The sequence below is a fragment of the Copadichromis virginalis genome, linkage group LG11 (genome assembly GCF_057382275.1).
Source record: "Copadichromis virginalis isolate Kocher_CV1m ecotype Utaka linkage group LG11, C_Virginalis_male_GT1.1, whole genome shotgun sequence".
Taxonomy (NCBI): domain Eukaryota; kingdom Metazoa; phylum Chordata; class Actinopteri; order Cichliformes; family Cichlidae; genus Copadichromis; species Copadichromis virginalis.
Genome location: NC_140628.1, coordinates 35,562,049 through 35,628,543, shown reverse-complemented (window position 1 = coordinate 35,628,543; position 66,495 = coordinate 35,562,049). Strand labels below are relative to the sequence as shown.

The 66,495-nt window shown below is 43.1% G+C and overlaps 2 protein-coding genes, 1 long non-coding RNA gene and 27 other non-coding genes across 30 annotated transcripts in view; 10 read left to right on the top strand and 20 right to left on the bottom strand.

Annotated features, from left to right (window-relative positions):
• Positions 1-8,464: 8,464 nt before the first annotated feature.
• On the top strand, positions 8,465-12,374 carry LOC146699261 (uncharacterized). The gene is made up of 4 exons (XM_085472740.1): positions 8,465-8,648; positions 9,426-9,517; positions 11,788-11,878; positions 11,981-12,374. The coding sequence occupies exons 1-4, from the start codon at positions 8,531-8,533 to the stop codon at positions 11,998-12,000; spliced, it is 321 nt and encodes a 106-aa protein (XP_085328866.1). The 5' UTR covers positions 8,465-8,530; the 3' UTR covers positions 12,001-12,374.
• Positions 12,375-18,820: 6,446 nt separating this feature from the next.
• Positions 18,821-18,893, bottom strand: trnav-cac (transfer RNA valine (anticodon CAC)). Its single transcript has one exon. It is a non-coding gene; the product is annotated as a tRNA-Val (tRNA).
• Positions 18,894-19,478: 585 nt separating this feature from the next.
• Positions 19,479-19,551, bottom strand: trnav-aac (transfer RNA valine (anticodon AAC)). The gene has a single exon. It is a non-coding gene; the product is annotated as a tRNA-Val (tRNA).
• An 805-nt stretch (positions 19,552-20,356) lies between these two features.
• On the top strand, positions 20,357-20,428 carry trnaq-uug (transfer RNA glutamine (anticodon UUG)). Its single transcript has one exon. It is a non-coding gene; the product is annotated as a tRNA-Gln (tRNA).
• Positions 20,429-20,890: 462 nt separating this feature from the next.
• On the bottom strand, positions 20,891-20,963 carry trnav-cac (transfer RNA valine (anticodon CAC)). The gene has a single exon. It is a non-coding gene; the product is annotated as a tRNA-Val (tRNA).
• A 585-nt stretch (positions 20,964-21,548) lies between these two features.
• Positions 21,549-21,621, bottom strand: trnav-uac (transfer RNA valine (anticodon UAC)). The gene has a single exon. It is a non-coding gene; the product is annotated as a tRNA-Val (tRNA).
• A 585-nt stretch (positions 21,622-22,206) lies between these two features.
• On the bottom strand, positions 22,207-22,279 carry trnav-aac (transfer RNA valine (anticodon AAC)). The gene has a single exon. It is a non-coding gene; the product is annotated as a tRNA-Val (tRNA).
• A 1,339-nt stretch (positions 22,280-23,618) lies between these two features.
• On the bottom strand, positions 23,619-23,691 carry trnav-cac (transfer RNA valine (anticodon CAC)). The gene has a single exon. It is a non-coding gene; the product is annotated as a tRNA-Val (tRNA).
• A 577-nt stretch (positions 23,692-24,268) lies between these two features.
• On the bottom strand, positions 24,269-24,341 carry trnav-aac (transfer RNA valine (anticodon AAC)). Its single transcript has one exon. It is a non-coding gene; the product is annotated as a tRNA-Val (tRNA).
• Positions 24,342-25,146: 805 nt separating this feature from the next.
• On the top strand, positions 25,147-25,218 carry trnaq-uug (transfer RNA glutamine (anticodon UUG)). The gene has a single exon. It is a non-coding gene; the product is annotated as a tRNA-Gln (tRNA).
• Positions 25,219-25,674: 456 nt separating this feature from the next.
• trnav-cac (transfer RNA valine (anticodon CAC)) lies at positions 25,675-25,747 on the bottom strand. The gene has a single exon. It is a non-coding gene; the product is annotated as a tRNA-Val (tRNA).
• A 585-nt stretch (positions 25,748-26,332) lies between these two features.
• Positions 26,333-26,405, bottom strand: trnav-aac (transfer RNA valine (anticodon AAC)). Its single transcript has one exon. It is a non-coding gene; the product is annotated as a tRNA-Val (tRNA).
• Positions 26,406-28,402: 1,997 nt separating this feature from the next.
• trnav-aac (transfer RNA valine (anticodon AAC)) lies at positions 28,403-28,475 on the bottom strand. The gene has a single exon. It is a non-coding gene; the product is annotated as a tRNA-Val (tRNA).
• Positions 28,476-29,280: 805 nt separating this feature from the next.
• Positions 29,281-29,352, top strand: trnaq-uug (transfer RNA glutamine (anticodon UUG)). The gene has a single exon. It is a non-coding gene; the product is annotated as a tRNA-Gln (tRNA).
• Positions 29,353-29,814: 462 nt separating this feature from the next.
• On the bottom strand, positions 29,815-29,887 carry trnav-cac (transfer RNA valine (anticodon CAC)). Its single transcript has one exon. It is a non-coding gene; the product is annotated as a tRNA-Val (tRNA).
• Positions 29,888-30,472: 585 nt separating this feature from the next.
• On the bottom strand, positions 30,473-30,545 carry trnav-uac (transfer RNA valine (anticodon UAC)). The gene has a single exon. It is a non-coding gene; the product is annotated as a tRNA-Val (tRNA).
• An 805-nt stretch (positions 30,546-31,350) lies between these two features.
• Positions 31,351-31,422, top strand: trnaq-uug (transfer RNA glutamine (anticodon UUG)). Its single transcript has one exon. It is a non-coding gene; the product is annotated as a tRNA-Gln (tRNA).
• A 456-nt stretch (positions 31,423-31,878) lies between these two features.
• Positions 31,879-31,951, bottom strand: trnav-cac (transfer RNA valine (anticodon CAC)). Its single transcript has one exon. It is a non-coding gene; the product is annotated as a tRNA-Val (tRNA).
• Positions 31,952-32,536: 585 nt separating this feature from the next.
• Positions 32,537-32,609, bottom strand: trnav-aac (transfer RNA valine (anticodon AAC)). Its single transcript has one exon. It is a non-coding gene; the product is annotated as a tRNA-Val (tRNA).
• Positions 32,610-33,414: 805 nt separating this feature from the next.
• On the top strand, positions 33,415-33,486 carry trnaq-uug (transfer RNA glutamine (anticodon UUG)). The gene has a single exon. It is a non-coding gene; the product is annotated as a tRNA-Gln (tRNA).
• A 462-nt stretch (positions 33,487-33,948) lies between these two features.
• Positions 33,949-34,021, bottom strand: trnav-cac (transfer RNA valine (anticodon CAC)). The gene has a single exon. It is a non-coding gene; the product is annotated as a tRNA-Val (tRNA).
• A 585-nt stretch (positions 34,022-34,606) lies between these two features.
• trnav-aac (transfer RNA valine (anticodon AAC)) lies at positions 34,607-34,679 on the bottom strand. Its single transcript has one exon. It is a non-coding gene; the product is annotated as a tRNA-Val (tRNA).
• A 1,338-nt stretch (positions 34,680-36,017) lies between these two features.
• trnav-cac (transfer RNA valine (anticodon CAC)) lies at positions 36,018-36,090 on the bottom strand. The gene has a single exon. It is a non-coding gene; the product is annotated as a tRNA-Val (tRNA).
• Positions 36,091-36,675: 585 nt separating this feature from the next.
• Positions 36,676-36,748, bottom strand: trnav-aac (transfer RNA valine (anticodon AAC)). The gene has a single exon. It is a non-coding gene; the product is annotated as a tRNA-Val (tRNA).
• A 1,338-nt stretch (positions 36,749-38,086) lies between these two features.
• trnav-cac (transfer RNA valine (anticodon CAC)) lies at positions 38,087-38,159 on the bottom strand. Its single transcript has one exon. It is a non-coding gene; the product is annotated as a tRNA-Val (tRNA).
• A 1,458-nt stretch (positions 38,160-39,617) lies between these two features.
• trnaq-uug (transfer RNA glutamine (anticodon UUG)) lies at positions 39,618-39,689 on the top strand. The gene has a single exon. It is a non-coding gene; the product is annotated as a tRNA-Gln (tRNA).
• A 1,981-nt stretch (positions 39,690-41,670) lies between these two features.
• trnaq-uug (transfer RNA glutamine (anticodon UUG)) lies at positions 41,671-41,742 on the top strand. The gene has a single exon. It is a non-coding gene; the product is annotated as a tRNA-Gln (tRNA).
• A 54-nt stretch (positions 41,743-41,796) lies between these two features.
• LOC146699234 (uncharacterized) lies at positions 41,797-43,256 on the top strand. The gene is made up of 2 exons (XR_014922810.1): positions 41,797-42,228; positions 42,321-43,256. It is a non-coding gene; the product is annotated as an uncharacterized LOC146699234 (long non-coding RNA).
• Positions 43,257-54,020: 10,764 nt separating this feature from the next.
• On the bottom strand, positions 54,021-54,093 carry trnav-cac (transfer RNA valine (anticodon CAC)). Its single transcript has one exon. It is a non-coding gene; the product is annotated as a tRNA-Val (tRNA).
• Positions 54,094-63,691: 9,598 nt separating this feature from the next.
• LOC146699232 (uncharacterized) overlaps positions 63,692-66,495 on the top strand; it is a 4,274-nt gene continuing 1,470 nt past the window's right edge. Inside the window, exons 1-3 of the mRNA XM_085472739.1 lie at positions 63,692-63,734; positions 64,914-64,961; positions 66,145-66,495. The exon at positions 66,145-66,495 is cut by the window's right edge and continues 54 nt beyond it. Coding sequence (XP_085328865.1) covers positions 64,925-64,961; positions 66,145-66,495 — 388 coding nt within the window. The 5' untranslated portion in view covers positions 63,692-63,734; positions 64,914-64,924. The remainder of the gene's footprint in view (positions 63,735-64,913; positions 64,962-66,144) is intronic.

The window sequence follows — 66,495 nt, the reverse complement described above, 5'->3', positions numbered from 1 at the left end:
TCCCAACAACGGACTGTTCTCTCTGTTGAGGTCAGGAAAGCGATTCCGCTCCCTGAAGACCAACACAGAGAGACTGAGGAGGAGCTTCTTCTTGCAGGCGATACGGTCTCTCAATAACACCACCACACAGTACTGACCCACACATACAGTTCTTACACACACTGGACTTTCTGGACATTGTTTTCACTTCATCACTTAAATCACTTTAAGCATATTTGCACTGCACAAGACATAATGTGGATTGCACAACACTGGTCACTATATTCTTCATTTCCAGTTAATACTTGTACAGCTGCTGTTATTTTGTATATATATATTTATTTATTTATTTATTTATTTATATTTCTTCATGCATTCTTATATAGTTCTATATTGTGTATTGTGTATTTTGTTGTACAGTTATTTTATTTTCAACTTTAATTTATATATTTTATCTTATTCTTTCCCAGTTAAATTTACCCTTCATTCTAATTTGTGTTGTACAGTTATTTCATTTTTAACCTTAATTTATATTTTATTCCTTCCTAGTTAAATTTACCCTTTTTAATTTTTCATATTTATTTCCTATCTTATTCATAGCCTTTTCCTTTTTTTTTTCTTTAGGTCACGAGCAGTTGTCTAAGCATTTCACTGCATATCGTACTGTGTATGACTGTGTACGTGACAAATAAAATTTGAATTTGAATTTAATTTTAAATATCTTCATATTGTCTATTCTGTAAAATAGTCAGATTGCCTATTCTTATTTAATTCACTTAATGTACAGAATTGACCTTCTTGCTGTTTATATGCTACTACTGCACATTCATCTAATGTATATATTATATATAATGCTCTCCCCCCCCCCTTTTGCACAAGTCAAAAAGAGAGACGCGAACTTGAGACGCGAACTTGACACGGTGGAGACAGAGCAACTAAGAAACACAGAGATATAACCATAAGGCAAAGAACCAAAAGACTAGAGATGATAAATAATACACAGAGGGAAATCCTGGAACACAAGAACACTAGACTGGAGGGAGTAACAAAAGACCAACCATGAGAACATAATTCACAATACAGAGTGACAGAAAACACAAGAAACTCCAAACATGCGAAGACACAGACCAAGGAACACGGACTTTACACAGAACAGAGAGGGCACAGAGAAACATGAGGGGCAAGGGATCAAAAATAGAAACCACAGAGTACTCGAAAAAAATACAAAAATCACAAAGAACTAAAAACGCTGGGTGAGGAGACCCAGGATCCTGACAGGTTATCATATTTGATTCAAACTGTTTATTGTCATGTGTACAGAAGAAATAGCATTTCTCTGTGCAATGAAATTCCTCCTTTGCTGTCCATATACAAATGCCAAGTTAGGTAAGGTTGAAAGCAGAGGTTCACAGAAACGTAAAGCAGAAGATGAAGTATTGCCAAATATGTTTCCAAACCAACTTCATTCTAAGCCAAAGCCTAAAAATATGACGAAACATATTTTGCTGAGGTAGGTCTCCGCGACAGAATTAGTTTGCCCTGCGTCGGAAGCATGTGCTGGGCTCTTCAAATCACAGACAAACAGTATCCCACATTCTTGATTTTTAGTTCACAAACACTTGTTGTAATGACTAACTACATTTTTGAGATGTTAGCTCTTTATACAGTAAAGTTACAGTGGGATACAAATAATATCAGTCTGATCCTGCCACGATTTGTTCCCCCTGTCCGAATCACGGACAAACAGTAAAGCATAGTTTTTTATGTTTTTCAACTCATTTTGCACAGAGAGGCATTTTTTTGAAAAATGCATTAATAGCAATGTTGAATATTATTACACAGGAAAAAACACTACACATAAAATAATTACACTATGACGCCTCTGTCTTTCTAAATGGAGGGACAGTTACTGTGTGTGTATATGTAAGCATGTAAAAACTGCACATAGTCAGATTAACAGTAACAGCAAAAAGTTTGGGAACCACTGGGTTAAAGGAACAAGATAAATAGGGATAAAAATAAGACAAGATATTGAGATAAATAAAAATAAAAATAAGAATAAAAAATAATGAAAGATAAATGAATAAGTACAAAAATAAGTAAGTGAAGACAAGTGAGGTATGCAGATGTTGAGGTAGATGATGTACAAAGAAGCTTAATGTGTAAAATTAACTTAGTGTGCAAAGTGTCCTGATGTGCAAATTGCAGTTGAGGTAGGTCAGCTGATCAGTCTGATACTAGTGGGGAAGAAGGAGATGTTGTCATGCGGCGGCTGTGTGAAGGCAAGAGAGGACCCAAATGCACGGCTCAAGACACGCGGGGATAAACTCAAAAGGCAGGTCTTTATTAATAGGAACATAAGAAGTCATACAAAACTATACTGGGAGAAATTAAAGCTGAGGCGCTGGGAAGACCCGGGGGAACGCACACTACCTAGAGGGACGACACAACACGGAACAAAGGGATACTCTGACATAAATACACAGAAGGTAATGAGGGAAGTGGGAACACACGGGGAACACAGTTGAGGACAATTACTCATGACCGAGCGGGGAGGACACGGAACTGAAAATACTGACACCAAGATGTGGACCTTAAACACAACACAGTACACAGAGAAAGAGGCAGAGAGAGAGAGAGGCAGAGAACAAGGATGAATACACGAGAGGACGAGGAGAACACAGAACACAAAGGACGGGAACACAGTACCAGAACAAACACCACAATAAAAGTATGGACACAAGGGGAATCCAAATACCAAACCAAACAATCCAATGAACATAAGGAACAAAATACAAAACCACCGGAAAACTAAGAACACTGGGTCAAAATGACCCAGGACCATGACAGATGTTGAGTTGGGACATTCTGGACTTCACACTTCTAAACCTTCGTCTCGAGGACAGAAGTGTGAGTGTGTGTGAGCAGGCTGAGTGTACAGTTTGTGGATGAGTTTGTGAGGGATGACTGTTTTGAAAGCAGAGATGTAGTCAACCAAAAGTACCTTGATGTAGGAGTCATTATTTTCCAGGTGGAAGAGGGAATAGTGAAGGGCATTAGCGATGGCATCTGATGTGGACCTGTTGGGCCGGTAGGCATACTGCAGGGGATCCAGAGTGTTTGGAATATTTCTCCTAATGTAGGCCAGCGGCAATCTCAAAGTTGGTGTAAAACACATTGAGGTCATCCGGCAGACCACCTGGAGAGCTGATGATGTCGGTGGTGGCCCTATACTCTGTGATGTGCTGCAGGCATTGCCACATCTGCCTGGGGTCAGCAGAAGAATAGAAGCCATCCAACTTCTCTCTGTACTGCCTCTTTGCTGCTGTAATGGCTTTCCTCAGTCCATACTCAGGCCATGGAGAAGATCATAAAACAGCACATCGTAAGAGCAACTGACCCCCTGATGGACCCACTCCAGTTTGCTTACCATGCATGCAGAGGTGTTGATGATGCCAAAATCTTCATCTTGGACTCCATCCACAAACATCTGGAGCTCCCTGACTCCTCCGCCAGACTTCTGTTTGCTGATTTCTCATCAGTGTTCAACACTCTGCAGCCTCATATCCTGACCACTAAACTTTCCACCCGATTTTACCTGGATGATCAGCTAATCCTGTGGATATTGGACTTTTTGACCAACAGGACTCAGAAAGTTCGGGTCAACAAGTCTCTTTCCGGTTTCCATTCCACCTCCACTGGCTCCCCCCCAGGGCTGTGTGCTCTCCCCCCTGCTCTTCATCCTTTACACCGATGACTGCAGATCCATGCAGCCCAACTGTCACCAGGTTAAATATGCTGACGACACAGTTCTGCTGTCACCGCTGTCAGGCCCCTTACAACACCATGGGCCCGCTCTGCAGGAGTTTGTAGAGTGGTGTAACAGCTCCAAACTTGAATTGAATGTGAGTAAAACCAAAGAGATCGTGACCTTCTCCAGTAGACAGAGGGATCTGGCTGCTTCAGTCACCACCACCATCAACAGGAAGCCAGTGGAGGTAGTTGAGGAGTACAAATACCTGGGAACCATCTTTGACAACCTCCTGAAATTCTCTGCCAACACAGAGGAGATTCTCAGGGGGTGCCACCAACTGCTATACCTCCTTAGGAAACTCTACTCCTTTGGAGTCAGCACATCCATCTTTTTACTATGCCTTCCTGGAAAGCATCATGACTTTCTCCATCACCTGCTGGTTCACTCCCTCAGCCTTCAGAACAGGAAGAGACTGCAGCACACTGCATCAGTGTGCTCTAAAATCATTGGACTGCCTGTCAGAACTCTGGCACAGGTTTTCAGCCAACAGGCCCTTAGACAGGCAGCCAAAATCATCAACGACCCCTCTCACATTTCAATGGCTCCCCTTAGGGTGACGCCTCTACTGCATTTCCTGCAGGACTGAGAGGAGGATAGCCACCAAAGCCACTCTGGTTTTTAACTCCAGCTTGTAAGAACATTTCCCATACCAGAAACATAAACTACCCTCTTCTTATACTACTGACACTTTATTTGCAGTTATTTATTCACCTTTAGTCACTTTAATTTTAAAACTGTGTAATTTTAAAACTGTATATACTGTATATTCTGTGCATTTATTATTATCTTCAATGTTCAATATTGTTTGTTAATTGCCCCTTGGGGATAAATAAAGTCTTCTGATTCTGATTCTGATACTTCGCGACTTTGTACTCCGTCTCATTGCCTAATCTGAGTGCAAGAGAGCGAGTACGCAGCATGGGTCGTACCTGACTGTTGATGTAGGGCTTCTGCTTGGGGAACCTTCTGATTTGTGTGGTGGGCACAATATTGTCAACACAGGTGCTGATGTACCCAGTCACATACTCAGCATAGTCCTGTATGTTGACAGAGCAGTTCTCCATGGTGGCTGCAGTTTGAAACACATCCCAGTCTGTTCGAGCAAAATAGTCCTGTAGGATGGGCTCAGTCTCTGGGGTCCAGAGTTTAACAGGTTTGATGACAGGGTTTGATTGTTTCAGCTTCTGTCTGTAAGCCGGGTACATGAACAGAGAGATGTGGTAAGACTGTCCAAAGTGGGGATGTGGTGCCGCCCTGTATGAACCGTGTATGTTGCTGTAAATGTGATCCAAGGTGTTCTTGTCACGGGTATGAATGGCCATGTGTTGGTGATATTTTGGGAGTACAGTCCGCAAATTGCACTTATTGAAGTCACCAGCAGCAATAAAAGCAGCATCTAAATGTCTCTAATGCACTGATGACTTCATGACGCTGGGTTCAGTCTGACTTCAGTCAGCTCGCGGCAGGATGTAAACAATGGCCAAAAATACAGCTGAGAACTCCTGTGGTCTGGTCTCTTATGTGTACAGAGTGAGTCTGCAGCTGGACGGCGCATTCCAGGACTTTATCTGAGAGCCAGGTCTTGGTGAAAATAAGAGCGCAGCATTCTCTTATCTCCCTCTGTGTTGTGATCCTGGCTCGTATTTCGTCGAGTTTGTTTTCCAGGGATCGCACGTTGGTCAATAAGAGGCTGGGTAGCGGTGGTTGGCTAGCCCGAGCTTTTAGTCTTGCCTTGTTTGCGTCGCCATCTCCGAAGCACTCTCCTGGGGTAGGGTGGCTCACTTGGACTCGGTGCTTTGTGGCCTTTCTGGGAGTGGTGGCGTTTGCGGTGGCTGCCGGGGAGAACGATGGCTGAAAGCTCCAGTGGTAAAGCTGAAAGCTCAGGTGGTAAGAAAATAGTAGAATCCAGATGATTGTGTGAGTTGCCGATGTCTAGTAGTGCCTGTCTCATGTATGTTAACAGTGCACAACACTTGTCCAGTGCAAAAAGAACAGAAAACACAAAAAACAAAAGAAAGTCGACATTCGAGAGTGGAGCGAGCAAACATGTCTGCCTCGAGGGTGCCATTGTCTTCGGTAAGGTAATATGGATTTTTAATAGAATTTTTACAGGTTGACATTATGTGGTCTGAACATTTGAATGAATCATTAGTGGAGGTTTGCATGCACATCAGCACAACCTTGCAATTTACCCAAATGTTTTTTCAGTGTGTGGAAAGAAAATCAACCTGATTCATGACCTGAAAAACAAACAATGAAAAAATTACAATGTAAGTTTACCACTGATGTAATTTACTTTGGTAAAACTCAATATAAACACAAAATGTGACTTATCTTGGTGCTTTGAACACATATCTTAATAGATATGAATAGAAGATAGACTGCCTTTATTGTCGCTATGCAGTTGTACAATGAGATACAGAGCACAGTTCTGCAGCACTATACACATATTGGCAGTATTAAATGGTAAAAAATGGTAAATGGCCTGTATTTGTATAGTGCAGAGGAAAAATATATAAAATGTACAAATATACAAGCCAGTTTTAAAAAGTAATATGTAATAAATAGCATTATGTAATTTCACATAGAATTAGGTATTGCACAGTAGTGATTCATAGAGGAAATGGGGAAAAACTGTGTGTGTGTGTGTGTGTGTGTGTGTGTGTGTGTGTGTGTGTGTGTGTGTGTGTGTACCATGATGTAGTAAGTTAGCAGGCTCTCAATGGATGAGTGGTAGAAGGTCAGCAGCAGGTTGGAGTTCAGCTTGTACCTTCTGAGGACCCTCAGGAAGGGCAGCTGCTGTTGGGCTTTCATAAACAACATGATGAACCACCTAGATAATTATTTCATAAGAAATCATGGAAGTTGTAAGGAGTTGTAAGCTCTAAGGTTAGCACAGTTTATTTGGGACGGTCACGAGAAAGCCTCACAGTGTCATCAAGGGTGTGTCACAAGTTAACTTTAAACTTTCCACTTATTTGCATTATATTATAAAAGCAACCTCAAAGAGAAAAGAACACACAGTGACGAGCAGCTGTGTGTGTTTGGTAACTCAAGAAGTGTGGCAAGTTCTTGTCTTATATTATCTGTCTGTCTGTCTCTCTCTCTATATATATTTAGAGAGAGAGAGAGAGAGGGGAAACATTTTTGATGTACTGTCCTTTCTAATCACTTTTTAACCAATGTCATTCTAACAAAATGCTCTATATTTATTATAGCTTTCAGTGTATTCATTATGCTGAATCAGATATGACACAATCTTTTTTTTTCCTCCACAGTTAATCAGAGTGAACATGGATGTGTTTCTAGTCCTTCTCCTGCTTTCAGGTAAGATTCCAGCAGTTTGGTAATTTCTCATTCAGCATATAATAATTCACTGTTTTTTTCAAATATAAATTGTTTCTACCTTGAATTTTTTAAAAGAGAGGTAATAACTGACCAAATATGGAGCAAGTTTTATTAATTCATATTTGAGGGCGAGCTGTTGCTCCAGCATTATGACTTTACTCCAACAAAAATGCATATATAATTAAATTAAATAAAAGTAACAAATTAACGAAATTAATCTGGAATCTGGGTGACTATCAGTTTAGAAATGTTCAGATTCACTGACATAGGCACAAATGAAAAGTGGTTTCTGTCCACATATTAATAAGTTGAACCATCACTGATCTACTGAGCAAATCTTATTTAAGGAATTCTTTTACTGCAGAAAGTAAAATTCTATAGAACTCCAAGTATACAAGCATTCTGAATAAATAAACAGTATTTCTTAGTAAAATCTCAAAAAAAAATCCATTTCCTTCTTCAGGTTTCTGTGTCCCCACTGCTTCCTTTCCAAACATCTATTACTTTGTGAATGAGAATATGACCTGGGATGAGGCCAATGCTTACTGCATCAAGGAGTACCTTGGACTTGCACAAATTACTTATCCAGAGAACAACACTGCTCTGGTGAACACTCCAGCCGGGGTATACACCGGCAAAGCCTGGATCGGACTTCATATAGACGTAGGTTGGGCCTGGCTGGATGGACGACCACCCACATATTATAGTTGGAGCCCTGGCCAGCCACTCAACACTGGCCCTGGATATTGTGTGTCCACAAATTACAGAGGATGGTATAGTGTAAAATGTACAGAAATGCTTGGCTTCATTTGTTTTGACGGTAGGTATAAAGAGATCATTTGTTGTAAGGTTTTACTCCTGTAGATTAAATTGACCCTTGGTACTAATTTAGCAGAATGAGGCTCAAAACATGAAATAAATAATAAACATAAAAATACAACTTTTAAATATTCTAGTTTGAGACTGGAATAAGTCTCCCAGTGAAGCTCAAACCTGAACTACTCAGTATAAATATTAAGAAAATATAAAGACTATATATATGCAGTACTGACATATGATTTATATGGTGTATTTAAATCACAGCTTTTTTCTGCATAGCCTATTTTTCAAAACATAAATGAAATCATTAATATATGTATAATGTCACTAATGGAATCTATAACTTCTGTTTCTTTAACAGGCAGTGATTACATTGTTAATAATACATATGTGACTTGGAATGAGGCCAAAATCAGCTGCAAAAACAAAAATTCAACTCTGGCACAAATCCTTGATGTGGAAACATTTGATAAAGTCAGCAGAGTTGTGTATAGACAAAAAGCAATTTGGATTGGCCTTAGTTTTTCTCCAGTCTGGTTTTGGTCAGAAACTCAACAAATCAGCACATTCATGAACTGGAAAACAGGACAACCTAACAATGAGTTTCATTGCGCTGCTATATTGGTGGGAGATGGAACTTGGACCACCGAACCATGCATTAAACAATATCCTTTCTTCTGCTATGCAGGTATGAATGACATTTCCCTAGTTTTAACACTCAAGTGAATTTCCAGAGATGGTATGACCAGAAAATATTTCTTGCACACTAATCAAGATATAATGAAGACAATATACTTTGTTTAATTCTAGAAATATTTTTGCCTGTTTGCTTGTTTTCTGCCCCTGATAAATGGCAAAGATGGTCATGTGACATTCTCTATCTGCTGAAGGCTGAGTCTAAGGCTTTAACTAGTTTGATTTTTTTCTTTAGCAGTTAAAGTACAACTATTTTTAAAAAATGTAAACAACAAAGTCATCAGCAGCACAAAAATACAAATAACGAAGTGCACCTGCAGCATTTGCTTTTCTTTTTTTTTTTTATTTAAAAGTGTATTAAATCAATGCTAGTTGCAAAAATAACTTCAATCCATTAATAAATCTACAGTATTAGCAAGTCTAAACATTACCTAGATATCTTAAGCTTTATATTTCCAAAAAAAATGTAGTCACTTTATCCGCATGCAGCGCAAAGACAAGTAGAAAATTTGACAAATTTATATAAAAAAAGAACAATAAAAGCTATGATATTCGTTTAGGTCAAAGAGGTGCACTTAATAGCATCTCTCCAAACATGGCATCTTAATGTTGTGACTGTGTTCTGTATATTTTAACAGGGTTTTGGTTAATGTTTAAGACATTCTATTTGAATCTAATAATATACTTATATATTATTAATAACTTCCTCTAAGCCAAGTACTTGTCAAATTCCATATGATTTATTTGGAAATGTTTTGTTTTTGTGTAGTTTACAAATCAAAGAAAACAGTGGTGAGCATGAATATCCAAACTGATGTCGACCTGGAAAATCCAGATAACCAGGCTGCCCTGATGCAACAGGTATAGTGTTTGTTAACAAGTTAGCCTCACTTGATTAATATTACCAATAAGAGAGCTTTCTCCATTCTCTCAGCCAGTGTTGTGTCCAATGTTCCCTCTAATTTTTCATGTGTCTGAGCGAACACACAAACTGCCTGAGCGGTCCCTTGGACCACTGTGAGCAACAGCAGAAGTGTGCAGTGTGATCACGCCAGCATTGAATCCATCCAAGTTAAATGGTTTATTAAAATAATCAAATCTCAACATTTACATTTATGTTAAACTACTTTTAATTAACTGCTTTGGCCCACTTACAATGAAAATTTAAAATAATCTTTTCATGACCTGTGTACACTCTTGGAAGTAAAAATAACTTGAACTCCAATTTTGAAAAGACAACTTTTTTTTAAGTAAAGCTCTGACTTGTATTATGAGTATGAGTCTGTGGTTTGGGAGAGAGTCCTGTAACTCTGTCTGCAAAATACAGTATATAATGACCGATGTTGGGCAATTAATTATATAGTTACTTCTTCAAAAAAGTTACTGAGTTGTGCAAAGTTTTTTTGCAGCTGTTTACCTAAAAATGCTGCCAAGGCATTTTTTAAATAAACATGTAAAACTATTTACAGAACAATCATGTGTTCTGCATCAAATGTGATGCCACACAAATTCTTTGTGCCACTCCAAAAAATAATTTCTGTCCACTATGAGATAAATGAGAACAACAGCCTGATACCTGCAGGCCTGACAGCAGGAGATGTATCACTCCTGTAACACCTGTAACATTCAGTAGTCGCCTCATTGTTCTGACACACACAACAAAACTATTGACTACACTACACACTAACTACACAAGATTTGCGCTAAATTTCGCAAATCTCTCACATCTCAAAACACCACCATTACTCCTAAAACTTCCCCCTCCCTAAACAACTAAATGTCATGTTTTGATTGGTCGACATGGTACATTATGTCACTGTAATCCAGGAGTGATAAAAAGGTGGTAGCGCTAAGCCTTTTTTGTTGCAGTGAAAGAGAAGCACAACCCATTTTGGAAAAAGAACCCCAACTTCACCTTAAGTTTCTTTAACAGGTGTGGCCTAGAGGAAAGATTATCATCAATCACAATACCTAATGTGAGGTCAAAGTTTCAATAGAAATGCCTTGAGAAAATACAAGAAACAGAAAAACTGCAGGCCCCCTTATTTCTATTAAGAACAACATGGCCTTTTTTGCATTTAAAACCATTCGGAGCCCACACAGCTGTGAGTGTATACATTAATTAGAGCTAGCTGTAACTGTTTGAAAACCACGACCATGGTACAAGCACAGCAATAAATAATTGTATCATCTGCACTAAAATGGACAGATGCATTTAGATTTTGTACTAAGCCATCGAAATAAATGAATAGTGTAGGTCCAAGACAGAATCCTGCAGCACTCAGTAAGTGAGATTAAAAAAAATGAGAGAGAGAAATGTTAGGTCTGAAAGGCCTATTTCCAATAGTGGATGCTAAAGTGATGCCATACAGAGTAAGCGTCTGGTAGATTCTATATTACTAAGATTTTTAGGTAAAAGTTTTATCTGAATTTAGAAGCGGGAAATCATCCACACCTTTATATCTTTAAGACATTTCACTAATTGGGCAAAGTCTGGTTTATGGCTAGATCAAGCTGTGTAGCAATGACACTGGAAATTGGAGTCTATCAGATAGACAATTACCCTCCTAGGACCTGGCGTCCACATATGTGGACATCACATTTTGGGATGTCTGACCCAAAATAATAAATTCTGCTCTACAAGGGCCTGATATCCACTTAAGAGGACATCATACTGCCACTGTTCTATCGGAACTTTAAACATATGTCCTCATATGTGGATCTAATTTTTCTCAGAAACAAAAAACATTTAAAAAAACAAAATCTGGGAATTCTTTTTTTTTTTACTTTAAGCCCAAATATCAAAGAGAAATTAAAAATGCATGTCATGGAAGAGTTTGGGTGTTAGGAGGTTAAATAAGACAAACTCATGTCTTTTGATGTGAGAATTTGTTTGTTTCAAGTCTTCCTCAGGTTGTAGTTAAAATAATATTATTTTTGTAGGGAAAAAAATGTTTACTCATTTTATTGTGCTTATTTTACTAAGATTCAGCTAGGACCCTTTCTAACTGTCAATGATAGTTAAAAAATTGCATAGCATGGGGAATTTCTCCACTTCTGAAATCACGTGTTTCAGAGGTGACTTACAGTAAGGGTATCTAACATAATTCATCCTCTTTCTTCATATTTAGCTGCAAGCAACACTCGCTAAGCAGGGTGTGACTGACTTCAAAGTGACATGGACAAAACAGCCTGTGCAGAAGAGCAGGAAGAAACTCGATGGTACACACACACACACACACACACACACACACACACACACACACACACACACACACAGAATGAGTTTTCTCTGAATATTTAAGTGGTTTTATCTCATTTCAGATGCTTGTTTGAACGTGTGAGATTGACTTCCAGAGGACTGTGCTACAACACTGTTCTTTCACAGGATTACTTTAAATTGTACACTCTTTAAATTTATTATTAGTTAATTATATTAGTCTAGGTATAAAACGGCATGTTTTGTGTGCATTAAGTCTGAATTGTAAGCATTCAACTTTTCTCCTATTTCAGTTTTGTATTTAAAGGTAGTATATTTGACACCACTTGTGCGACATTGAAGCAATACATTAGGGATCCATTTTATTCAAATAATGCTGTTTTGTTAAACCTGCTGGTGTATCTCAGTTTCTTGCAAAGTACCCATTAGGAGACAAGTCTGATGAGTCTTTTAATTGGATTACTGAGACTTAGTTACAGTGGCTTGCAAAAGTGTTCGGCCCCCTTGAACTTTCCCACATTTTGTCACATTACAGCCACAAACATGAATCAATTTTATTGGAATTCCACGTGAAAGACCAACACAAAGTGGTGCACACGTGAGAAGTGGAACGAAAATCATACATGATTCCAAACATTTTTTACAAATAAATAACTGCAAAGTGGGGTGTGTGTAATTGTTCAGCCCTCTTTGGTCTGAGTGCAGTCAGCTGCTCATAGACGTTGCCTGATGAGTGCTAATGACTAAATAGAGTGCACCTGTGTGTAATCTAATGTCAGTACAAATACACCTGCTCTGTGATGGCCTCAGAGGTTGTCTAAGAGAATATTGGGAGCAACAATACCACGAAGTCCAAAGAACACACCAGACAGGTCAGGGATAAAGTTATTGAGAAATTTAAAGCACTTTTAGGCTACAAAAAGATTTCCCAAGCCTTGAACATCCCACGGAGCACTATTCAAGGCTTGAACAGTGCTCTGAATGATCGCTTGAAGTTCAAGTGAAATGGAGGGAGTATGGCACAACTGTAAACCTACCAATACAAGGCTGTCCACCTAAACTCACAGGCCGAACAAGGAGAGCGCTGATCAGAAATGCAGCCAAGAGGCCCATGCTGACTCTGGACGAGCTGCAGAGATCTACAGCTCAGGTGGGGGAATCTGTCCATAGTTCAACTATTAGTCGTACACTGCACAAAGTTGGCCTTTATGGAAGAGTGGCAAGAAGAAAGCCATTGTTAACAGAAAACCATAGGATGTCCCGTTTGCAGTTTGCCACAAGCCATGTGGGGGACACAGCAAACATGTGGAAGAAGGTGCTCTGGTCAGATGAGACCAAAATGGAACTTTTAGGCCAAAATGCAAAATGTTAAGTGTGGCGGAAAACTAACACTGCACATCACTCTGAACACACCATCCCCACTGTCAAATATGGTGGTGGCAGCATCATGCTCTGGGGGGGCTTCTCTTCAGCAGGGACAGGGAAGCTGGTCAGAGTTGATGGGAAGATGGATGGAGCCAAATACAGGACAATCTTGGAAGAAAACCTCTTGGAGTCTGCAAAAGACTTAGGACTGGGGCGGAGGTTCACCTTCCAGCAGGACAACGACATAAAGCCAGGGCAACAATGGAATGGTTTCAAACAAAACATATCCATGTGTTAGAATGGCCCAGTCAAAGTCCAGATCGAAATCCAATCGAGAATCTGTGGCAAGATCTGAAAACTGCTGTTCACAAACGCTGTCCATCTAATCTGACTGAGCTGGAGCTGTTTTGCAAAGAAGGATGGGCAAGAATTTCAGTCTGTAGATGTGCAAAGCTGGTAGAGACGTACCTTAAAAGATTGGCAGCTGTAATCGCAGCAAAAGGTGGTTCTACAAAGTATTGACTCAGGGGGCTGAATAATTATGAACACCCCACTTTGCAGTTATTTGTAAAAAATGTTTGGAATCATGTATGATTTTCGTTCCACTTCTCACGTGTGCACCACTTTGTGTTGGTCCTTCACGTGGAATTCCAATAAAATTGATTTATGTTTGTTGCTGTAATGTGACAAAATGTGGAAACGTTCAAGGGGGCCGAATACTTTTGCAAGCCACTGTATTCAGCTTTGTAGGGAATTCTGATCTACACAATTAGGAATGTGTTTGACACTAAGAAGGAACATTTCAAGGATTTGTTTTGTGAGTGTCCTCTAACATTTGCCACTATGAATCTATTTATTTTCTCTTTCATTTAGTAAGCACTATTTTTCCCTCTTAAATACTATAACCTGTTTTATGAAAGGATTATCAAATTAAGTTGTATTGTTTATTTATTTCCTTATTTATTTTAGGAGATCTGAAAATAAATTCTCCTGTATGTGTGTATTATAAGCTTAGTCCCTCACCCAAGACAAGTAAAGTCACTCTGTAACAATACCAATTTTTAGTTGTTGTTAAAACTAAATACATAGTACAGAATAAACACAACATTATAAAAATCCATTCTTGGGTCTGGTCACTGAACTGGGAGTTCAGATAAGGAGGGTGGAGTGCTCACTCCAGGTCAGCTCACTCAATAAAATTACAGATTTTTAGTAGTTGTAATTTATTCCTTTGCATTTGTCAAAACTAAAGACAGATACAGCCTATTCATAAAGGAATGTAATTCGTTTTTGAGCCATGCAATCCAAACTAGACTCATAAACATTAATTCCCAGGTGAGGTCACTAGACTTCAGGAAGAGAAAAAAAGAACTACTTGCTTGACTTATGAAATAAAAACAAAGGATGTTTCCACATTTACCTCATTGCTGTTATTCAATTCTTTACAGTTCAAACTCTCATTTTTATTGTAATAATAAATAAATAAACAATTTTTTTAAAACTTTCTTTTACTGCCGTATAAATAAATGGTCTGTAAAGCGCTTTACTAGTCCCTAACAACCCCGAAGCGCTTTACACATTCAGTCATTCACACACTGGTGATGCAGCTACATTGTAGCCACAGCCACCCTGGGGCGCACTGACATAGGTCAGGCTGCCAGATACTGGCACCACCGGGCCCTCTGACCACCACCAGTAGGCAACAGGTGAAGTGTCTTACCCAAGTACACCACAACTGAGACTGTCCAAGCCGGGGCTCGAACCAGCAACCTTCCAATAATAAGGCGACCTCTCAACTCTTGGGCCACAATCGCTCAAGAGTTGAATGACATACACAAATAAATGCAATCAGACTGCAAGCTTATATGTAGTTTCCAGGATATTTAAAACTAGAATGAGAGACAAAGCCCTCATTTTAAAGTTCTTTTATTGGTTTTTAAATGTCTTAATGGTCTTGGGCCTTCTTATCTCTCAGATCTGCTTTTATCATATGAACCCTTGCGGACCCTGAGGTCCTCTGGTACTGGCCTTTTGAGAGGCAGCTTTTCAATGGTATGGTCCTCGCCTGTGGAACAGCCTGCCGGAGGACCTCAGGGCCGCAGAGAACGTACATGTTTTTAAGAACAGGCTCAAGACCCACCTTTTTAATTTAACTTTTATTTAACGTTTATTGATTTTATTCTTATTCATTTTTTAATCTTCTTACTCTATTTATATTTATATTGTATCCCGTTCTCATTTATTTTATCGTTTTACCCTGTATATATCCTATTGTGTCATATCTCCAGTGTTTCCTCAGAGGGCGCTCTCTGCACCGGGGCTTTGATCGACCGTGGCTGCTGGGGCACAGGGGGTCCTCTCAGCCCGGCTGGGAGGCTTCTTTGCCTCCCTCCTGCTGTGTGGCCAGCCTGGAGGCTGCGGTCTGTGACCGGCTCCTGGTGCAGACGGCTCCCCTGTTATAGTGTTTCCTCACTTGGCTCATGCGTACCGAGCCCAATTTAACTCTTTAAGTATGTGTGTGTGTGTGTGTGTGTGTGTGTGTGTGTGTGTGTGTGTGTGTGTGGGGGGGGGGATATGCGTGTATTCACATCGTTTATGTTAATGAGAGTGTGGGGAGTGAGTTGGAAGGTGGGGTGCGGTGGGCTGCTTTTAACCATGTAAAGCACTTTGTGCTACATTTTTTTTGTATGAAAAGTGCTTTATAAATAAAGATTGATTGATTGATTGATTGATTGATTGGTCAGGACCCTCTTCTGGAACAGCTCCAAATTTGAATTTGGGAGATTTTATTAATTGTGTTTTGTCATCAGACTTTCATCATTTACATGCAATACCTTCAAAAGGTATCCTTTTTCGCGCTGAAGGTCCTAACATCATGAGACAATTTCTCTTCCCTTACTGCCCTCCACAAACAGATGTCCCCAGAAGTTCAACAACCTGTAAACTGAGGTCTGTGTAGATTGTACAAAGAATATAGCACAAACATGGAAATACAAAGGAAATACATGGAAATACATTTTTAAAATAAAATTTCAAGGGTTTGTTAAAAAACAAACCTTTTTGGAAATACTTTTGTGTCTTTATGCATCATAGCATTTTATCATTCATCATATGTAGCAAGTTCAAATTACAGATTTGAATATTTGCACTATAACAAAGTCCAATTTTTGTTGCTTATCAACATTCACATTTTGGACAGAGAGGACAGATGGTTTGAAAGAGGAGTGAAAGAAGCCATCTATGTCCACTGTGAGCGACCATCTTTGAACAGAGGTGGGGGTTTACGACACCAACTCTCTGCCATCTATAATCCAGTTTTGAGATCCCTTCCCAGACGCCTTAACGCCCACTCACATCCTGGGCCATCTGATCTCAGGAATTCGCATGATAAGGTGGGGCCAGGTTTCACAATGAACCCACCCGAAACTCTGGCTGATTGGGGCCCACACCCAGTTTCACACCTTGGCTCAGGCGATTAGAGGATCATCAGGGGGTCCTTTTGTCCCTCTGTGGGGGGTCACTCCCACTAGGTTTATATCTGGGACTCTCCACCATTTGACCTTAGAACTGAAGAAGCTTCTCGGATGAGAGGTGAAACGTCTTCAAGTAACTTAAAGAAGTCCAGATGCTTTTCTTTGCAAGCTCCTTTGACTACGATGACCTGGATGACTGAGAACATTCACAGACATGTTGCTTATCAAGTTTTTCTCCTTCCCCCCCCCCAAATTCTACTTCCTCTCAGTACTGCAGTGTCATTTTTATCATTTTCAAACCATTTTATTTTGGAAAATCTAATTGTACAAGCTAGCCAGGCTAACTCAACTAAACAGTATGTGAGGACTCAGGGCTGTGTGTCGGACAGGGTCGTCTGCAGTACGGGGGCCCCACAGGGAACGGTTCTGGCTCCGTTCCTCTTCACCATCTACACTGCAGACTTCTCCCACAATTCCACCCAGTGCTTCCTGCAGAAGTTCTCTGATGACTCTGCAATAGTCGGCCTCATCACTGATGGGGATGACAAGGAGTACAGAGGTCTGACCCAAGACTTTGTGGACTGGTGCCAGCTGAACTACCTCCAGATCAACGCCAGTAAAACCAAGGAACTGGTGGTAGACTTCCGCAGGCACAAGCATTCTCCACTGCAACCACTGAACATCCAAGGTATGGACATTGAGACTGTGGACAGCTACAGGTACCTTGGTGTTCATCTGAACAATAGACTGGACTGGACTCATAACTCAGACGCCCTCTACAGGAAAGGGCAGAGCAGGCTGTACCTGCTGCGGAGACTCAGGTCATTTGGAGTGGAGGGCCCACTCCTGAAGACCTTTTATGACTCTGTTGTGGCTTCTGCTATCTTTTATGGTGTGGTCTGCTGGGGCGGCAGCATCTCTGCTGGGGACAGGAAGAGACTGAACAGGCTGATCCGAAGGGCCAGCTCTGTTCTAGGATGCCCTCTGGACCCAGTGGAGGTGGTGAGTGACAGGAGAATGGTGGCTAAGCTGTCATCCCTGTTGGACAACATCTCCCACCCCATGCAGCAGACTGTGACAGCACTGAGCAGCTCCTTCAGTGGGAGACTGCGGCACCCACGGTGTGGGACGGAGAGATTTCGCAGGTTTTTCCTCCCCACTGCTGTCAGACTCCATAATAAAGACTTTAACTGATCAAGCACACACATCCATACATATGCAATAATACTAAGTGCAATAATCCTTTCTGTCATCGTTGTATTCTTACTCAGTTGTATATAGCATTTGTATTTGTATTCTATTTTTATCTTATTGTATATATTTTTTTTTTATTCTACTGTATATAGTATGTTATTACACCACATGCACTGCCAAAGCTTGCTCTGCTTTTAACGATGTGAGGGACCTACCTCAATGGTGTCCAGATGACCAATACAGAATAATGTTTAAAGCCAGATGTTATAGATCTTTCAGGGGTGAGAGTAAGGAGTTTCTGGATCCGGAGAAGGGAATGTTACACGTGAAAAAGACCGACTTATCGACTGAAACTGTCGGATGAAAGTGCACTACTGGTTGACTCTTGTTTATAGCCAGTCCCAGATGATGTGGAGCGTTGCAGGACGGAAGATTTGGTGGACAGTGCAATTACATTGCAAATCTTGTTAAGGCTGGACAAATAACCGATTACACTACTTAAGATGTTTATTAAAGAACAAGTTAGTGGCCCAGTCAATTCCACTCCTCTTCTGTTGGCTGATCCCATCTGCGCGTGGTCTTCATGCCGCACCAAACCTCGCTCTTGCTCTTGTACTGCACTTTCCACTTCAGCGTCCTGCTGTATCTTTCATTGGCCACCGTGACTCAAGGCAACAATTCCCCTTGTACTCTTCTCACTTCTAACTCTGTTGCCACCACTGAAGGCTCTGAGCTTCTGGTTGACAAGCTTTTTGATGTCCTTTGCTTGGCTAGCACACAACCTATAGAAGACAAAACTAGGAGTCTTATTTCTCAATAGGGACGCAAGTAAAACAGAGAAAATGCTGGACAAGCAGAGTTGTCTAAACAGTGAACATCAATTCCCTTGTGACCAAAGAAGCAAAACACCCATGTTTCCGCCCGGTTTCGGACCGGGGACCTTTCGCGTGTGAGGCGAATGTGATAACCACTACACTACGGAAACTGTGAGTGATGGCTTGCTTGGCTTTGGAATGTGTCTCAATCAGTAATCTGGCCAATCTGACAAATCTAATGGCAGGTTACTATCATGCCCTTGAACAGAAGGAACCATGGAGAAGAGACAGACGCTCGCTAGCAAGGAATCTGAACTATAGTCTCGATGTTAGGCTCACTTAAAAACTTTTGACATTTAGGAGTTCTCTGAAGCAAGCGCAGCTCGACATATGCTGCCCTAAGAAGCCCAGAACTGTTATCTAAAGAGGCCATGCGGTTGATCACATTGTGCATTGGCTGAAAATAGGCCCAAGTCCTGGGCAGGCCAGCTAGAGACACTCATTTCCAAGAGCTTAGTCTGTGCCTGCATCTTCAGTAAATATGGTGACTGGAGACATGTTGGTTTGTGTGAAATTTCCTGAAATTTGGGCTATAGACAACTTTTTACAACATGAGCATCCAAAGGTTACAAGCGTCAGAGCCCTGTACAAGATTTGAGTACTTTCACTCCTCTTTGTGCCAAACAGCAGTACAACCCCATAAGATAAAGCAATGCCTGCAGGCAGACACTTTTGTATGGGGAAACAAAGAAGCATGTTTCCGCCTGGTTTCGGACCAGGGACCTTTCGCGTGTTAGGCGAACGTGATAACCACTACACTACGGAAACGGAGCGTGCATGCCCTCTCGTCATTAGAGGGGCAATTCGATGCCTTCTTAAATTTGAGGACTTTTATGACAGATCATGTAGGACTAGTGAGAAGCGGGGAACTCCCATTTGTGTCATTTTTCAAGCATTCCCCCATTTATGGTTATATTGACAATCCAAATTGTGATCTCGAGATAGCATCTCTTCAAATGGGAGCTGATCTTCTTGTTGACAAGCTCTTTGATGTTCTTTGTCAGGCTAGCACACAACCTACAGAAGACAAACACACGAGACTTATTTGTTAATAGGGACGCAAGTAAAGCAGAGAAAACGCTGGACAAGCAGAGTTCTCTTGGACAAGCTTCTCTTCTCATGGGAGCTCTTGCCTAGAAGACATTTTTGACTTATGAGTGCACAGGTGGAATTGATGTTTTTTCAAACCCATTATAGGACTAGATTGTTAGATCGACTAGGATCTGGTGGAGAAATTCCACAGGGTCTTTTTGAATGATGGACTCTGTGCAAAAAAAATGCACGTAGCGTGCGATTAACGGGTGTGTGGTCATTCCAGGTAAAAGGCAGAGCAGAGAAGGAGACTGCTCACTCCCCGTCGGGGAATCGAACCCCGGTCTTCCGCGTGACAGGCGGAGATACTGTCCACTATACTAACGAGGACCTGCAAACCTCTGTCGGCATCATGTCAAGGTGGGATTCGCAGCAGGTATGACACGCAAACTCTCGTCGGCCATGTAAAAAACCCCATCACTTTACCAGGAACTACAGTTTTATGGGTGTTTGACAGAGAACTTTTTTCTGCTTTCAGCAGGGTTCCATGGTGTAACGGTTAGCACTCTGGACTTTGAATCCAGTGATCTGAGTTCAAGTCTCAGTGGAGCCTCATTTGGCTTTCTAGCCCTTTGCTCCGCATTAGCACAAGCTAGCATGAGAGTTTAATGACTTAAAGAACAAGTTAGTGGCCCAGTCAATTCCACTCCTCTTCTGTTGGCTGATCCCATCTGCGCGTGGTCTTCATGCCGCACCAAACCTCGCTCATGCTCTTGTACTGCACTTTCCACTTCAGCGTCCTGCTGTATCTTTCATTGGCCACCGTCACTCAAGGCAACAATTCCCCTTGTACTCTTCTCACTTCTAACTCTGTTGCCACCACTGAAGGCTCTGAGCTTCTGGTTGACAAGCTTTTTGATGTCCTTTGCTTGGCTAGCACACAACCTATAGAAGACAAAACTAGGAGTCTTATTTCTCAATAGGGACGCAAGTAAAACAGAGAAAATGCTGGACAAGCAGAGTTGTCTAAACAGTGAACATCAATTCCCTTGTGACCAAAGAAGCAAAACACCCATGTTTCCGCCCGGTTTCGGACCGGGGACCTTTCGCGTGTGAGGCGAATGTGATAACCACTACACTACGGAAACTGTGAGTGATGGCTTGCTTGGCTTTGGAATGTGTCTCAATCAGTAATCTGGCCAATCTGACAAATCTGATGGCAGGTTACTATCATGCCCTTGAACAGAAGGAACCATGGAGAAGAGACAGACGCTCGCTAGCAAGGAATCTGAACTATAGTCTCGATGTTAGGCTCACTTAAAAACTTTTGACATTTAGGAGTTCTCTGAAGCAAGCGCAGCTCGACATATGCTGCCCTAAGAAGCCCAGAACTGTTATCTAAAGAAGCCATGCGGTTGATCACGTTGTGCATTGGCTGAAAATAGGCCCAAGTCCTGGGCAGGCCAGCTAGAGACACTCATTTCCAAGAGCTTAGTCTGTGCCTGCATCTTCAGTAAATATGGTGACTGGAGACATGTTGGTTTGTGTGAAATTTCCTGAAATTTGGGCTATAGACAACTTTTTACAACATGAGCATCCAAAGGTTACAAGCGTCAGAGGCCTGTACAAGATTTGAGTACTTTCACTCCTCTTTGTGCCAAACAGCAGTACAACCCCATAAGATAAAGCAATGCCTGCAGGCAGACACTTTTGTATGGGGAAACAAAGAAGCATGTTTCCGCCTGGTTTCGGACCAGGGACCTTTCGCGTGTAAGGCGAACGTGATAACCACTACACTACGGAAACTGTGAGTGATGGCTCGCTTGGCTTTGGAATGTGTCTCAATCAGTAATCTGGCCAATCTGACAAATCTGATGGCAGGTTACTATCATGCCCTTGAACAGAAGGAACCATGGAGAAGAGACAGACGCTCGCTAGCAAGGAATCTGAACTATAGTCTCGATGTTAGGCTCACTTAAAAACTTTTGACATTTAGGAGTTCTCTGAAGCAAGCGCAGCTCGACATATGCTGCCCTAAGAAGCCCAGAACTGTTATCTAAAGAGGCCATGCGGTTGATCACGTTGTGCATTGGCTGAAAATAGGCCCAAGTCCTGGGCAGGCCAGCTAGAGACACTCATTTCCAAGAGCTTAGTCTGTGCCTGCATCTTCAGTAAATATGGTGACTGGAGACATGTTGGTTTGTGTGAAATTTCCTGAAATTTGGGCTATAGACAACTTTTTACAACATGAGCATCCAAAGGTTACAAGCGTCAGAGCCCTGTACAAGATTTGAGTACTTTCACTCCTCTTTGTGCCAAACAGCAGTACAACCCCATAAGATAAAGCAATGCCTGCAGGCAGACACTTTTGTATGGGGAAACAAAGAAGCATGTTTCCGCCTGGTTTCGGACCAGGGACCTTTCGCGTGTTAGGCGAACGTGATAACCACTACACTACGGAAACGGAGCGTGCATGCCCTCTCGTCATTAGAGGGGCAATTCGATGCCTTCTTAAATTTGAGGACTTTTATGACAGATCATGTAGGACTAGTGAGAAGCGGGGAACTCCCATTTGTGTCATTTTTCAAGCATTCCCCCATTTATGGTTATATTGACAATCCAAATTGTGATCTCGAGATAGCATCTCTTCAAATGGGAGCTGATCTTCTTGTTGACAAGCTCTTTGATGTTCTTTGTCAGGCTAGCACACAACCTACAGAAGACAAACACACGAGACTTATTTGTTAATAGGGACGCAAGTAAAGCAGAGAAAACGCTGGACAAGCAGAGTTCTCTTGGACAAGCTTCTCTTCTCATGGGAGCTCTTGCCTAGAAGACATTTTTGACTTATGAGTGCACAGGTGGAATTGATGTTTTTTCAAACCCATTATAGGACTAGATTGTTAGATCGACTAGGATCTGGTGGAGAAATTCCACAGGGTCTTTTTGAATGATGGACTCTGTGCAAAAAAAATGCACGTAGCGTGCGATTAACGGGTGTGTGGTCATTCCAGGTAAAAGGCAGAGCAGAGAAGGAGACTGCTCACTCCCCGTCGGGGAATCGAACCCCGGTCTTCCGCGTGACAGGCGGAGATACTGTCCACTATACTAACGAGGACCTGCAAGCCTCTGTCGGCGTCATGTCAAGGTGGGATTCGCAGCAGGTATGACACGCAAACTCTCGTCGGCCATGTAAAAAACCCCATCACTTTACCAGGAACTACAGTTTTATGGGTGTTTGACAGAGAACTTTTTTCAGCTTTCAGCAGGGTTCCATGGTGTAACGGTTAGTACTCTGGACTTTGAGTCCAGTGATCTGAGTTCAAGTCTCAGTGGAGCCTCATTTGGCTTTCTAGCCCTTTGCTCCGCATTAGCACAAGCTAGCATGAGAGTTTAATGACTTAAAGAACAAGTTAGTGGCCCAGTCAATTCCACTCCTCTTCTGTTGGCTGATCCCATCTGCGCGTGGTCTTCATGCCGCACCAAACCTCGCTCATGCTCTTGTACTGCACTTTCCACTTCAGCGTCCTGCTGTATCTTTCATTGGCCACCGTGACTCAAGGCAACAATTCCCCTTGTACTCTTCTCACTTCTAACTCTGTTGCCACCACTGAAGGCTCTGAGCTTCTGGTTGACAAGCTTTTTGATGTCCTTTGCTTGGCTAGCACACAACCTATAGAAGACAAAACTAGGAGTCTTATTTCTCAATAGGGACGCAAGTAAAACAGAGAAAATGCTGGACAAGCAGAGTTGTCTAAACAGTGAACATCAATTCCCTTGTGACCAAAGAAGCAAAACACCCATGTTTCCGCCCGGTTTCGGACCGGGGACCTTTCGCGTGTGAGGCAAATGTGATAACCACTACACTACGGAAACTGTGAGTGATGGATTGCTTGGCTTTGGAATGTGTCTCAATCAGTAATCTGGCCAATCTGACAAATCTGATGGCAGGTTACTATCATGCCCTTGAACAGAAGGAACCATGGAGAAGAGACAGACGCTCGCTAGCAAGGAATCTGAACTATAGTCTCGATGTTAGGCTCACTTTTGACATTTAGGAGTTCTCTGAAGCAAGCGCAGCTCGACATATGCTGCCCTAAGAAGCCCAGAACTGTTATCTAAAGAGGCCATGCGGTTGATCACGTTATGCATTGGCTGAAAATAGGCCCAAGTCCTGGGCAGGCCAGCTAGAGACACTCATTTCCAAGAGCTTAGTCTGTGCCTGCATCTTCAGTAAATATGGTGACTGGAGACATGTTGGTTTGTGTGAAATTTCCTGAAATTTGGGCTATAGACAACTTTTTACAACATGAGCATCCAAAGGTTACAAGCGTCAGAGGCCTGTACAAGATTTGAGTACTTTCACTCCTCTTTGTGCCAAACAGCAGTACAACCCCATAAGATAAAGCAATGCCTGCAGGCAGACACTTTTGTATGGGGAAACAAAGAAGCATGTTTCCGCCTGGTTTCGGACCAGGGACCTTTCGCGTGTTAGGCGAACGTGATAACCACTACACTACGGAAACGGAGCGTGCATGCCCTCTCGTCATTAGAGGGGCAATTCGATGCCTTCTTAAATTTGAGGACTTTTATGACAGATCATGTAGGACTAGTGAGAAGCGGGGAACTCCCATTTGTGTCATTTTTCAAGCATTCCCCCATTTATGGTTATATTGACAATCCAAATTGTGATCTCGAGATAGCATCTCTTCAAATGGGAGCTGATCTTCTTGTTGACAAGCTCTTTGATGTTCTTTGTCAGGCTAGCACACAACCTACAGAAGACAAACACACGAGACTTATTTGTTAATAGGGACGCAAGTAAAGCAGAGAAAACGCTGGACAAGCAGAGTTCTCTTGGACAAGCTTCTCTTCTCATGGGAGCTCTTGCCTAGAAGACATTTTTGACTTATGAGTGCACAGGTGGAATTGATGTTTTTTCAAACCCATTATAGGACTAGATTGTTAGATCGACTAGGATCTGGTGGAGAAATTCCACAGGGTCTTTTTGAATGATGGACTCTGTGCAAAAAAAATGCACGTAGCGTGCGATTAACGGGTGTGTGGTCATTCCAGGTAAAAGGCAGAGCAGAGAAGGAGACTGCTCACTCCCCGTCGGGGAATCGAACCCCGGTCTTCCGCGTGACAGGCGGAGATACTGTCCACTATACTAACGAGGACCTGCAAGCCTCTGTCGGCGTCATGTCAAGGTGGGATTCGCAGCAGGTATGACACGCAAACTCTCGTCGGCCATGTAAAAAACCCCATCACTTTACCAGGAACTACAGTTTTATGGGTGTTTGACAGAGAACTTTTTTCAGCTTTCAGCAGGGTTCCATGGTGTAACGGTTAGCACTCTGGACTTTGAGTCCAGTGATCTGAGTTCAAGTCTCAGTGGAGCCTCATTTGGCTTTCTAGCCCTTTGCTCCGCATTAGCACAAGCTAGCATGAGAGTTTAATGACTTAAAGAACAAGTTAGTGGCCCAGTCAATTCCACTCCTCTTCTGTTGGCTGATCCCATCTGCGCGTGGTCTTCATGCCGCACCAAACCTTGCTCTTGTACTGCACTTTCCACTTCAGCGTCCTGCTGTATCTTTCATTGGCCACCGTGACTCAAGGCAACAATTCCCCTTGTACTCTTCTCACTTCTAACTCTGTTGCCACCACTGAAGGCTCTGAGCTTCTGGTTGACAAGCTTTTTGATGTCCTTTGCTTGGCTAGCACACAACCTATAGAAGACAAAACTAGGAGTCTTATTTCTCAATAGGGACGCAAGTAAAACAGAGAAAATGCTGGACAAGCAGAGTTGTCTAAACAGTGAACATCAATTCCCTTGTGACCAAAGAAGCAAAACACCCATGTTTCCGCCCGGTTTCGGACCGGGGACCTTTCGCGTGTGAGGCGAATGTGATAACCACTACACTACGGAAACTGTGAGTGATGGCTTGCTTGGCTTTGGAATGTGTCTCAATCAGTAATCTGGCCAATCTGACAAATCTGATGGCAGGTTACTATCATGCCCTTGAACAGAAGGAACCATGGAGAAGAGACAGACGCTCGCTAGCAAGGAATCTGAACTATAGTCTCGATGTTAGGCTCACTTAAAAACTTTTGACATTTAGGAGTTCTCTGAAGCAAGCGCAGCTCGACATATGCTGCCCTAAGAAGCCCAGAACTGTTATCTAAAGAGGCCATGCGGTTGATCACATTGTGCATTGGCTGAAAATAGGCCCAAGTCCTGGGCAGGCCAGCTAGAGACACTAATTTCCAAGAGCTTAGTCTGTGCCTGCATCTTCAGTAAATATGGTGACTGGAGACATGTTGGTTTGTGTGAAATTTCCTGAAATTTGGGCTATAGACAACTTTTTACAACATGAGCATCCAAAGGTTACAAGCGTCAGAGCCCTGTACAAGATTTGAGTACTTTCACTCCTCTTTGTGCCAAACAGCAGTACAACCCCATAAGATAAAGCAATGCCTGCAGGCAGACACTTTTGTATGGGGAAACAAAGAAGCATGTTTCCGCCTGGTTTCGGACCAGGGACCTTTCGCGTGTTAGGCGAACGTGATAACCACTACACTACGGAAACGGAGCGTGCATGCCCTCTCGTCATTAGAGGGGCAATTCGATGCCTTCTTAAATTTGAGGACTTTTATGACAGATCATGTAGGACTAGTGAGAAGCGGGGAACTCCCATTTGTGTCATTTTTCAAGCATTCCCCCATTTATGGTTATATTGACAATCCAAATTGTGATCTCGAGATAGCATCTCTTCAAATGGGAGCTGATCTTCTTGTTGACAAGCTCTTTGATGTTCTTTGTCAGGCTAGCACACAACCTACAGAAGACAAACACACGAGACTTATTTGTTAATAGGGACGCAAGTAAAGCAGAGAAAACGCTGGACAAGCAGAGTTCTCTTGGACAAGCTTCTCTTCTCATGGGAGCTCTTGCCTAGAAGACATTTTTGACTTATGAGTGCACAGGTGGAATTGATGTTTTTTCAAACCCATTATAGGACTAGATTGTTAGATCGACTAGGATCTGGTGGAGAAATTCCACAGGGTCTTTTTGAATGATGGACTCTGTGCAAAAAAAATGCACGTAGCGTGCGATTAACGGGTGTGTGGTCATTCCAGGTAAAAGGCAGAGCAGAGAAGGAGACTGCTCACTCCCCGTCGGGGAATCGAACCCCGGTCTTCCGCGTGACAGGCGGAGATACTGTCCACTATACTAACGAGGACCTGCAAACCTCTGTCGGCGTCATGTCAAGGTGGGATTCGCAGCAGGTATGACACGCAAACTCTCGTCGGCCATGTAAAAAAACCCATCACTTTACCAGGAACTACAGTTTTATGGGTGTTTGACAGAGAACTTTTTTCTGCTTTCAGCAGGGTTCCATGGTGTAACGGTTAGCACTCTCCACTTTGAATCCAGTGATCTGAGTTCAAGTCTCAGTGGAGCCTCATTTGGCTTTCTAGCCCTTTGCTCCGCATTAGCACAAGCTAGCATGAGAGTTTAATGACTTAAAGAACAAGTTAGTGGCCCAGTCAATTCCACTCCTCTTCTGTTGGCTGATCCCATCTGCGCGTGGTCTTCATGCCGCACCAAACCTCGCTCTTGCTCTTGTACTGCACTTTCCACTTCAGCGTCCTGCTGTATCTTTCATTGGCCACCGTGACTCAAGGCAACAATTCCCCTTGTACTCTTCTCACTTCTAACTCTGTTGCCACCACTGAAGGCTCTGAGCTTCTGGTTGACAAGCTTTTTGATGTCCTTTGCTTGGCTAGCACACAACCTATAGAAGACAAAACTAGGAGTCTTATTTCTCAATAGGGACGCAAGTAAAACAGAGAAAATGCTGGACAAGCAGAGTTGTCTAAACAGTGAACATCAATTCCCTTGTGACCAAAGAAGCAAAACACCCATGTTTCTGCCCGGTTTCGGACCGGGGACCTTTCGCGTGTGAGGCGAATGTGATAACCACTACACTACGGAAACTGTGAGTGATGGCTTGCTTGGCTTTGGAATGTGTCTCAATCAGTAATCTGGCCAATCTGACAAATCTGATGGCAGGTTACTATCATGCCCTTGAACAGAAGGAACCATGGAGAAGAGACAGACGCTCGCTAGCAAGGAATCTGAACTATAGTCTCGATGTTAGGCTCACTTAAAAACTTTTGACATTTAGGAGTTCTCTGAAGCAAGCGCAGCTCGACATATGCTGCCCTAAGAAGCCCAGAACTGTTATCTAAAGAGGCCATGCGGTTGATCACATTGTGCATTGGCTGAAAATAGGCCCAAGTCCTGGGCAGGCCAGCTAGAGACACTCATTTCCAAGAGCTTAGTCTGTGCCTGCATCTTCAGTAAATATGGTGACTGGAGACATGTTGGTTTGTGTGAAATTTCCTGAAATTTGGGCTATAGACAACTTTTTACAACATGAGCATCCAAAGGTTACAAGCGTCAGAGCCCTCTACAAGATTTGAGTACTTTCACTCCTCTTTGTGCCAAACAGCAGTACAACCCCATAAGATAAAGCAATGCCTGCAGGCAGACACTTTTGTATGGGGAAACAAAGAAGCATGTTTCCGCCTGGTTTCGGACCAGGGACCTTTCGCGTGTTAGGCGAACGTGATAACCACTACACTACGGAAACGGAGCGTGCATGCCCTCTCGTCATTAGAGGGGCAATTCGATGCCTTCTTAAATTTGAGGACTTTTATGACAGATCATGTAGGACTAGTGAGAAGCGGGGAACTCCCATTTGTGTCATTTTTCAAGCATTCCCCCATTTATGGTTATATTGACAATCCAAATTGTGATCTCGAGATAGCATCTCTTCAAATGGGAGCTGATCTTCTTGTTGACAAGCTCTTTGATGTTCTTTGTCAGGCTAGCACACAACCTACAGAAGACAAACACACGAGACTTATTTGTTAATAGGGACGCAAGTAAAGCAGAGAAAACGCTGGACAAGCAGAGTTCTCTTGGACAAGCTTCTCTTCTCATGGGAGCTCTTGCCTAGAAGACATTTTTGACTTATGAGTGCACAGGTGGAATTGATGTTTTTTCAAACCCATTATAGGACTAGATTGTTAGATCGACTAGGATCTGGTGGAGAAATTCCACAGGGTCTTTTTGAATGATGGACTCTGTGCAAAAAAAATGCACGTAGCGTGCGATTAACGGGTGTGTGGTCATTCCAGGTAAAAGGCAGAGCAGAGAAGGAGACTGCTCACTCCCCGTCGGGGAATCGAACCCCGGGCTTCCGCGTGACAGGCGGAGATACTGTCCACTATACTAACGAGGACCTGCAAACCTCTGTCGGCGTCATGTCAAGGTGGGATTCGCAGCAGGTATGACACGCAAACTCTCGTCGGCCATGTAAAAAAACCCATCACTTTACCAGGAACTACAGTTTTATGGGTGTTTGACAGAGAACTTTTTTCTGCTTTCAGCAGGGTTCCATGGTGTAACGGTTAGCACTCTGGACTTTGAATCCAGTGATCTGAGTTCAAGTCTCAGTGGAGCCTCATTTGGCTTTCTAGCCCTTTGCTCCGCATTAGCACAAGCTAGCATGAGAGTTTAATGACTTAAAGAACAAGTTAGTGGCCCAGTCAATTCCACTCCTCTTCTGTTGGCTGATCCCATCTGCGCGTGGTCTTCATGCCGCACCAAACCTCGCTCATGCTCTTGTACTGCACTTTCCACTTCAGCGTCCTGCTGTATCTTTCATTGGCCACCGTGACTCAAGGCAACAATTCCCCTTGTACTCTTCTCACTTCTAACTTTGTTGCCACCACTGAAGGCTCTGAGCTTCTGGTTGACAAGCTTTTTGATGTCCTTTGCTTGGCTAGCACACAACCTATAGAAGACAAAACTAGGAGTCTTATTTCTCAATAGGGACGCAAGTAAAACAGAGAAAATGCTGGACAAGCAGAGTTGTCTAAACAGTGAACATCAATTCCCTTGTGACCAAAGAAGCAAAACACCCATGTTTCCGCCCGGTTTCGGACCGGGGACCTTTCGCGTGTGAGGCGAATGTGATAACCACTACACTACGGAAACTGTGAGTGATGGCTTGCTTGGCTTTGGAATGTGTCTCAATCAGTAATCTGGCCAATCTGACAAATCTGATGGCAGGTTACTATCATGCCCTTGAACAGAAGGAACCATGGAGAAGAGACAGACGCTCGCTAGCAAGGAATCTGAACTATAGTCTCGATGTTAGGCTCACTTAAAAACTTTTGACATTTAGGAGTTCTCTGAAGCAAGCGCAGCTCGACATATGCTGCCCTAAGAAGCCCAGAACTGTTATCTAAAGAGGCCATGCGGTTGATCACGTTGTGCATTGGCTGAAAATAGGCCCAAGTCCTGGGCAGGCCAGCTAGAGACACTCATTTCCAAGAGCTTAGTCTGTGCCTGCATCTTCAGTAAATATGGTGACTGGAGACATGTTGGTTTGTGTGAAATTTCCTGAAATTTGGGCTATAGACAACTTTTTACAACATGAGCATCCAAAGGTTACAAGCGTCAGAGGCCTGTACAAGATTTGAGTACTTTCACTCCTCTTTGTGCCAAACAGCAGTACAACCCCATAAGATAAAGCAATGCCTACAGGCAGACACTTTTGTATGGGGAAACAAAGAAGCATGTTTCCGCCTGGTTTCGGACCAGGGACCTTTCGCGTGTAAGGCGAACGTGATAACCACTACACTACGGAAACGGAGCTTGCATGCCCTCTCGTCATTAGAGGGGCAATTCGATGCCTTCTTAAATTTGAGGACTTTTATGACAGATCATGTAGGACTAGTGAGAAGCGGGGAACTCCCATTTGTGTCATTTTTCAAGCATTCCCCCATTTATGGTTATATTGACAATCCAAATTGTGATCTCGAGATAGCATCTCTTCAAATGGGAGCTGATCTTCTTGTTGACAAGCTCTTTGATGTTCTTTGTCAGGCTAGCACACAACCTACAGAAGACAAACACACGAGACTTATTTGTTAATAGGGACGCAAGTAAAGCAGAGAAAACGCTGGACAAGCAGAGTTCTCTTGGACAAGCTTCTCTTCTCATGGGAGCTCTTGCCTAGAAGACATTTTTGACTTATGAGTGCACAGGTGGAATTGATGTTTTTTCAAACCCATTATAGGACTAGATTGTTAGATCGACTAGGATCTGGTGGAGAAATTCCACAGGGTCTTTTTGAATGATGGACTCTGTGCAAAAAAAATGCACGTAGCGTGCGATTAACGGGTGTGTGGTCATTCCAGGTAAAAGGAAGAGCAGAGAAGGAGACTGCTCACTCCCCGTCGGGGAATCGAACCCCGGTCTTCCGCGTGACAGGCGGAGATACTGTCCACTATACTAACGAGGACCTGCAAGCCTCTGTCGGCGTCATGTCAAGGTGGGATTCGCAGCAGGTATGACACGCAAACTCTCGTCGGCCATGTAAAAAACCCCATCACTTTACCAGGAACTACAGTTTTATGGGTGTTTGACAGAGAACTTTTTTCTGCTTTCAGCAGGGTTCCATGGTGTAACGGTTAGCACTCTGGACTTTGAATCCAGTGATCTGAGTTCAAGTCTCAGTGGAGCCTCATTTGGCTTTCTAGCCCTTTGCTCCACATTAGCACAAGCTAGCATGAGAGTTTAATGACTTAAAGAACAAGTTAGTGGCCCAGTCAATTCCACTCCTCTTCTGTTGGCTGATCCCATCTGCGCGTGGTCTTCATGCCGCACCAAACCTTGCTCTTGTACTGCACTTTCCACTTCAGCGTCCTGCTGTATCTTTCATTGGCCACCGTGACTCAAGGCAACAATTCCCCTTGTACTCTTCTCACTTCTAACTCTGTTGCCACCACTGAAGGCTCTGAGCTTCTGGTTGACAAGCTTTTTGATGTCCTTTGCTTGGCTAGCACACAACCTATAGAAGACAAAACTAGGAGTCTTATTTCTCAATAGGGACGCAAGTAAAACAGAGAAAATGCTGGACAAGCAGAGTTGTCTAAACAGTGAACATCAATTCCCTTGTGACCAAAGAAGCAAAACACCCATGTTTCCGCCCGGTTTCGGACCGGGGACCTTTCGCGTGTGAGGCGAATGTGATAACCACTACACTACGGAAACTGTGAGTGATGGCTTGCTTGGCTTTGGAATGTGTCTCAATCAGTAATCTGGCCAATCTGACAAATCTGATGGCAGGTTACTATCATGCCCTTGAACAGAAGGAACCATGGAGAAGAGACAGACGCTCGCTAGCAAGGAATCTGAACTATAGTCTCGATGTTAGGCTCACTTAAAAACTTTTGACATTTAGGAGTTCTCTGAAGCAAGCGCAGCTCGACATATGCTGCCCTAAGAAGCCCAGAACTGTTATCTAAAGAGGCCATGCGGTTGATCACATTGTGCATTGGCTGAAAATAGGCCCAAGTCCTGGGCAGGCCAGCTAGAGACACTCATTTCCAAGAGCTTAGTCTGTGCCTGCATCTTCAGTAAATATGGTGACTGGAGACATGTTGGTTTGTGTGAAATTTCCTGAAATTTGGGCTATAGACAACTTTTTACAACATGAGCATCCAAAGGTTACAAGCGTCAGAGGCCTGTACAAGATTTGAGTACTTTCACTCCTCTTTGTGCCAAACAGCAGTACAACCCCATAAGATAAAGCAATGCCTGCAGGCAGACACTTTTGTATGGGGAAACAAAGAAGCATGTTTCCGCCTGGTTTCGGACCAGGGACCTTTCGCGTGTTAGGCGAACGTGATAACCACTACACTACGGAAACGGAGCGTGCATGCCCTCTCGTCATTAGAGGGGCAATTCGATGCCTTCTTAAATTTGAGGACTTTTATGACAGATCATGTAGGACTAGTGAGAAGCGGGGAACTCCCATTTGTGTCATTTTTCAAGCATTCCCCCATTTATGGTTATATTGACAATCCAAATTGTGATCTCGAGATAGCATCTCTTCAAATGGGAGCTGATCTTCTTGTTGACAAGCTCTTTGATGTTCTTTGTCAGGCTAGCACACAACCTACAGAAGACAAACACACGAGACTTATTTGTTAATAGGGACGCAAGTAAAGCAGAGAAAACGCTGGACAAGCAGAGTTCTCTTGGACAAGCTTCTCTTCTCATGGGAGCTCTTGCCTAGAAGACATTTTTGACTTATGAGTGCACAGGTGGAATTGATGTTTTTTCAAACCCATTATAGGACTAGATTGTTAGATCGACTAGGATCTGGTGGAGAAATTCCACAGGGTGTTTTTGAATGATGGACTCTGTGCAAAAAAAATGCACGTAGCGTGCGATTAACGGGTGTGTGGTCATTCCAGGTAAAAGGCTGAGCAGAGAAGGAGACTGCTCACTCCCCGTCGGGGAATCGAACCCCGGTCTTCCGCGTGACAGGCGGAGATACTGTCCACTATACTAACGAGGACCTGCAAACCTCTGTCGGCGTCATGTCAAGGTGGGATTCGCAGCAGGTATGACACGCAAACTCTCGTCGGCCATGTAAAAAACCCCATCACTTTACCAGGAACTACAGTTTTATGGGTGTTTGACAGAGAACTTTTTTCTGCTTTCAGCAGGGTTCCATGGTGTAACGGTTAGCACTCTGGACTTTGAATCCAGTGATCTGAGTTCAAGTCTCAGTGGAGCCTCATTTGGCTTTCTAGCCCTTTGCTCCGCATTAGCACAAGCTAGCATGAGAGTTTAATGACTTAAAGAACAAGTTAGTGGCCCAGTCAATTCCACTCCTCTTCTGTTGGCTGATCCCATCTGCGCGTGGTCTTCATGCCGCACCAAACCTCGCTCTTGCTCTTGTACTGCACTTTCCACTTCATCGTCCTGCTGTATCTTTCATTGGCCACCGTGACTCAAGGCAACAATTCCCCTTGTACTCTTCTCACTTCTAACTCTGTTGCCACCACTGAAGGCTCTGAGCTTCTGGTTGACAAGCTTTTTGATGTCCTTTGCTTGGCTAGCACACAACCTATAGAAGACAAAACTAGGAGTCTTATTTCTCAATAGGGACGCAAGTAAAACAGAGAAAATGCTGGACAAGCAGAGTTGTCTAAACAGTGAACATCAATTCCCTTGTGACCAAAGAAGCAAAACACCCATGTTTCCGCCCGGTTTCGGACCAGGGACCTTTCGCGTGTGAGGCGAATGTGATAACCACTACACTACGGAAACTGTGAGTGATGGCTTGCTTGGCTTTGGAATGTGTCTCAATCAGTAATCTGGCCAATCTGACAAATCTGATGGCAGGTTACTATCATGCCCTTGAACAGAAGGAACCATGGAGAAGAGACAGACGCTCGCTAGCAAGGAATCTGAACTATAGTCTCGATGTTAGGCTCACTTAAAAACTTTTGACATTTAGGAGTTCTCTGAAGCAAGCGCAGCTCGACATATGCTGCCCTAAGAAGCCCAGAACTGTTATCTAAAGAGGCCATGCGGTTGATCACGTTGTGCATTGGCTGAAAATAGGCCCAAGTCCTGGGCAGGCCAGCTAGAGACACTCATTTCCAAGAGCTTAGTCTGTGCCTGCATCTTCAGTAAATATGGTGACTGGAGACATGTTGGTTTGTGTGAAATTTCCTGAAATTTGGGCTATAGACAACTTTTTACAACATGAGCATCCAAAGGTTACAAGCGTCAGAGCCCTGTACAAGATTTGAGTACTTTCACTCCTCTTTGTGCCAAACAGCAGTACAACCCCATAAGATAAAGCAATGCCTGCAGGCAGACACTTTTGTATGGGGAAACAAAGAAGCATGTTTCCGCCTGGTTTCGGACCAGGGACCTTTCGCGTGTTAGGCGAACGTGATAACCACTACACTACGGAAACGGAGCGTGCATGCCCTCTCGTCATTAGAGGGGCAATTCGATGCCTTCTTAAATTTGAGGACTTTTATGACAGATCATGTAGGACTAGTGAGAAGCGGGGAACTCCCATTTGTGTCATTTTTCAAGCATTCCCCCATTTATGGTTATATTGACAATCCAAATTGTGATCTCGAGATAGCATCTCTTCAAATGGGAGCTGATCTTCTTGTTGACAAGCTCTTTGATGTTCTTTGTCAGGCTAGCACACAACCTACAGAAGACAAACACACGAGACTTATTTGTTAATAGGGACGCAAGTAAAGCAGAGAAAACGCTGGACAAGCAGAGTTCTCTTGGACAAGCTTCTCTTCTCATGGGAGCTCTTGCCTAGAAGACATTTTTGACTTATGAGTGCACAGGTGGAATTGATGTTTTTTCAAACCCATTATAGGACTAGATTGTTAGATCGACTAGGATGTGGTGGAGAAATTCCACAGGGTGTTTTTGAATGATGGACTCTGTGCAAAAAAAATGCACGTAGCGTGCGATTAACGGGTGTGTGGTCATTCCAGGTAAAAGGCAGAGCAGAGGAGGAGACTGCTCACTCCCCGTCGGGGAATCGAACCCCGGTCTTCCGCGTGACAGGCGGAGATACTGTCCACTATACTAACGAGGACCTGCAAACCTCTGTCGGCGTCATGTCAAGGTGGGATTCGCAGCAGGTATGACACGCAAACTCTCGTCGGCCATGTAAAAAACCCCATCACTTTACCAGGAACTACAGTTTTATGGGTGTTTGACAGAGAACTTTTTTCTGCTTTCAGCAGGGTTCCATGGTGTAACGGTTAGCACTCTCCACTTTGAATCCAGTGATCTGAGTTCAAGTCTCAGTGGAGCCTCATTTGGCTTTCTAGCCCTTTGCTCCGCATTAGCACAAGCTAGCATGAGAGTTTAATGACTTAAAGACAAGTTAGTGGCCCAGTCAATTCCACTCCTCTTCTGTTGGCTGATCCCATCTGCGCGTGGTCTTCATGCCGCACCAAACCTCGCTCATTCTCTTGTACTGCACTTTCCACTTCAGCGTCCTGCTGTATCTTTCATTGGCCACCGTGACTCAAGGCAACAATTCCCCTTGTACTCTTCTCACTTCTAACTCTGTTGCCACCACTGAAGGCTCTGAGCTTCTGGTTGACAAGCTTTTTGATGTCCTTTGCTTGGCTAGCACACAACCTATAGAAGACAAAACTAGGAGTCTTATTTCTCAATAGGGACGCAAGTAAAACAGAGAAAATGCTGGACAAGCAGAGTTGTCTAAACAGTGAACATCAATTCCCTTGTGACCAAAGAAGCAAAACACCCATGTTTCCGCCCGGTTTCGGACCAGGGACCTTTCGCGTGTGAGGCGAATGTGATAACCACTACACTACGGAAACTGTGAGTGATGGCTTGCTTGGCTTTGGAATGTGTCTCAATCAGTAATCTGGCCAATCTGACAAATCTGATGGCAGGTTACTATCATGCCCTTGAACAGAAGGAACCATGGAGAAGAGACAGACGCTCGCTAGCAAGGAATCTGTACTATAGTCTCGATGTTAGGCTCACTTAAAAACTTTTGACATTTAGGAGTTCTCTGAAGCAAGCGCAGCTCGACATATGCTGCCCTAAGAAGCCCAGAACTGTTATCTAAAGAGGCCATGCGGTTGATCACGTTGTGCATTGGCTGAAAATAGGCCCAAGTCCTGGGCAGGCCAGCTAGAGACACTCATTTCCAAGAGCTTAGTCTGTGCCTGCATCTTCAGTAAATATGGTGACTGGAGACATGTTGGTTTGTGTGAAATTTCCTGAAATTTGGGCTATAGACAACTTTTTACAACATGAGCATCCAAAGGTTACAAGCGTCAGAGGCCTGTACAAGATTTGAGTACTTTCACTCCTCTTTGTGCCAAACAGCAGTACAACCCCATAAGATAAAGCAATGCCTGCAGGCAGACACTTTTGTATCGGGAAACAAAGAAGCATGTTTCCGCCTGGTTTCGGACCAGGGACCTTTCGCGTGTTAGGCGAACGTGATAACCACTACACTACGGAAACGGAGCGTGCATGCCCTCTCGTCATTAGAGGGGCAATTCGATGCCTTCTTAAATTTGAGGACTTTTATGACAGATCATGTAGGACTAGTGAGAAGCGGGGAACTCCCATTTGTGTCATTTTTCAAGCATTCCCCCATTTATGGTTATATTGACAATCCAAATTGTGATCTCGAGATAGCATCTCTTCAAATGGGAGCTGATCTTCTTGTTGACAAGCTCTTTGATGTTCTTTGTCAGGCTAGCACACAACCTACAGAAGACAAACACACGAGACTTATTTGTTAATAGGGACGCAAGTAAAGCAGAGAAAACGCTGGACAAGCAGAGTTCTCTTGGACAAGCTTCTCTTCTCATGGAAGCTCTTGCCTAGAAGACATTTTTGACTTATGAGTGCACAGGTGGAATTGATGTTTTTTCAAACCCATTATAGGACTAGATTGTTAGATCGACTAGGATCTGGTGGAGAAATTCCACAGGGTCTTTTTGAATGATGGACTCTGTGCAAAAAAAATGCACGTAGCGTGCGATTAACGGGTGTGTGGTCATTCCAGGTAAAAGGAAGAGCAGAGAAGGAGACTGCTCACTCCCCGTCGGGGAATCGAACCCCGGTCTTCCGCGTGACAGGCGGAGATACTGTCCACTATACTAACGAGGACCTGCAAGCCTCTGTCGGCGTCATGTCAAGGTGGGATTCGCAGCAGGTATGACACGCAAACTCTCGTCGGCCATGTAAAAAACCCCATCACTTTACCAGGAACTACAGTTTTATGGGTGTTTGACAGAGAACTTTTTTCTGCTTTCAGCAGGGTTCCATGGTGTAACGGTTAGCACTCTCCACTTTGAATCCAGTGATCTGAGTTCAAGTCTCAGTGGAGCCTCATTTGGCTTTCTAGCCCTTTGCTCCGCATTAGCACAAGCTAGCATGAGAGTTTAATGACTTAAAGACAAGGTAGTGGCCCAGTCAATTCCACTCCTCTTCTGTTGGCTGATCCCATCTGCGCGTGGTCTTCATGCCGCACCAAACCTCGCTCATTCTCTTGTACTGCACTTTCCACTTCAGCGTCCTGCTGTATCTTTCATTGGCCACCGTGACTCAAGGGAACAATTCCCCTTGTACTCTTCTCACTTCTAACTCTGTTGCCACCACTGAAGGCTCTGAGCTTCTGGTTGACAAGCTTTTTGATGTCCTTTGCTTGGCTAGCACACAACCTATAGAAGACAAAACTAGGAGTCTTATTTCTCAATAGGGACGCAAGTAAAACAGAGAAAATGCTGGACAAGCAGAGTTGTCTAAACAGTGAACATCAATTCCCTTGTGACCAAAGAAGCAAAACACCCATGTTTCCGCCCGGTTTCGGACCGGGGACCTTTCGCGTGTGAGGCGAATGTGATAACCACTACACTACGGAAACTGTGAGTGATGGCTTGCTTGGCTTTGGAATGTGTCTCAATCAGTAATCTGGCCAATCTGACAAATCTGATGGCAGGTTACTATCATGCCCTTGAACAGAAGGAACCATGGAGAAGAGACAGACGCTCGCTAGCAAGGAATCTGAACTATAGTCTCGATGTTAGGCTCACTTAAAAACTTTTGACATTTAGGAGTTCTCTGAAGCAAGCGCAGCTCGACATATGCTGCCCTAAGAAGCCCAGAACTGTTATCTAAAGAGGCCATGCGGTTGATCACGTTGTGCATTGGCTGAAAATAGGCCCAAGTCCTGGGCAGGCCAGCTAGAGACACTCATTTCCAAGAGCTTAGTCTGTGCCTGCATCTTCAGTAAATATGGTGACTGGAGACATGTTGGTTTGTGTGAAATTTCCTGAAATTTGGGCTATAGACAACTTTTTACAACATGAGCATCCAAAGGTTACAAGCATCAGAGGCCTGTACAAGATTTGAGTACTTTCACTCCTCTTTGTGCCAAACAGCAGTACAACCCCATAAGATAAAGCAATGCCTGCAGGCAGACACTTTTGTATCGGGAAACAAAGAAGCATGTTTCCGCCTGGTTTCGGACCAGGGACCTTTCGCGTGTTAGGCGAACGTGATAACCACTACGGAAACGGAGCGTGCACGCCCTCTCGTCATTAGAGGGGCAATTCGATGCCTTCTTAAATTTGAGGACTTTTATGACAGATCATGTAGGACTAGTGAGAAGCGGGGAACTCCCATTTGTGTCATTTTTCAAGCATTCCCCCATTTATGGTTATATTGACAATCCAAATTGTGATCTCGAGATAGCATCTCTTCAAATGGGAGCTGATCTTCTTGTTGACAAGCTCTTTGATGTTCTTTGTCAGGCTAGCACACAACCTACAGAAGACAAACACACGAGACTTATTTGTTAATAGGGACGCAAGTAAAGCAGAGAAAACGCTGGACAAGCAGAGTTCTCTTGGACAAGCTTCTCTTCTCATGGGAGCTCTTGCCTAGAAGACATTTTTGACTTATGAGTGCACAGGTGGAATTGATGTTTTTTCAAACCCATTATAGGACTAGATTGTTAGATCGACTAGGATGTGGTGGAGAAATTCCACAGGGTCTTTTTGAATGATGGACTCTGTGCAAAAAAAATGCACGTAGCGCGCGATTAACGGGTGTGTGGTCATTCCAGGTAAAAGGAAGAGCAGAGAAGGAGACTGTTCACTCCCCGTCGGGGAATCGAACCCCGGTCTTCCGCGTGACAGGCGGAGATACTGTCCACTATACTAACGAGGACCTGCAAGCCTCTGTCGGCGTCATGTCAAGGTGGGATTCGCAGCAGGTATGACACGCAAACTCTCGTCGGCCATGTAAAAAACCCCATCACTTTACCAGGAACTACAGTTTTATGGGTGTTTGACAGAGAACTTTTTTCTGCTTTCAGCAGGGTTCCATGGTGTAACGGTTAGCACTCTGGACTTTGAATCCAGTGATCTGAGTTCAAGTCTCAGTGGAGCCTCATTTGGCTTTCTAGCCCTTTGCTCCGCATTAGCACAAGCTAGCATGAGAGTTTAATGACTTAAAGACAAGGTAGTGGCCCAGTCAATTCCACTCCTCTTCTGTTGGCTGATCCCATCTGCGCGTGGTCTTCATGCCGCACCAAACCTCGCTCATTCTCTTGTACTGCACTTTCCACTTCAGCGTCCTGCTGTATCTTTCATTGGCCACCGTGACTCAAGGCAACAATTCCCCTTGTACTCTTCTCACTTCTAACTCTGTTGCCACCACTGAAGGCTCTGAGCTTCTGGTTGACAAGCTTTTTGATGTCCTTTGCTTGGCTAGCACACAACCTATAGAAGACAAAACTAGGAGTCTTATTTCTCAATAGGGACGCAAGTAAAACAGAGAAAATGCTGGACAAGCAGAGTTGTCTAAACAGTGAACATCAATTCCCTTGTGACCAAAGAAGCAAAACACCCATGTTTCCGCCCAGGGACCTTTCACGTGTGAGGCGAATGTGATAACCACTACACTACTGAAACGGTGAGTGATGGCTTGCTTGGCTTTGGAATGTCTCTCAATCAGTAATCTGGCCAATCTGACAAATCTGATGGCAGGTTACTATCATGCCCTTGAACAGAAGGAACCATGGAGAAGAGACAGACACTCGCTAGCAAGGAATCTGTACTATAGTCTCGATGTTAGGCTCACTTAAAAACTTTTGACATTTAGGAGTTCTCTGAAGCAAGCGCAGCTCGACATATGCTGCCCTAAGAAGCCCAGAACTGTTATCTAAAGAGGCCATGCGGTTGATCACGTTGTGCATTGGCTGAAAATAGGCCCAAGTCCTGGGCAGGCCAGCTAGAGACACTCATTTCCAAGAGCTTAGTCTGTGCCTGCATCTTCAGTAAATATGGTGACTGGAGACATGTTGGTTTGTGTGAAATTTCCTGAAATTTGGGCTATAGACAACTTTTTACAACATGAGCATCCAAAGGTTACAAGCGTCAGAGGCCTGTACAAGATTTGAGTACTTTCACTCCTCTTTGTGCCAAACAGCAGTACAACCCCATAAGATAAAGCAATGCCTGCAGGCAGACACTTTTGTATCGGGAAACAAAGAAGCATGTTTCCGCCTGGTTTCGGACCAGGGACCTTTCGCGTGTTAGGCGAACGTGATAACCACTACGGAAACGGAGCGTGCACGCCCTCTCGTCATTAGAGGGGCAATTCGATGCCTTCTTAAATTTGAGGACTTTTATGACAGATCATGTAGGACTAGTGAGAAGCGGGGAACTCCCATTTGTGTCATTTTTCAAGCATTCCCCCATTTATGGTTATATTGACAATCCAAATTGTGATCTCGAGATAGCATCTCTTCAAATGGGAGCTGATCTTCTTGTTGACAAGCTCTTTGATGTTCTTTGTCAGGCTAGCACACAACCTACAGAAGACAAACACACGAGACTTATTTGTTAATAGGGATGCAAGTAAAGCAGAGAAAACGCTGGACAAGCAGAGTTCTCTTGGACAAGCTTCTCTTCTCATGGGAGCTCTTGCCTAGAAGACATTTTTGACTTATGAGTGCACAGGTGGAATTGATGTTTTTTCAAACCCATTATAGGACTAGATTGTTAGATCGACTAGGATGTGGTGGAGAAATTCCACAGGGTCTTTTTGAATGATGGACTCTGTGCAAAAAAAATGCACGTAGCGCGCGATTAACGGGTGTGTGGTCATTCCAGGTAAAAGGAAGAGCAGAGAAGGAGACTGCTCACTCCCCGTCGGGGAATCGAACCCCGGTCTTCCGCGTGACAGGCGGAGATACTGTCCACTATACTAACGAGGACCTGCAAGCCTCTGTCGGCGTCATGTCAAGGTGGGATTCGCAGCAGGTATGACACGCAAACTCTCGTCGGCCATGTCAAAAACCCCATCACTTTACCAGGAACTACAGTTTTATGGGTGTTTGACAGAGAACTTTTTTCTGCTTTCAGCAGGGTTCCATGGTGTAACGGTTAGCACTCTGGACTTTGAATCCAGTGATCTGAGTTCAAGTCTCAGTGGATCCTCATTTGGCTTTCTAGCCCTTTGCTCCGCATTAGCACAAGCTAGTGTAACCCACATAAAATGGGGGTACCACTTTAAGGACTGATATGAGGAGAGATGGACAGCCTGCCCAACCAATCGAAATGCACAGGTCCCAGTATGTTTTGACCAATGGGAGAGCAGTCTGCCGCTGTATGTCCCACCTACGTGCTCTGTGTTTGCTGCTATGTGTGGAGGTAGTCGCGTGCTGGCAGGAGAAAAGAGAGACTGAAGCTTTTGAGCTGGAAAAAAAGTATTAGATATAAGTTGCAACCAACTGTGTTGCACATAAGTTCACTGGTTATCAGCTAACTTTCATGTTAGAAGTAGCCGCAGTGAGTAAACAGGCAAATGCTGCATTTTTCTGGTGATTTTAGAAAGTACCACGTGGAGGTAAACTGTTAGCCTTTGTTAGCTCTGGTTGCTATCAACTGCCTGGAAGTTCATCTCAATCTGCTTCCAGAAGCAAGGTAACACTTGAAGCGCAACTTATGTTTATTTTTCCTTCATGTTGTATTACGGTTATTAAAGAGAAAACAACATGTCCTGTTACGTTATTTAGAGCCCTGCATTTTCCGACCGAGAGACACTATGCCATTGTCTTCGGCCGTGATGCGCTGAGATCGGTGAGCACATGTTGTATGTCTCAGTTAGTTCACGTCTGTTTCACATTTTATTGTTGAGAAACTGAATTAATCTCAATTGTTTGATTAATAATTGTCGACTATGTGACATATATGCATATGCACTGACTTTACTTGGTTTAATGCAGTTTGTGTAAGAGAAATGTTTTATTTTTGCAAATTTATGTCGAATGTGATTTAAACAAAATCCTAAGTTGTGAATTATAGCTAGAACAGCATAATTAATATTTGAATTGCTCTTCTGACCCTGTCTGTTGACAGGTCAGGTTTTTTTTTGTATGCTGACTTGTTCCTGAGGTGGATTCCTCCAGTGAAATAGATGGCGAGCCTTCCCACCTGGACTTAGAGAGACTGAGATTCGCTTCTTTTCCACTTGATGATCTGCTGCACCTTGCGGTGTGGTAGGACTGTATCACTCACACTTTCACGCACAGCTGGTTATACATAAGACCACTGACTGACATTCTTTCATCCCTATTTTCTTTCACACCCTGGGAATTTTTTGGACTTTACCCCTTGGACATTTTTTATTTGGGACTTTAAATAATGAGCTGTTGTGTAGAGCATTCTCCACATGTGAAAAGAGTGTGAGATTTTCATTTGAATGTACATTGGATTTGTGTAATCTGTTCTATAAGAGTTAAGGAGTCAGGTTACTAGGGTGCACCCGAGCATTGAAACCCGAACATTGAAAACCAAAAATAACCCTTGGCCAAGTCATTGCTTTAGTAGTTTGTGTTTTACTTTTCTTTTAATTTTTGTAAGTTTCCTTTCTACCATTGTAAAGTGTCTTTAACCTGTGCTTGTCAACCTTATGGTTTATGTCACTAAAGTTGGCTGGTTCTTTTGAGTTACATTCTTGTCTCTGTGTCTCATTTGAATACACCCCTGTGCTCCTATAGTCGAGCCTATTGGCCCATTGATATATTCTTTTCAACAATTCCCCTTACTGTGTTACAGTGAGAGCTTTGGCGAGCCAGCCAGGAGCATGGTTGTGTGTGTTTAAGTGCTAGACAATTTGTGTGTGGTGTTTAAAAGTGCTTAATCTGAGCTATAACTTCTAGAGAGAAAATGGATGTTGTGCTAAGTGAATCCGTCAGAATTCCCAATTCTGTAGTTGTTAGTGGGATCACAGGATCAGAGACTGATGAGGAAGTGTCCACTTTCCTCCAAAAATATGGTTCCATCAACCGTTACTTTCGTCTAGACGATCCTGAGTCAGATTACCATAAGCATATGATCATCGAGTTTACACATGAGACTGCCATGCACACATTGGAGCCACTGTTACCTCTGCGGCTTCCAAGTACAACCCAAGCAGGCATCGTGTATGAGTTAAAGGCCTTAGGAAGTGTTTACTCCCTTGATGCCAGAAACAAAGCCACTAAAATGTACATGGAACAGCTCCGTGAAATTGCCAAACTGAGTGGAAATTCATTAGAGGAGATGTTAAAGGAAGAACTTAAAAATCTGGTTTCATCGGCAGGAAGTGCTATTTCCCAGTCATCTCAAACTGGTCCAGAATCCTCAACTGTACAGAGCCCACTTCCACAGAAAGACTTAACCAGCAAGGGAGGCGTTTCATTTTCTGAGGACTCTCAATCAGGTGTACCTCTAGACTCCACAGTTTTGACATCACCAAATAACGCAAGTAAATCTCTTACCTCTCCCAATTTCAGTGAAAACCTGACTGATTTCAGCCCCTCACAGACTCTTCCAGCTTCTTCTGGGGCCGCTTCTAGCCCCATAATTGATGTTAATCCAACTGCTGTTCAGCGAGTAGTTGTTGAGCATGTAGTGCGCAGCAATGAGAGCTCACCCCAGTTCGCATCATCTGGTAGACTCAGGGCTTATTCGGGCAAGAGCCCACGTCCTAGCCATGAGGCAGATTATGATACGTGGCGAGCTAGTGTTGAAATCCTTATTAGAGATCCTTCTGTGTCTGATCTGCACTGCACACATCGTATACTTGACAGTCTGCTTCCTCCTGCTTCCGAGATGATTAAACATCTGAGTCCACAGTCTAGACCCTCTGCTTATCTTGAGTTGCTTGACTCTGCCTACGGAACAGTCGAAGATGGTGATGAGCTGCATGCTAGGTTCATGAGCACATTTCAAAATGATGGAGAGAGAGCTTCTGTTTTCCTGCAGAGGCTGCACACTGCATTAAGTAGAGCCATGAGACGTGGTGGTGTGTCCGCTCATGATTTTAACCAACAGCTCTTAAAGCAGTTCATTCGAGGTTGTTGGGAGAATGCACTAATAATCGATCTTCAGCTAGAACAAAAAAAAGAAAACCCACCTTCCTTTGCAGAGCTGCTGCTGCTTCTTAGGACAGAAGAAGATAAACAGGCTGCAAAACTGAGCCGCATGAGGCAGCATTTTAGTCATGCTAAGTCTGCCCAAAACTCTAGAAAGCAGCACGCCACGTCACACGTGCAACTCGCACACACCACCAATAATCTGGTGGACAAATCTGATCTTGAGACGCTAAAGCAACAAGTTGCTGACCTCAGCATTCAGCTTAACAGTCTTGTATCTGAGAATCATAAGACGAAACAACCTAAGCAGCAAAAAGCGAGGTCCGTCACACCTGACACCCACAGTGTGAAACCAAAAGTGGCCAGTCAGCATCCCTCCACATTTAAAGCTAACAGTAGACCACGTCCATGGTACTGTTTCCAGTGTGGGGAGGATGGCCATGTCGTCTCAGTTTGTGATAAAGCGCCAAACCCTTCCCTTGTAGCAGCTAAGAAAAGACAGCTGAAAGAAAAACAGGCTGCTTGGGAAGCCTCTAATGCTTCTCGAAGTGAGGCACATTTAAACTGAAGCCTACTCCCATAGAGGGACATATGGGAGTGGAGTCTTGCAATGTCAGTCCCAAAATCCTGAAACCTGCCATTAAAAACGTTAAAGTGGAAGGATCAAAATTTCCACATGGCCTTGTAGGAACTAAGACCACAGCTCAAGTAACTATTGCAGGAAGAGACACAAACTGTCTTTTGGACACGGGTTCACAAGTCACAACTGTACCCCAGTCTTTTTATGAAGAACATCTTGCAGATCTGACCATTCATCCCTTAAATGAGTTGCTTGAAGTGGAGGGTGCCAATGGCCAGTCTGTCCCTTACTTAGGATATGTTGAGCTTACCATCACCTTTCCTAAAGAGTTTGTAGGCTCTGATATTGATGTTCACACTCTGGCCTTGGTTATCCCCCATCTCCGCTCTACAGCCCATGAGCAGGTACTCATAGGCACAAACACCCTTGATGCCCTCTATGCTAATTACCAGAAGCTTTCACCCTTTCAGCCTTTGTTTAATGGGTATCAAGCAGTTCTCCAAATACTTGAGATGCGACAAAGAAACTTTAACTCTGGTAGCCTTGGTTGTGCAAAACTGACAGGTAAGATGCCTGCAGTCGTTCCTGCAGGACAGACTGTTGTCCTGGAGGCCTCTGTCAATGTAAATCCCGTGAACATGCAAAGAGATGTTGTCCTTGAACATCCTTCAGCCTCTTCACTACCAAATGGCTTGCTAGTTTCAGCAATTGCAGTCACTTTACCACGCAAACGTCAGTGTCTTCTCCCTGTCGTAGTGAGAAATGAAACCAACCATGACATTGTCATACCCCCCAAAACACCTTTGGCAGATGTTAATGCTATCTTGCAAGTGCTACACAAAGAGCAAACTGTCAGAGAACCAGACTGCTCCAAATTTCAAGCTAAGTCTTCCTCAGAACTGAGCTTTGATTTTGGAGATTCGCCCTTACCCACTGAATGGAAGGAGCGAGTTACAAACATGTTAAACGACATGCCAAATGTCTTCTCTCAGAACGAATTGGACTTTGGACACACTGACAAAGTCAAACACCATATCAAACTCAGTGATGCGACACCCTTTAAACAGAGAGCACGTCCCATACACCCCAATGATGTGGATGCTGTGAGACAACATCTACAGGAACTCCTTGATTCTGGTGTTATACGAGAATCTGAGTCCCCGTTTGCTTCCCCCATTGTTGTCGTTCGTAAAAAGAATGGCTCTGTTCGTCTGTGTGTAGACTACAGAAAGCTGAACCTGCAGACCATCAAAGACGCTTATGCCCTTCCAAAATTGGAAGATGCATTCAGTGCTCTTGCAGGTTCTAAGTGGTTTTCGGTCCTAGACCTCAAGTCCGGATACTACCAGGTCGAGATGGAGGAAGCGGACAAGAATAAGACCGCATTTGTTTGCCCACTTGGATTTTGGGAATTTAATAGGATGCCCCAGGGGATCACAAATGCGCCTTCGACGTTCCAGAGATTGATGGAGAAGTGTGTAGGAGATATGAATCTCAAAGAGGTTCTGGTGTTCATTGATGACCTGATTGTCTTCTCATCATCCCTGGAGGAACATGAACAGCGTTTGAAACATGTCCTGCAACGACTGATGTCATATGGCTTGAAACTGGCACCAGAAAAGTGCAAATTCTTTCAGACCTCGGTAAAATACCTTGGTCACATTGTTTCCGCAAGAGGAGTAGAGACTGACCCTGACAAAGTTGAGGCCTTAAAGACCTGGCCCGTCCCCACAAATCTTAAGGAACTTCAGTCCTTTTTAGGATTTGCTGGATATTATCGAAGGTTTATTCAGGGCTACTCTATCATTGTCAGACCACTTAACGAACTAACCTCGGGCTACCCACCAATTAGGAAGCGGAACAACAAGCCAAGGACACACGCAAATTCAGAGTATCGCAACCCAAAGGAACCTTTTGGTCAGCGTTGGACACCTCAATGTCAGGAGGCCTTTGACCAAATAATAGCAAAGCTAACCTCCGCTCCAATCTTGGGATTTGCAGACCCCCAGCTTCCATATGTTTTACATACGGACGCCAGTACCATTGGCCTTGGTGCTGCCTTATATCAGATACAAGATGGACAGTCCAGGGTCATAGCTTTTGCAAGTCGTGGTCTTTCAAAGAGTGAGAGAAAGTACCCAGCCCATAAGCTGGAGTTTTTGGCCCTTAAGTGGGCAGTCACGGAAAAATTCTCTGACTACCTATATGGTACAGACTTTGTAGTAGTGACTGACAGCAACCCTCTTACATACATTTTGACCTCTGCAAAGCTTGATGCAACAGGGTATAGGTGGCTGTCCAGTCTTTCCACCTATTCATTTAGTCTTCAGTACAGAGCGGGAAAACAAAATCTGGATGCTGATGCGCTCTCGCGCCGTCCTCACAGTCCACCAGAGGATGATTATGCATCTAAGAAGGAGAGTGAGAGAATCCGGCAGTTCACACTGTACCATCTGAGCAACCCTGAGAGTCCAGAGACTGTTCCCTTGGATGTAATTCAGGCTATTTGTGAGCGCCATATGGTCACCTCAGCCGTAGCTAATGTTGGATCCACCACTTCTGGGTTGACCTTAGTTGAATCCCTCACTCACCAGTCCACAGCTATTCCCGACTGCTTCCAACAGGAGCAAGTGGATGGGCTTCCCATTGCCCACTCAATTTCTGAGGAGGAGTTGAGGCAAAAGCAGACATTGGACCCTGCTATCAATGCAGTGATTGTACTCTTGGAGACTGGCGAAACTCCACCTCCCAGCCTTAGGTTAGAGCTACCAGAACTTCCCCTGTTACTCAGAGAGTTAAATCGGCTTGAAATACAGAACGGAGTGCTCTACCGTAAGCGGCAAGATGGTCCCAACACCTCATATCAGCTTGTGCTCCCTGAGGAGCTAAGAGCCACAGCACTTACAAGCCTTCATCATGATATGGGCCATCTTGGAGTCGAACGAACAGTAGACTTGGCAAGGGCCAGATTTTATTGGCCGAAAATGCACATGACCATAGAAAAAATGGTCAAATCTTGTGAGCGATGTATTCGTCGAAAAACGCCTCCAGAGAAAGCTGCTCCATTGATAAACATTAAGACCTGCAGACCTCTCGAACTAGTGTGCATGGACTTTTTATCAATAGAGCCAGATCGCTCAAACACGAAAGATGTATTGGTCATAACTGACCATTTCACAAAGTATGCTGTGGCAGTGCCAACTCCAAATCAACGAGCACAGACTGTAGCAAAGTGTCTCTGGGACAACTTCATTGTCCATTATGGTTTTCCCGAAAAGCTTCTTAGTGATCAGGGTCCTGACTTTGAATCAAAGACCATCAAGGAACTCTGTGAACTTACTGGCATGAAGAAAGTGCGTACAACCCCCTACCACCCTAGAGGGAATCCGGTTGAGAGATTCAACCGCACTCTTCTCCAGATGCTTGGGACACTGGATCGGTCAGATAAACTCCACTGGAGAGACTTCGTCAAGTCTCTGGTACATGCTTATAATTGTACGAAGAGTGACGTGACTGGATTTTCCCCCTATGAATTGATGTTTGGGAGGCAACCAAGACTGCCCATTGACTTAATCTTTAGGTTTCCCACTAATGCTACTAAGCAGACTCATTCCCAGTACGTCGGTAACCTAAAATCTCGTTTGGAAGAAAGCTACCGGATTGCCACCAATAATGCACAAAAGAATGCAGGTCGCAACAAAGCCAGATTTGACCGACGAGTGGTTGAATCAACATTGCAGAGTGGAGACAGAGTTCTTGTACGAAATGTGAAGCTGCGTGGAAAACATAAGCTGGCAGATAAGTGGGAAACGGATGTTTACATCGTCCTTAAGCGAGCTGGAGAAATGCCGGTCTACACAGTTAAACCTGAGGGTAAAGATGGACCTGTGCGGACTCTACATCGTGACTTGCTTCTCCCATGTGGATTTCTGTCAGCAGCTGCAGAACCCGAGACAGTCAAAACCCATCCAAACAGGAGACCCAGAACAAGGCAGTGTTCCGTTGTCGAGGGTGAAGATGAAATTCCCTCTGATATGGATGATGTATCTGATTGGACATTTCGCCCTCTCATTACATCAAAGTCCGATGTATATGTCCCAGTACATGAAACTCACAAGTTGAGTAAACCTCCTTGTGTGGTCAGACAATCAGCAGAACCAGAGGTGCCTACAGTTTCACTTCCACCTGATCCTCCTGCCACTAAATCCCTTGTAGAGGAAGGTGAAGGAATGATTCAGGATGTACCTGACCGTGACAACTCACCTGAACGTGACAACTCACCTGAAGCAAACATATTGCATGGGCTTGACTCAGCCAAAGGACTTCCTCAAAGTTCAGAATTGCAGCAGTCTGAGGAAGCTCCTCAAGATGATGGGACGAGCTCTGATGCAGCATGTGAAGAAGGATTAAGTGATGTGAACAGACCTGTTACTGAACAGCCTGAACCTGTGATGATCCAGAATAATGGACTTCAAGATACTGAGCCATCTCTTCGTCGTTCTAACAGATTGCAAGCAAAGCCCAAGAGACTGCATTATGTGACACTTGGGAATCCTCTGATAACGGTGGTGAATTCTCTTTTTCAAGGCCTAAGTGAGGCATTGACTAGCTCTTTAAATGGATTTGAAGATCCAACTAGTAATTATGTTGGAAAGGTCAAAGCAGTGTAACTCAGTGCCACCCTGCAGATGCCCAGGGACGGGCATACCATCAAGAGGGGAGGGTGTAACCCACATAAAATGGGGGTACCACTTTAAGGACTGATATGAGGAGAGATGGACAGCCTGCCCAACCAATCGAAATGCACAGGTCCCAGTATGTTTTGACCAATGGGAGAGCAGTCTGCCGCTGTATGTCCCACCTACGTGCTCTGTGTTTGCTGCTATGTGTGGAGGTAGTCGCGTGCTGGCAGGAGAAAAGAGAGACTGAAGCTTTTGAGCTGGAAAAAAAGTATTAGATATAAGTTGCAACCAACTGTGTTGCACATAAGTTCACTGGTTATCAGCTAACTTTCATGTTAGAAGTAGCCGCAGTGAGTAAACAGGCAAATGCTGCATTTTTCTGGTGATTTTAGAAAGTACCACGTGGAGGTAAACTGTTAGCCTTTGTTAGCTCTGGTTGCTATCAACTGCCTGGAAGTTCATCTCAATCTGCTTCCAGAAGCAAGGTAACACTTGAAGCGCAACTTATGTTTATTTTTCCTTCATGTTGTATTACGGTTATTAAAGAGAAAACAACATGTCCTGTTACGTTATTTAGAGCCCTGCATTTTCCGACCGAGAGACACTATGCCATTGTCTTCGGCCGTGATGCGCTGAGATCGGTGAGCACATGTTGTATGTCTCAGTTAGTTCACGTCTGTTTCACATTTTATTGTTGAGAAACTGAATTAATCTCAATTGTTTGATTAATAATTGTCGACTATGTGATATATATGCATATGCACTGACTTTACTTGGTTTAATGCAGTTTGTGTAAGAGAAATGTTTTATTTTTGCAAATTTATGTCGAATGTGATTTAAACAAAATCCTAAGTTGTGAATTATAGCTAGAACAGCATAATTAATATTTGAATTGCTCTTCTGACCCTGTCTGTTGACAGGTCAGGTTTTTTTTTGTATGCTGAATTGTTCCTGAGGTGGATTCCTCCAGTGAAATAGATGGCGAGCCTTCCCACCTGGACTTAGAGAGACTGAGATTCGCTTCTTTTCCACTTGATGATCTGCTGCACCTTGCGGTGTGGTAGGACTGTATCACTCACACTTTCACGCACAGCTGGTTATACATAAGACCACTGACTGACATTCTTTCATCCCTATTTTCTTTCACACCCTGGGAATTTTTTGGACTTTACCCCTTGGACATTTTTTATTTGGGACTTTAAATAATGAGCTGTTGTGTAGAGCATTCTCCACATGTGAAAAGAGTGTGAGATTTTCATTTGAATGTACATTGGATTTGTGTAATCTGTTCTATAAGAGTTAAGGAGTCAGGTTACTAGGGTGCACCCGAGCATTGAAACCCGAACATTGAAAACCAAAAATAACCCTTGGCCAAGTCATTGCTTTAGTAGTTTGTGTTTTACTTTTCTTTTAATTTTTGTAAGTTTCCTTTCTACCATTGTAAAGTGTCTTTAACCTGTGCTTGTCAACCTTATGGTTTATGTCACTAAAGTTGGCTGGTTCTTTTGAGTTACATTCTTGTCTCTGTGTCTCATTTGAATACACCCCTGTGCTCCTATAGTCGAGCCTATTGGCCCATTGATATATTCTTTTCAACAATTCCCCTTACTGTGTTACACTAGCATGAGAGTTTAATGACTTAAAGAACAAGTTAGTGGCCCAGTCAATTCCACTCCTCTTCTGTTGGCTGATCCCATCTGCGCGTGGTCTTCATGCCGCACCAAACCTCGCTCATGCTCTTGTACTGCACTTTCCACTTCAGCGTCCTGCTGTATCTTTCATTGGCCACCGTGACTCAAGGGAACAATTCCCCTTGTACTCTTCTCACTTCTAACTCTGTTGCCACCACTGAAGGCTCTGAGCTTCTGGTTGACAAGCTTTTTGATGTCCTTTGCTTGGCTAGCACACAACCTATAGAAGACAAAACTAGGAGTCTTATTTCTCAATAGGGACGCAAGTAAAACACAGAAAATGCTGGACAAGCAGAGTTGTCTAAACAGTGAACATCAATTCCCTTGTGACCAAAGAAGCAAAACACCCATGTTTCCGCCCAGGGACCTTTCACGTGTGAGGCGAATGTGATAACCACTACACTACGGAAACGGTGAGTGATGGCTTGCTTGGCTTTGGAATGTCTCTCAATCAGTAATCTGGCCAATCTGACAAATCTGATGGCAGGTTACTATCATGCCCTTGAACAGAAGGAACCATGGAGAAGAGACAGACACTCGCTAGCAAGGAATCTGTACTATAGTCTCGATGTTAGGCTCACTTAAAAACTTTTGACATTTAGGAGTTCTCTGAAGCAAGCGCAGCTCGACATATGCTGCCCTAAGAAGCCCAGAACTGTTATCTAAAGAGGCCATGCGGTTGATCACGTTGTGCATTGGCTGAAAATAGGCCCAAGTCCTGGGCAGGCCAGCTAGAGACACTCATTTCCAAGAGCTTAGTCTGTGCCTGCAGCTTCAGTAAATATGGTGACTGGAGACATGTTGGTTTGTGTGAAATTTCCTGAAATTTGGGCTATAGACAACTTTTTACAACATGAGCATCCAAAGGTTACAAGCGTCAGAGCCCTGTACAAGATTTGAGTACTTTCACTCCTCTTTGTGCCAAACAGCAGTACAACCCCATAAGATAAAGCAATGCCTGCAGGCAGACACTTTTGTATCGGGAAACAAAGAAGCATGTTTCCGCCTGGTTTCGGACCAGGGACCTTTCGCGTGTTAGGCGAACGTGATAACCACTACGGAAACGGAGCGTGCATGCCCTCTCGTCATTAGAGGGGCAATTCGATGCCTTCTTAAATTTGAGGACTTTTATGACAGATCATGTAGGACTAGTGAGAAGCGGGGAACTCCCATTTGTGTCATTTTTCAAGCATTCCCCCATTTATGGTTATATTGACAATCCAAATTGTGATCTCGAGATAGCATCTCTTCAAATGGGAGCTGATCTTCTTGTTGACAAGCTCTTTGATGTTCTTTGTCAGGCTAGCACACAACCTACAGAAGACAAACACACGAGACTTATTTGTTAATAGGGACGCAAGTAAAGCAGAGAAAACGCTGGACAAGCAGAGTTCTCTTGGACAAGCTTCTCTTCTCATGGGAGCTCTTGCCTAGAAGACATTTTTGACTTATGAGTGCACAGGTGGAATTGATGTTTTTTCAAACCCATTATAGGACTAGATTGTTAGATCGACTAGGATGTGGTGGAGAAATTCCACAGGGTCTTTTTGAATGATGGACTCTGTGCAAAAAAAATGCACGTAGCGTGCGATTAACGGGTGTGTGGTCATTCCAGGTAAAAGGCAGAGAAGAGAAGGAGACTGCTCACTCCCCGTCGGGGAATCGAACCCCGGTCTTCCGCGTGACAGGCGGAGATACTGTCCACTATACTAACGAGGACCTGCAAACCTCTGTCGGCGTCATGTCAAGGTGGGATTCGCAGCAGGTATGACACGCAAACTCTCGTCGGCCATGTAAAAAACCCCATCACTTTACCAGGAACTACAGTTTTATGGGTGTTTGACAGAGAACTTTTTTCTGCTTTCAGCAGGGTTCCATGGTGTAACGGTTAGCACTCTCCACTTTGAATCCAGTGATCTGAGTTCAAGTCTCAGTGGAGCCTCATTTGGCTTTCTAGCCCTTTGCTCCGCATTAGCACAAGCTAGCATGAGAGTTTAATGACTTAAAGAACAAGTTAGTGGCCCAGTCAATTCCACTCCTCTTCTGTTGGCTGATCCCATCTGCGCGTGGTCTTCATGCCGCACCAAACCTCGCTCATGCTCTTGTACTGCACTTTCCACTTCAGCGTCCTGCTGTATCTTTCATTGGCCACCGTGACTCAAGGCAACAATTCCCCTTGTACTCTTCTCACTTCTAACTCTGTTGCCACCACTGAAGGCTCTGAGCTTCTGGTTGACAAGCTTTTTGATGTCCTTTGCTTGGCTAGCACACAACCTATAGAAGACAAAACTAGGAGTCTTATTTCTCAATAGGGACGCAAGTAAAACAGAGAAAATGCTGGACAAGCAGAGTTGTCTAAACAGTGAACATCAATTCCCTTGTGACCAAAGAAGCAAAACACCCATGTTTCCGCCCGGTTTCGGACCGGGGACCTTTCGCGTGTGAGGCGAATGTGATAACCACTACACTACGGAAACGGTGAGTGATGGCTTGCTTGGCTTTGGAATGTGTCTCAATCAGTAATCTGGCCAATCTGACAAATCTGATGGCAGGTTACTATCATGCCCTTGAACAGAAGGAACCATGGAGAAGAGACAGACGCTCGCTAGCAAGGAATCTGAACTATAGTCTCGATGTTAGGCTCACTTAAAAACTTTTGACATTTAGGAGTTCTCTGAAGCAAGCGCAGCTCGACATATGCTGCCCTAAGAAGCCCAGAACTGTTATCTAAAGAGGCCATGCGGTTGATCACGTTGTGCATTGGCTGAAAATAGGCCCAAGTCCTGGGCAGGCCAGCTAGAGACACTCATTTCCAAGAGCTTAGTCTGTGCCTGCATCTTCAGTAAATATGGTGACTGGAGACATGTTGGTTTGTGTGAAATTTCCTGAAATTTGGGCTATAGACAACTTTTTACAACATGAGCATCCAAAGGTTACAAGCGTCAGAGCCCTGTACAAGATTTGAGTACTTTCACTCCTCTTTGTGCCAAACAGCAGTACAACCCCATAAGATAAAGCAATGCCTGCAGGCAGACACTTTTGTATCGGGAAACAAAGAAGCATGTTTCCGCCCGGTTTCGGACGTGGGACCTTTCGCGTGTGAGGCGAACGTGATAACCACTACACTACGGAAACGGAGCGTGCATGCCCTCTCGTCATTAGAGGGGCAATTCGATGCCTTCTTAAATTTGAGGACTTTTATGACAGATCATGTAGGACTAGTGAGAAGCGGGGAACTCCCATTTGTGTCATTTTTCAAGCATTCCCCCATTTATGGTTATATTGACAATCCAAATTGTGATCTCGAGATAGCATCTCTTCAAATGGGAGCTGATCTTCTTGTTGACAAGCTCTTTGATGTTCTTTGTCAGGCTAGCACACAACCTACAGAAGACAAACACACGAGACTTATTTGTTAATAGGGACGCAAGTAAAGCAGAGAAAACGCTGGACAAGCAGAGTTCTCTTGGACAAGCTTCTCTTCTCATGGGAGCTCTTGCCTAGAAGACATTTTTGACTTATGAGTGCACAGGTGGAATTGATGTTTTTTCAAACCCATTATAGGACTAGATTGTTAGATCGACTAGGATGTGGTGGAGAAATTCCACAGGGTCTTTTTGAATGATGGACTCTGTGCAAAAAAAATGCACGTAGCGTGCGATTAACGGGTGTGTGGTCATTCCAGGTAAAAGGCAGAGCAGAGAAGGAGACTGCTCACTCCCCGTCGGGGAATCGAACCCCGGTCTTCCGCGTGACAGGCGGAGATACTGTCCACTATACTAACGAGGACCTACAAGCCTCTGTCGGCGTCATGTCAAGGTGGGATTCGCAGCAGGTATGACACGCAAACTCTCGTCGGCCATGTAAAAAACCCCATCACTTTACCAGGAACTACAGTTTTATGGGTGTTTGACAGAGAACTTTTTTCTGCTTTCAGCAGGGTTCCATGGTGTAACGGTTAGCACTCTGGACTTTGAATCCAGTGATCTGAGTTCAAGTTCCAACAATGCTAGTGTTAGCGGCGCTAACGGCTGCAGACAGGAAGATACTGCCAGCACCGGAAACGTGCTCGTCATCTCCGAGCATGAAGTAAGGAGAGCCTTCAAGAGAGTGAACACCAGGAAAGCAGCAGGACCAGACGGCATCCCAGGTCGTATCCTAAGAGACTGCGCATACCAGCTAGCTCCTGTGTTCACTGAGATATTCAACATCTCTTTATCTCAGTCGGTGATCCCCACATGCTTCAAAGAGTCCATCATTGTTCCTGTCCCGAAGAAACCCCACCCTGCTTCTCTCAATGACTATCGCCCTGTAGCCCTCACCTCAGTAGTGATGAAGTGCTTTGAACGCCTGGTCAGAGACTTCATCATTTCTTCACTACCAGACACACTGGACCCACTACAGTTCGCTTACCGTCCAAATCGTTCCACAGACGATGCCATCTCTCATCTCCTCCACACATCACTCACTCACTTGGACACTAGAAGGGGGAATTATGTTAAAATGCTCTTCATAGACTACAGCTCTGCATTTAACACCATAATTCCCTCCACACTCACCACCAAGCTGGAGCATCTGGGACTCAGCTCATCTATGTGTCAGTGGATCTCCAACTTCCTAACTGGCAGACCACAGGCAGTAAGGATGGGCGGACATGTCTCAGCCTCCACCACTCTCAGCACTGGAGCCCCCCAGGGGTGTGTTCTGAGCCCCCTGCTGTACTCTCTGTACACATATGACTGCGTGGCCACTACCAGCTCCACCACCATCATCAAGTTTGCTGACGACACCGTCGTGGTGGGCCTGATCTCTGATAACAACGAGACGGCCTACCTGAAGGAGATTAGGAATCTGGAGAACTGGTGCCAGAGGAACAACCTCCTTCTAAACGTCAGTAAGACAAAGGAGCTGATAGTGGACTTCAGCACTAAGCAGGAGAGGAACTACCAGACCCCTGTCATCAACGAGTGCCCAGTGGAGAGAGTGGACAGCTTCAAATACCTCCGAGTTCACATCACGCAGGACCTGTCATGGTCCTGTCACATCAACTCCGTGGTGAAAAAGGCCCGTCAGCGTCTCTACCACCTCAGACGCTTGAGAGACTTCCAACTGCCCTCCAAGGTGCTCAGGAAATTTTACTCGTGCACCATAGAGAGCATCCTGACGGGAAACATCTTAACCTGGTTCGGGAACAGCACCATGCAGGACAGACGAGCTCTACAGAGGGTTGTGCGATCAGCTGAGCGCACCATCCGCTCCAAGCTCCCTGACCTGCACTCAATCTACAGCAGGCGGTGCTGGACCAAGGCCAGGAAGATCGTGAAGGACCTCAGCCATCCCAACAACAGACTGTTCTCTCTGTTGAGGTCAGGAAAGCGATTCCGCTCCCTGAAGACCAACACAGAGAGACTGAGGAGGAGCTTCTTCCCGCAGGCGATACGGTCTCTCAATCACACCACCACACAGTACTGACCCACACATACAGTTCTTACACACACACTGGACATTCTGGACATTGTTTTCACTTCATCACTTAAATCACTGCTGCTGTTATTGTGTATATGCTGCTGTTATTGTGTATATATTTATTTATACTTCTTGTGTATTTTGTTCATACATTCTTATATAGTTCTATATTGTGTATTGTGTATTTTGTTGTACAGTTATTTTATTTTCAATTTAATTTATATATTTTATCTTATTCTTTCCCAGTGTGTTGTACAGTTATTTCATTTTTAACCTTAATTTATATTTTATTCCTTCCTAGTTAAATTTACCCTTTTTAATTTTTCATATTTATTTCCTATCTTATTCATAGCCTTTTTCCTTTTTTGTTTTCTTTAGGTCACGAGCAGTTGTCCAAGCATTTTACTACATATCGTACTGTGTATGACTGTGTACGTGACAAATAAAAATTTGAATTTGAATTTGAATTTGAATTTTCATAGGTGAGGGTAGGAATATAGATCAACATGTAAATTGACAGCTTTTATTTCAAACTATACTCTGTCTTCACCACAACAGATCAGTACAGAGTCCACATCACTTTTACTCAGTGTGATTGTTTTTAATGTACTCTGTTATTGTATATTTTACACATGTTGGTATGGGATATTGTATTTGTTTTAAATGTTATATATTTATGTGGTGTGTGACTTTTGTTGCCATGATGCCAGGTTTCTCTTGGAACTGAGATTTTAAATCTCAATGAGATTCTTTACCTGGAAAAATAAAGGACTAACAAAAAAAAAGATGCTTCACCAATACATCGGTGAGATAAGATAGAACTTTATTAATCTCTCCTGTTTCCCCTCCCTCTCCCCTCCAGAGAGGAGTTAAACAGTCTGATGGCGTGTGGGACAAAGGAGTTTTTAACAGGAGTCTCCTGTTTCACTCTCCGCTCTATTGTGAGGAAGAACCCAAGACATCATTTAAATTTGCCAGTTATAATGAATATTTTTTGTCATTTATATGGACACACTGTTATTGAACAGCCTCATGAAACAATAAATAGATAAATAAATCCATCCATCCATCCATCCATTCGCTTCCACTTATCCTTTTCAGGGTCGCAGGGGGCACTGGAGCCTATCCCAGCTGTCATAGGGCGAGAGGCAGGGTACACCCTGGACAGGTCGCCAGTCTGTCGCAGGGCCAACACACAGGGACAGACAACCATTCGCACTCACATTCACACCTAGTGACAATTTGGATTTTCCAATTAACCTATCCCCACAAGCTGCATGTCTTTGGACTGTGGGAGGAAGCCGGAGTACCCGGAGGGAACCCACGCAAACACGGGGAGAACATGCAAACTCCACACAGAAAGACCCCAGCCTGATGTTGGAATTGAACTCAGGACCTTCTTGCTGTGCGGCAACAGTGCTAACCACCGTACCAAGATAAATAAAAATATACTTAAATACATCAGTTAAAATTGATTAATTACACTGTAAGAGGTTTAAATGTTCCTCACCATAATCAAATCTTAATAAAAGCTTAAAATCATTTGATAGCTCTGATTCCGATCATAATTATTACTGTCCCTCTGTACTCACCGGTCTGACCTGGCACTTCTAGCTGTTTCTCCCTCCAGGAGTGGCTATGCTTCAGTCAATGCTGGATCTTTCAATGACAGTGAAACCCCAGCTCATGAGTAAAGACTGTCTAACAAACCCTTGAAAGAAACCTATCTTCTGTTCTCCTCTCCGTTTAGGAAATCTGTGGAACCGGTGCACCGGGAGCTGCAGTGATTGCACAACTCTTGTTGTGCACAGTTTTCACCTGTAAATAAACTGTTAGTATCGAAAGAGTCCTACTCTCACCTAGTGGCAAACTTAACAATTGCAAACATCAGCCCTGCACTTCACTGATGTATTTCACAGCCTTCACATAGGCATTGTAGTTACATTATGCCTCTGTAAACAATTTCTGGCTGTGCAAATGTTTATTTAAATAAAATTGAAAGTTCTCAACAAAAGAACAACTTCTAAAGATATGTAGTATGGCCTGTCTAGGGTTGGCCAGACCGCAACATGAAGACCAGAACATTTATTCATCAAAATGATTTTAGCTGAGGTTGCTCTTCATGTTTCGCCTCCAGATGTCACCAAAAAGGACTGCATTTAAAAGCTTTGGGTAATGAACATTTTTTCAATACAAGTTTCAATGCTTGGGAGAGCTTCATTTGGAAATCACACACACACACACACACACACACACACACACACACACACACAAAACCAAACCAAAGGACAATAACTTTGCTCCTAACAAAGATAAACAGAAGAAAACTGTGGTCAAAATAAAAGGCAGTCCACCCTACAAACTCCTTGATGTAACAATCAACATTAAAGGCATTTACAAAGGTGCTTCACAGCTAAAGGTGTGGCTGTTTGGAATGATCAGAGGATGAATGATTGGCAGTTACCTAAATCTCCAACTAAAAACAGAAGATTAAGAACAGGAATAGTCATCCAACGAGGCTTTCTCCATTATCCTAAGAATTTATTTAAAACCCTTTAGTCCAGTTAAGTTGTACAACTTCCGATCCTGTTGTAATTTGTTCCAAGGAGCATTGAAGGAAAATCCCTTTTAAGTTGTAGTAATGTAGAGTTATATACGTATTGAGAAATTAAACATTAGACCCTTAAATAATACCAAATTATATCTGTCACCAGACGAGGTTAGCAAAGACAAAGTGAAATAGTTACGGAGGTGAAAGTCAGGAGTGGCAGATGTGTATGAGGCTGTTGCAGGGCATGCATGAGTACAGTGAGACAGTGATGAGGCGTGCGGTAGCATTAGCAAATATACTTTAATATAAATATTCATGGAACATTGATGTGCATAACTTGTTTCTTAAACAGGCAGCGAGTATATTTTCGATGACAATCAGAGGACTTGGAATGATGCCAAAACCAACTGTATAAGCAAACATTCAACTCTGGTGCAAATCTATGACAGTGAAACCAATGATGATGTCAGTACAATGCTGACACCTGAGGATGAAGAAGGGGAGATCTGCTTCTCTATTGATCCACTCTGGATTTGGTCAGACACTGAAGAAATCAACTCAACAAAATTGTGCTGCAATAGTGGTGAAAAATGGAGCCTGGACCAATGAGCTATGCAATGCACAATATCCTTTCTTCTGCTATGGAGGTATGAATGACATTTTTCTAGTTTCATAGTCAAGTCAGTTACCAGAAGTAGTAAAATCAGAACTAATTTACTACGCATTTTTCAAAATATACGCTACCAGTCAAAAGTTTGGAAAGACCTCACTTAATGGTTTTTCTTTATTTCCATGACTTTTTCCATTGTAGATTCTCATTGAATGCATCAAAACTATAAATGAACCCATAAATGAACACATATGGAATTATGCTGTAAACAAAAACGTGTTTTATATTTTAGATTCTTCAAAATAACCAAAATAACCACCCTTCACTTTGATTACCGCTTTGCACTGTATTGGCAGTCTCTTGATGAGCTTCATTATGTCGCCACCTGAAATGGTCTTTCTACAGCCTTGAAGGCATTCTCAGAGATGCTGAGCACTTGTTGGCCCTTTTGCCTTTAATCTCCAGTTAATCTCAGTTGGGTTTAGGTTAGGTCACTGTGAAGGCAAGGCTATCTGGTGCAGCACTTCATCTCTCCAGATAGCCCATGGTCAGATAGCCCATACACAGCCTGGAGGTGTGTTTGGGGTCATTGTCCTGTTGAACTGACTGTCCAACTAAACAGACTGGATGGGATGGCATGTTGCTGTAGGATGATGTGGTAGTCATGCTGGTTCAGTGTACCTTAAATCTTGAATAAATCACCAACAGTGTCACCAACAAAACACCCCCACACCATCATACCTCTTCCTCCATTATTCACGGTGGAAACCATGCATGTAGAGAATCCCACAAAAGACATGTAAACTGGTTGGTCAAACTCCTAGGCACCCGCAAACATCCTCGAGAGAATAAAGAGCTGGACCATTGTCTCACAACCAGGACGAAAATCCCATTGTTCCTCCTTTTTCTGAGGTTCAACTAATGGACGGATTCTCCTTTCCAGCATGCTGGCATAGAATTTCCCAGGGAGGCTGAGGAGTGTCATCCTCCTATAGCTGGAACACATCCTCCGGTCCCACTTCTTATAGATGGAAACCATCTATAAGGAACCATCTATAAGAAGATGCCAATCCAGATTTACTGCCCCTGATCTCAACATTGTAGAGGCATGTCAATCAAGACAGCCCTAGAAAATCCAGACCCTTCAGGAACTCAGGGTTAACCTCATCCACCCCAGGGGCCATATCTCAGAGAAACTCACCCCCAGAGCTAGACATGGCGTTTCTGAACTCCTCCAACTACCAAGTTGTTTCTTCAGCCACTACCTGAGCTGCATTCCGCTTGGCATGTCAGTACGTACTAGCTGCCTCTGAAGTCCCACAGGAAAACCAAGCCTGATAGCACTTCTTCAGCCTGGTGGCTCCATTCACCTTTGCTGTCCACCATTTGGTTTGGGGGTTCATTTGGACTCAATGTCTCCAGTCTCCCTCGGAATGCTGCTGAAGCTCTGTGAGTTGAAGATCTCGCTGATCAGGGTCTCTGCTAGGTGTTCCTAGCACACCCTCACTATACATTTAGGTATGCCAGGTTTGTCCAACATGCTCCCCAGCCACCTGATCCAACTCACCACCAGGTGGTGATCAGTTGACCTTTCCCAGGCCTGGCTCCAGAGTGGGGCCCGAATAACATTATCTCAGGCAAGGTTAAATGTTCCCTTGATCTTCTACTCATAGGAGTCTTTTGACCATTCCCAACTAAACTACAACCTCACCAAATGCATATTTAAACATCACCTTGATAAATATTATACAGTGGAACCCCGACTTATGAAATTAATTTGTTGCTGAGGGTCTTTTGTAAGTCGAAAATTTTCGTAAGTCGAAGCACCCATCGCGCGTTTTGAGTGAGGCGATGCTGAATGATAGGCTATAGGCTAAATGCTAACTAGAACAACAATATTTGTTCAAGTGGAACAGCGAAGCGCAATCACGAAGGCCAAGGAGTTGTCACATAATTCGGAAGGCATTGTGGGCATTGTAGGCTCAGCCAATCAGAGCCAGCGGATTTGATTACACGGGCATTTTGCCGTAACGCGGGCAGAAATATTGCAGTTCAGTGCCTTTGTAACTTGAATTTTTCATTAAATTGGGTATTTCTAAGTCGGGGTTCCACTGTATTTGGACTTATTTTATTCATATTACACATTTAATACTTGCAGAATTGCAGAATTTGCAAAATCATTTTTACAAAAAAATTTACAAATTTACATGAAACAAAATATTTTTCAGATTTCGATTTATTCTGAAATGTTTTGTTTTTGTGTAGTTTACAAATAAAAGAAAACTGTGTTGAGCATGAAAGTGAATGTAAAGTCTAATGAGCTATATCAGTTATTAAATTTGATCGGTTCTTTATTATAGATAATATGTGCTGATAAATCCCGTGTAAAACATGTGAGGGAACTACTGTAATAGACCCTGTAAATAAGATGTAAATAAAGAGGATATAAAAAAAAAAAATCGCAAATCAAGGACACTTTCCTGGCACAACTACACATCATTTACATTTACAGTTTGTCATGGCACTCTTCTTGTGAAACAGTCAAATGCAGCGGCAGCAGAAACACTGGATCATTTAGGGGGGAAAAAAACAAACAAACAGATGATGCTTTAGTTCACAACAGCCTTTTCTTCAAATTTAACAATGAATACAAATGAGAAACAGGTTTTATGTATTGCTTAATAAATTAATTCTTTTTTTATTATGACAACTTACTGGAATCATATTAGATTAATCTAATCATCCTGTGTGATTAGAAAGAGGACCATTAGGGGATCCATTGGCCCTCTTGGGGGGACTCTCCCATAGGGCTTAAATCTGGGACTCCCCACCATTTGACCTTAGAACTGAAGAAGTTTCTCAGATGAGAGGTGAAACGTCTTCAAGCAACTTAAAGAAGTCAGACGCTTTTCTTTCCAAGCTCCTTAGACTGTTTAAGTTGTTATACCATTTGTTTATTAGCAGGTTTTAAAATATTTTTCAGCTTCACTATCTCTAATACAATTATGTAAAATGAAACCTCAAAACTTAAATAATTATTTAGTTAACTTTTTGGTGATCTACATGTAACTTCATTGTCATTGCTTCTGTTGTTACAGGATGGGCTCAAAATTTTCCCCATGGTATTCAAAATGGTATTGAATATTTTCCCAACATGGGGTTTGAAATCCTAGTATTGTGACAATCCTATTTCCTACCACGCAGTGATTGAAGCTCTCCAACATCTTGCTGCACTAGGTAAATGATCCAAGCTTTGTCAGAAAGTAGAGTCTGCGCATCTACTTCTTATACACAGTATCACTTTTGGTCTTCCAGTCAAGTATGTCACAGTGACTTATTGGATGTGTGTTACCACCCCTAGAGGACTTGTCTTATTATTTACATATGAAAATAAGGTCCAAGACTAACCATTTAAAGGGTGGTAAATTCATTGCCTGTATTCATATGTGGAGCATTCAGATCTCAACCTTAAAACAGTTTTGACCAAACTTGTAAGTATATCTTTATATTTCCAGAATTTGAGTGTTTCAAAACATTTAGATTTTGTTATTGTGCCTTTTTTTTTTTGTTGCCTAAATTATAGATAGAACAATATGCACTTATTCTATTGCATATATTATATGTTAATAAATGAAGAGTGGTTGTCTCTTTTTAGTTATATATTGACTAATAATAAACAGATAAAAAAGAAAGATCATTTCGTCAAACTCCCGAAAATACAAAGATAACGGCTGTTAGGGTGAATAAATCTGGGGTCTGGACTGACTTGAAGACATGATTTGGGAATTCTAATTTCCAAATTTTCACTATTTTCTGTTATTTCTATTGAAAAAAAAACTCATCCATACAATACAAACTTACACTGATCAGTCACAACATTAAAACTAATGAAAGGTTGCATGATTAAGACTGATCTTGCTCTTTGTGTAGAAAATTGGTGTGGCAGCTACTTCAACCATTATCCCTGCCACACCAATTTTCTACACAAAGAGCAAGATCAGTCTTAATCATGCAACCTTTCATTAGTTTTAATGTTGTGACTGATCAGTGTAAGTTTGTATTGTATTGATGAGGGGTTTTTTTGAAAAAAAAAAAAACACCCCAAAAACCTGTCTGTGAGGCTAAGGCAGACTTGTAAGACGTGTAAGGCGTGGGGGCCAGAAGCTCCAATCCAGCCTAACTGACATCTTTCAAAAATGTGACAGAAGGTTTAAATTTTGGACTCTTTAACGTAATCGACATAATGAAGTAATAGATAAACAATTAAATGACAGGAAAGTTTCTATTTTTTTCCACAAGCTACTATAGAAATTCTGTTCTTTTTCTTTTGTCTAGAGTAAAATAAGTAAATAAATTATTTGTCTGGGCAATAAGACTGTTAGAACAACTTTTACTGTAATTTTTAAACATTTATTTCTTACTATTTAAGTAAGTAATGTAGTGTGTTCTCATATTATGTTCTTTTTTATATATTCCCGAAGAAAACTTTTAAAGTCATTATTTTCTGACTTTATTCTCATTCTCAAAAGCATGCTATGTCATTCTTTTGTGGATTAACACATCAGAGAAAACCGGGAACAGATATAATGAAAAGTGGCTTTAAAGTTGTTGGGTTTTTTTGTTTGTTTTTTGTTTTTATTTGTGTTGACCTATATTCCTCCTCTCTCCAGTGAAATCAGAAATGGGTTGTTTCCCAAAACTGACTCTCCTTCTCTTTGGTAAGATCCCCATATTTGCATAATGGAAATGTGTGATTTGAATTGTAAAGTTGAAAAAGAAGCCTTAGCAGGACATTTTCCATTACCTCAAAAACAGTGTGTCAAAAAAATCTTATGTTTCATTTTATTAAAACTTTGAGGAGGTGCAAGAGGCATTGAATGAACCCCTACAAATGATCTCTATTCCTCAAAATTTAATATACAAATCTAAAGCTATAATTTTGACTCTGTGCATAACATAAGCTACTCCCATGCAGACACTGCCTCAACTTTCACTCATAAGTTTTCATGAACAAGAACTTTACGTCTCTCTTCTAGTATTTTATGAGCATCTGCTCTCCTCCATGTGTCTGTTTCAATGGAGACCAGCAGAGCACACATAACCACGAGTTGAGTAACATTACTTTTATGGGGAACTTACATTAAATTTAAAATGTGACTTAAGTTATTCAGCTACCAACAGAGAAAAGTGGCTTGTTGAAGTGCTTTCATGCAACTAAAAATAAAAACTATTTTCAATTTAGCTTGCACGTCAATTAAGCCCATATGGGGGAAACATTGTCTCTTTTTATAGTCCTTGTCACTACCCTTGCTTCAGCATTTTGGATCAGCTGAAGGTTATGAAGAGATATTGTGTAAATGCAAGAAAGCATTCCAATATATGCTTATATACACAGAAGGACATATACTGGTGAAAAACGATTTCATGATTCCTCACAGTGTTACAGTGTTGGCCATTGTTATTTGAACTGGAATCCATAAAAGAGACCAAAATCAAGTCTGCAGGAGCAACTCAGCGCTGAGTTGCTAAATTCTAAAACTGAATGTTAGCTTTCTGACTAAATAGGAAAATATGCCATGGTTGAAATAAACCTGAATTATTGTTTCATCTTCAAGAAATCCAGCAGTTATGACCCCAGCAACAAAGTAAAATATGCTAGGATATGGCAATTCAATGGCAAATATTGAATTCAATATTGATCTTATAATATTTGGGCATTACTGCAACATTACTGGCCTCCTTGCTTTTATATTACCCCTGGTACTGGTACCCCTGTGTAGCCTGTAAATGTAGTTACAAAGATCGCACTAAGGGCTCTTTAATGTTTGTTTATCCTTTTCTTGTGTGTATTATACAAATAATTAACTTAATACTACTTATACTATCTATTACCAATGTTAGGGTTTAGTCTCTGCTCTTGCTCAAAGTTCCCTCCTCGTAAGTACTACTACGTTGACAAAAAAATGAGCTGGAACGACGCTCAACAATACTGCAGAGAGAAGTACACAGACCTGGCCACCTTCGAAAACATGGATGATATAAGCAGGCTAAATTCAACTTTTTCCTACGACTGGGCATGGATTGGACTGCAGGATGATCCCAAGTCCTGGAAGAATACGCTAGGCAATGACACCAACTCCTGGAGATGGGCAGTAACTGGTGAAACGAGCAAAACTGTTTACAACAACTGGCACTATACCAATCCAGATAATTATGGTGGAAATGAAACTTGTGTAATCTTGGGTCTTGAAG

What these genes read in the sequence shown, in the direction of transcription:
- LOC146699261 (XM_085472740.1), top strand. Translation starts at nt 8,531, where the DNA reads ATGAACTGGAAAACAGGACAACCTAACAATGAGTTTCATTGCGCTGCT. An exon ending in AGGCTGCCCTGATGCAACAG is followed by an intron (nt 9,518 to 11,787) that starts GTATAGTGTTTG and finishes CTTCATATTTAG; the next exon opens with CTGCAAGCAACACTCGCTAA. An exon ending in GAGCAGGAAGAAACTCGATG is followed by an intron (nt 11,879 to 11,980) that starts GTACACACACAC and finishes ATCTCATTTCAG; the next exon opens with ATGCTTGTTTGAACGTGTGA.